The sequence below is a fragment of the Lithobates pipiens genome, unplaced genomic scaffold, assembly GCF_037356315.1.
Source record: "Lithobates pipiens isolate NorthernLeopardFrog02 unplaced genomic scaffold, aLitPip1_a1.2 Scaffold_30, whole genome shotgun sequence".
In the NCBI taxonomy this organism is placed as follows: domain Eukaryota; kingdom Metazoa; phylum Chordata; class Amphibia; order Anura; family Ranidae; genus Lithobates; species Lithobates pipiens.
In genome coordinates, this window is record NW_027507791.1 from 52565569 (window position 1) to 52637657 (window position 72089).

At 44.7% G+C, this 72089-nt stretch overlaps 1 protein-coding gene across 2 annotated transcripts; it reads right to left on the minus strand.

Moving 5' to 3' along the window:
* Nucleotides 1-14768: 14768 nt before the first annotated feature.
* Nucleotides 14769-56048, minus strand: PRPF3 (pre-mRNA processing factor 3). Of its 2 annotated transcripts, none has more exons than XM_077464223.1 (16): nucleotides 55923-56048; nucleotides 49912-50091; nucleotides 48303-48436; nucleotides 44743-44880; nucleotides 41180-41260; nucleotides 39069-39286; nucleotides 38536-38842; nucleotides 37891-38057; nucleotides 33307-33389; nucleotides 33077-33220; nucleotides 31369-31468; nucleotides 28629-28742; nucleotides 22397-22515; nucleotides 20488-20571; nucleotides 18289-18350; nucleotides 14769-15300 (listed from the first exon to the last, which is right to left on the minus strand). In XM_077464223.1, the coding sequence occupies exons 2-16, from the start codon at nucleotides 50054-50056 to the stop codon at nucleotides 15154-15156; spliced, it is 2043 nt and encodes a 680-aa protein (XP_077320349.1). In that variant the 5' UTR covers nucleotides 50057-50091; nucleotides 55923-56048; the 3' UTR covers nucleotides 14769-15153. The 2 variants fall into 2 exon arrangements, with proteins under 2 accessions (XP_077320349.1, XP_077320350.1); XM_077464224.1 differs by having other exon boundaries at nucleotides 55981-56046.
* Between the last annotated feature and the right edge of the window lie 16041 nt (nucleotides 56049-72089).

The window sequence follows — 72089 nt, forward strand, 5'->3', positions numbered from 1 at the left end:
AGAAGGGCTTGTACAGGCAGAATCACGTACCTGTAAGTGGCCCTTTAAGAGGCGGCCAGCGCCAAGCTTCGTGAGTCGGGTGTCCTGCGGACTCGATCGCCGCGGGGATACCCGCGATCGCCTCATGGGGAGGAAGAATGGAGAGATGCTAATGTAAACAAGCATCTCCCCGTTCTGCCTAGTGACAGTGTCACCCAGGGCCGTCTTTAAGGCAGGGCAAAAGGGGCAGCTGCCCAGGGCCCTGTCATTGTTGTGGGGCCCAAAGTAGCTGCCTCATACTTGCCAACTATCCCAGTTTACATTCCCTTGTCCCTTGAAATTTTAGTCCTGTGCTGCTACTAATGCTGCCCAGCTCTGCCCTATTGTTGTGTACAGATGACTCACCTGCAGACCCCGTGTTTACATGTAAATACTGGCATTCATATGTAAATAGCAGTCACATGCATATGTAAACAGCTGAGGCCAACGGCATTGATGTATATAAAGGCAGCATTCATAGGTATATCATGCCCCCCCTGCAGTGAGGAGAAGATGTGCTGTAACCTATAGCAACCAGTGAGCAGTATTACTGTACAGCAATCTCTAGCAGCCAATCAACAAGCAGAAATGTGCTGTAACCTCTAGCAACTAATCAGTGAGCCTTAAGGAGTGCTGTAACCTCTAGCAACCAGTCAGTAAGCAGTAATGATATGCTGTAACGTCTGGCAACCAATCGCAATCGCTGCCTGATCTGATACAGTAAACTGATTTTAAGTCTGGCTGCTATTTATTGTATGTCTCTGAGAAGGTGGAGAGCGAAATTGCATGGTGTCACGGATCTATGCTCCCTGTGATCGGAGCAGAGATCAGTGACGTGTCACATGTAGCTACGCCCCCCCCCCCCCCCCCACAGTTAGAAACATGCCCCTAGGACACACTTAACCCCTACACTGCCACCTACTGGTTAACCCCTTCACTGCTAGTGTCATTTACACAGGAATCACTGCATCACTGATCGCCGCCATTTAAAATTAAATATATATATTAATAAAAATGCCATAAAACTATCCCCTATTTTGTAAACGCCATAACTTATGCGCAAACCAATCAATCGCTTATTGCGTTTTTTTTCCTAAAAAAATATGTAGAAGAATACATATCGGCCTAAACTTAGAGAAACTTTGCTTTTTTTGAAAAAAAATTGGGATATTTATTATAGCAAAAAGTACAAAATATTGTGTTTTTTTTGTTTATAGCGCAAAAAATAAAAACCCGCAGAGATGATCAAACACCACCAAAAGAAAGCTCTATTTGTGTGGGGGGGGGGGGGGAGTTTTGTTTGGGGTCGGCATAGCATGACCGCACAATTGTCAGTTAAAGCGACGAATCGCAAAAAATGGCCTGGTCATTCAGCAGCCAAATCTTCCGGGGCTGAAGTGGTTGAAGATGTAATCTGGATTTAACAAATACTGTCTAAATAAAAGAACCGCGCTTATGCTTCATTTGAATACTGGATTGCTTTGTGCATTTCTTCCAGATGTGTGCAGCAATCCACCATAAAACACACTCTGCACTTTCCCATCTGCACAAGAGTTGCTTGTAATAAAGAGCAGTCACTGCTCCCCTCTCTCCTTGTGTAGGGCGACTCGTCTTGTCTCTGCTCCCTCCTGTATTTTTCGGAAGCTTGTAGTGGATGGACTACACTATATTTCCAAAAGTATTGGGACACCTGTCTTTACATGAACTTTAATGGCAACTCAATATTGAACCCTATGACTGGGATGCCATTAAGTGTGTGTGCAGGCAGGCATGTATCTGGATGTCTCCCACCACTGGCTATGTGCAGCACAGTGATTAAGTCACTACTGCTTTTATAAAGTAATATTTGGGTTTGCAAAGTAGATTTAGATCCTTAGTGGCTATTGAGGAATATTTAATGCAAATGTTGTACCCAGGGTTCAGCTTTAACCACTTAAAGTGGTTGTAAACCCTTCCAAACCACTTTGACCTACAGGTAAGCCTAGATTAAGGCTTACCTGTAGGTCCAAGAAATATCTCCTAAACCTATATGGTTTAGGAGATATTTGGCCGAAAACGGGCACCGCTGTCTAAGGCGCACTGAGCGCGGCATTCACAGCGACGGAGCTGCCGCGCGTGTCGGCTCCCGTGCGCATGCGCGGAAGTGACGTCATCGCGGCTTCGCCGAATGACAGCGGCGGAGCTGCGAGACCCCACCAACAAGATGGATGCGGCGGACTACAGGGGACAGCGGCGACTTCGCTGGCTCCTGTGTCAGGTAAGTGACACATAATGGGCTACTATGCGATGCATAGTAGTCCATTATGCTTTGCCTTTGCAGGGAATGAAAGAGGAAGTAAACTCATCAGGGTTTACTTCCTCTTTAAGGACCGGAAGCATTTACCCCCGTAATGACCAGGCCATTTTCTGCGATATGCGCTGGCGCTTTCACTGAAAATTGCGCGGTCGTGCAACGTTGTACCAAAAATTGATGTCCTTTTTTTTTACCCCCACAAAGCGCTTTGTTCTGGTGTTATTTGATAACCTCTGTGATTTTTATTTTTTTGCACAAACAAAATTTTGAAATAAAAACAATATTTTTTACTTTTTTGCTATAATATCAAAAAAAAAAAAAAATAAATAAAAAATTCTTCATCAGTTTAGGCCAATATGTATTCTTCTAAATATTTTTGTTAAAAAAAAAAATATCGCAATAAGCAAATATTGGTTTGTGCAAAAGTTATAGAGTCTACAAAATAGGGAATATACAGTATTTCTGGTACTTTTATTATTATTATTTTTTTTTTACTAGTAATGGCGGGACTGCGACATTGAGGTGAACAGATCAGACACTTTTTTTTTTGGGACCAGTGACATTTATACAGCGATCAATGCTATAAAAATGCACTGATCGCTGTATAAATGACACTGGCAGGGAAGGGGTTAAAGCGATTGTTATTTTAAGAAATAAAACGGGAAATGTTTACAAACATATCATACTTATCTCCACTGTGCAGCTCGTTTTGCACAGAGTGGATCCTATCCTCCTTTTCTGGGGTCCTTTAGCAGCTCTCCTGGGGGGTTACCGTGCGGGCGCACTCCCGAGTCTAGCATTTGCATCCATAGATACAAATGCTGGACCCGGCCCCGCCCCCCAGCACCCGCATCATTGGATTTGATTGACAGCAGCGGGAGCCAATGGCTGCGCTGCTATCAATCTGTCCAATCAAGAGCAGAGAGGAAAAACACATTGAGGGAATGAAGGGGGCTCGGGTAAGTAAAACAGGGGGGGCTAGGGGGCAGGTCACTGTCAGAAGTTTTTTTCACCTTAACGCCTAGGATGCAGAAGGTGAAAAAGACATGAGGGTTTACAACCCTTTTAAGTGTTCCCTGAGAGGTGTTTCTAACTGTGGGGGGAGGAGACTGATGGAGTACGGAGATATATCTGTTCCTGACTACTAGGAACAGACGATCACACTCGACTCCCCTGTCAGAACGGGGATCTGTTTGTTTACGTTGACAGATCCCCATTCTGGCTCTCTCTGTGGCGCAATCGCGGATGGCCGGCGGACATCTCACATCAGCTCCCTTGCCATGCAGCGGGCGTGCGACTGCTATAGCTGTTAAAGGGACTGCCTTACCGGAACGGAGATTTGCGGGAACGAGCCGACCTGCCGCAGTATGGTGGCGGCGGCTGGTTGGCAAGTGGTCTAGGTACACCTGTTGTCTTATAAAAGACATCTGTATGATATAATGTTAATTCTAACTTCCACTTGCTTTGCCATCAACCTCTTACGTTTGGTCAGTGAAGTCACCCATCACAATAGACAAGTTGTGATGGGGTGGACAAGTTGGAATTTGCCACACAGCTTCTGCTACAATCATGAAATGCAATGTCATATGTTTAACACAGAAGTGCATGTTATACTACCTATGACACATCAGATGCAAGGGGAACCTTGATGTGATCTCTAGCAGTACTTTGTTTTTAATCCATCGCAGGAATACTGTGGCCCAAAGTTTGACTTCTCTTGTGTGGAGCATTCTGGGGGGCCCAGTGCCTCCTGATTCAAACTGTTCTACCTTGTCTGGCTAAGGACTGGGAAATCAGAGAAACCTGTGGTTTCAAGCGTCCCCCTGGGAGCGGCATCCCGAGGGTACCAGAACAACACTTTGGTTTTGGGACTCCGCTGTGAGACAACAGTGGGCCATGACGTCTCTTGCATTTCTCTGCACCCTGCCTCATTGGCTAGGCCTTTTGGCTGAGACGGGCAATTTTTGTGAACAAGCTGCAAGGCCTAGCCACTGCCTTGCACTTTGGTAGTTTTTAATTTATTTTCCTCACTGGGCCACTGCACTTATTTTTGTGTCACTTTCACACAAGGATTGTAGCGTGTAGGTTTTCGGGCCTATCCTAAAGCCTAGGGAGAGAATGTGTGGCCCTTGAGGTTCTCAAAAAGCAGGGAGGAAGAAACCTTTTAGGAGAGCCCCTCACCTAGTTATTCACTGGTTGGCTTCAGCTCACCATGAGAAGAGGGGGTCCACCGGGCCTTTTGGCTAGGTGGACTCGAGTGTCTCACCCTCATCGGGAGTCTTGGGGAGGGTTTTTCCTCATTGGGAGGGGACCATATGACACACCCTCATGCACTTTGCGTGCATTTTTCACATGCACTTTTTTGGTATACTTTAGCGTTTTGTTTTTATGACCTTGGGGGCTCAAAAAAAAAAAAATAAAGAGCACAAGTCTTCCTCCAAACAATGTACAAAGTCATATCCTAGCACAGGTCACAGCTATAACATTAAAGCAGAACTCCACTCACCCCTTCACTGCCACACATTTTGGGGTTTGTCAGGTAGCCACTGCAACTTCCAGCTCAGAACACTACAGTGAACAGAGATGGAAGGTCGACCACCCCACCACCCTCTCTTTCGCCGGCAGTCTTCTGGGACACATCAAAGGTCCCAGAAGACTAGAAAACCATTCCCAAGGATCAGCATAACCCTTCCTGAAGCTGAACAATATCGGAAATTGCCATGCGCCAGAGAAAGCTTCTGGATTTATAATCTTGATACCCTTTCTCCAGGAGGCCTGAGTGAGGGAATTGAAATCACTACCATTCTTTAGCTCTTCACTCATAACTTGCTGTAGCATTTAGAATGTTTTATATTTCTTAGATTATTTTGCCATTTGATCAATAATATTCTGCACATTCTTCAGGTATCTGTTTTTATGGGGGTGGCGGGTATTTTCTTGCCAGTGAGTATTCCTTAGTTGAGCATCCACATCTTCTCTAGTGCATATCCAATTGTAGCATGGCTTTTGCCCTATATGTTCAAAATATTTATATACATTCTGCCTGTGTATTGCTACCCAGATCTTAGGGTTGGCTTATTACATATACTGACAGGGGCCAACATAATCAGTATAACATACACCATGTACACAGAATTTATGTATGAAGCTCTGGTTGATGCACCCCATCTGAACATGGGACTAACATTCTCATTTTTATTTTCCACTTATTAACCTTATTCCCACCCCCCCCCCCCCCCCATTACTATTTTATCTCTATTTTTTTAATATTTTTTATTATATATTATTACTTTTGCACCACCTTATCCTTGTGGAGGATCAAGTAGGGAGACTTACAAGACAAGGTCGCAACTCAGAAACCCTCCTGGTAGATGTAATGTAATGTAAAAAGACTACTTTCTGAGAGTGTCAATAAGGGAATCTCCCTAATGTTTTCAAACAGTGGTTTCTGAAGCAGATTCAAATCCCACGGAGGTAGCAGTGGGAGGGGCCACACGTTGAACCCCCTGAACAAATGTACTCACCAATGAATGAGTCGCCAAGGGACGCTGAAAAAAAGACAGCCAAGGCTGATATTTGCCCCTTAATGCAAGTTTCTGATCCACTCCTTGCCGCAAAAACAGCAGGATCCTGGAAACCAAATACATTCGCGGACGCCACCCCATCTCTTCACACACAGAGATGTAGGCCTTCCACGTATGATGATAAATCTTCAGAGAAGATGACTTCCGTGCTCTCAACATAGTGGATATTACCAAATCTGACAGACCTCTTTCCCTTAGCACCTGGCTTTCAACAGCCATGCCGTTAAAGCCAGTGACGGTATGAAGTGTTGGACCTTGCAACAGAAGGTCCTCTCTCGCATCGGCAGTTGCCAAGGAACATCCGCCACCATTCGTACTATGTCGGCGTACCACGGACGCCAAGGCCAATCTGGGGCAGAGTCACCGGAATCTACTCTGCCTCCACTCTGCGAAGCAGACGTGGTAGAAGTTTGAGTGGAGGGAAGGCATAAATCACCCGATAATACCCCAACAAGCCACCAACACGTGTGCCGCATCCACTCAGGGATCTTTTGACCTGGCCACAAACCTCTGTACCTTCCGATTGAGTCGAGAAGCCAGGAGATCCACATCTAGCGTGCCCCACGTTAGGCAAAAGAGCCGAAATACATCTGGATCTAGCAACTATTCCTCTTGGTCCAGCATCTGATAACTTAGGTAGTCCACTTGCCAGTTTTCTACGTCCAAAATGTACACGGCCGACATGCGCTGCTCTGCCCACCGCAGGATGTGGAGCGACCTCCAGTGCTGCAGCCTAGCTCCTTGTTCCTCCTTGATGGTTGACATATGCCACCGCCGTGGCATTGTCCAACTGGAATCTGACCGGAAGCCCCTGCCGTCTCTGTGACCATGTGGAGAGGCACCTCCTGACTGCCCAAAGTTCCGGCGCGTTGATCGGCAGGCGGGATTCTTCCTGAGTCCACCGACCCTGGGCTGACTGTACGCCCCAAACGATCAGTCTGGCGTCCGTTGTGATAACAGTCCAATGAAGAGGAACAGACAACTTCCCGGGCCGAAGGGCCGACGACCTCAGCCATCAGAGCAGGGAATCCCTGACTAGCTGGCTCACCAGAATTTTACAATCCAGGGACAATAGAGATTTGTCCCATTTGGACAGGATCTCCTTTTGCAAGACTCGAGTGTGGGATTGAGCATACGGTACCGCCTCGAAAGTGGTTACCATGAGACCCAGGACTAGCATGCAAAACCACAGAGATGACCACCTGCGGGACATCTACAACTTCACCGCAGCTTGAAGAGTCTGCAGCTTGTCTGAAGGGAGAAAGACTCAACTCCGAGCAGTCAACTCCGAGCAGTCCAGAAGCAAGCCCAGATACTCCAAGCATTGAGTTGGCACCAACACTGACTTCTGTAGGTTCAGTACTCAACCAAACTCCCGAAGAGTTTGCATGGCGATTGCCACATCCTCTCTTAATTCTGAGGCAGAAGCTGCCCTCAGAAGGAGGTCGTCCAGGTAACTCATGATTGCGATCCCTCGCTGCCTTAGCAAAGCCAAAATTGGGGCTAGCACCTTGGTGAAGACCCTCAGTACAGACGCCAGGCCGGGAGAGCTACAAATTGGTAGTGCTCATCCCTGACCACAAATCGTAGAAACCTCTGATGCTTGAAGCATATGGGGACATGCAAACATGTGTCCTTGATGTCCAGGGATGCCAGAAAAACCCCCTGATGGAGTGCAGCGACCACTGAGCGAACGGATTACATCCTGAACCTTTGTAATTTCACAAAGCTGTTGAGGGCCTTCAGGTCCAGGACTGGACGGACCACTTCCTTTTTTGGGACTACAAACAGATTGGAGTAGAAACCCCAAAACCTTTCCCGCGTTGGTACAGGTACTATCACCCCGCGCAGCAGCAGGTCCTGTACTGCCCCAAACAGGGCCTCCCAACAAGCCAGAAGAAGATGCAGGCTGGAGGGAGAAAATCTGTTTGGCGGACAAGAAAGAAACTATCTTGTACCCTGAGGAAACCAGTTCACAGACCCACTGGTCGGAAAGTAGGGGAGGTCCACTGGACTGCAAACTCCCACAGAGGACTCCCCCCCTCAGCCCCCACCCGAGAGTCAGGTGGGGGCAAACCTTCATGCAGTAACAAATTTGCTCGCAGGCTTGTTTGGCTTGCTTCTTCCCTTTTCTGGACTGTGGGAGTAACGTACTCTTACCCCCAGTAACATTCTTAATGTCATCCAGCGAGGCTCCAATCTCTCCCTGGAAGGGCAAGTCCGCCAGTGCTTTCTTAGATGCCTGGTCTGCAAACCAGCATTTCAGCCAAATCAGGCGACGTAGCAGTACTGCTGATACTGAGGCTCTAGAGAGCAAGGGGGCCATACCTAAGGCCGCATCACAGACATACTTAAGGTCCTGTACCAACTGGTCCGCCAGCTCCATGCAGACTGGGGAAGCCTGTTGCTTCTCCAAATCACGGTGCAACAATTTAGCCCATTCAGTATGTTGGGTAAGGGAACACCTTAGCCGTGCGGGCCGGCTTGTGGGACCCGAAAGGGACCGACATCTCTGTGGATGCCCCCCGCCGTGTCCTCCATTTTCAGGGTATCCCGCACCGCTGTAATAAGTGCTCCTACAAGCACCTTTTCCTGCACTGACCCGGACACAGAGTCATCCTCACTGGGTGAACGGTCCTGGTCCGCATCCTCTGATACATCAGAACAGGGGCCGCCTGTCACAGCGGGGTCTGAATCAGAGCTTTCCCCAGAAGACAGTGGGGGAGGGGACGTTTTGTACCCCCCTTGTGCCCACACGCCACTTCCAACCCTGGCAACAAAGGCCTCCAGGACTGCCGACAGTGTCCATAAGCACCACAGGTGCAGGGGAACCAGTTGCAATAACTGGGATGTCTGCGGAAGAAGCGCCAGCTTCGACGCCATGCTCACCCACACTCGCCTGTGACCTAAGGCAAGTCACACAAAGTCCACCCTCCTAGCTGCAAAGACTGAGGGGCCCCCCTGCAGGACTCGCCACCCTGACCCAGGTACCACGCTGTGCTGCTGCTGTCTGCTCTCCCCTGTGTCATCCATTAGGTGTCTGTGTGGAAAGCGCACTGTTCTAGAAAGAAACAAGCACCCAGCACTAGAGGCAAAACTACCTGATGCTACTAGAAAATGGTCGCCGGCCATCTCAGCAAAAACTTCTGAGGGCGCTAAGAAAATGTCCACCGAACTACTAGAAAATGGCTGAAAGGCAAAAAACTGGCTGTGGCTACAACAAAATGGCCGCAGTCTCACACAGCAGACACCCCACCATGGCCCAGAAACAGGGAAGAGAACGAGCGGACCCCCAACACCCAGTGCAGCCCCCTGCCAGAACCCAGAGCCCCCCCCCGGCCAGGTATATGCACTGCACCCCCATGTGCCCAGTCAAACAGCGGCCCATAGCATGGGGAGGAGGGAAGGGACAGGGAGAGAAGGGAGAGTGAGAGACCCCCTAGTCGACCTCCCAGAGAACGCCCAGCCGCTCCATCCTGCCGAGACAGGTGGAACCTTACTTACCCCTCCTGCAGGGACTGCTGGACGCATTCCACAGACAGACCCATCACCTGAGCAGTAAGGGGTGGCTGCCGGCCATGGCACACATGGCAGTAGCCCAGTCATACGTGTGTCCCAGAGCATATAGCTCATTGGCCACCCCTGGTTTAGACGAGGCATGTTCTGGCCGACCCAGCGCATAGCTAGGACCTGCTCACACTCGATGGCCAGGCTGGGGAGACTACCAGGATCTATTATATAGCCAGTCACCAAGCCCGGCTGTTGATTGTAGATCACAGGACTCAAAAATGCAGAAAAAAAAAAAAAAAAAAAAATTCCCAGGACCAATGGTCCCAACGGGAGCTGCTGGATGCAGTGTGAGGGGTTATAGCCAGTAGGACCACCCCCCGGGCGGTACTGTGCAAGTGTTGTGTTTTTAAACACTTTCTGCCTAGTCCTCTCCTAAAGGGGCGATATAACCATAAGGTCAAGAAGAGCTGCTGTGTCCATCAATGATTGATAGAGAAATCATTTAGAGCCACTGAGTTCCTTTAAACGCAGCCAGTGTGCCCATCAAAACGCAGCCAGTGTGCCCATCAAAACGCAGCCAGTGTGCCCATCAAAACGCAGCCAGTGTGCCCATCAAAACGCAGCCAGTGTGCCCATCAAAACGCAGCCAGTGTGCCCATCAAAACGCAGCCAGTGTGCCCATCAAAACGCAGCCAGTGTGCCCATCAAAACGCAGCCAGTGTGCCCATCAAAACGCAGCCAGTGTGCCCATCAAAGCCCCCACCCAGTGTGACCCCCACCCACTTGCCGTCTGCCCGGCACTTACCCTGTCTTGGCGCTCGCAAGTCCTCTTTTTTTGAAGTCTATTAGAGCCGATGGCTGAAATCAGGTGCTTCAAAGACACCCGCCGCTGTAATTCAGGGGCCTTTGCGCCCAAAAAGGGGCCGGGCGCTGAATTGGGGGTGGCAGCGACAACCATAGATTGCATTGCATGAATCTATCGATTGGTGATAGAGGTGTGGCGGGAGAGGGGACACAGACCGCCAGTGCTATGCAGTGTATTTTAGTGGTTTATATATTCTTTTCAACATTGTGTATTGAGAATATATATATATATATATATATATATATATATATATATATATATATATATATATATATATATATATATATATATATATATATATATATATATATATATATACACATACACATATACACACACACACACACACACACACACACACCTTTCATTGCTGTATAATTGTCACTCATGTAAACCTCTCTTTTAACATACTTTCATTTTCATGGCTTTTATTTACTTATTGAGAATTTGCTTTTCCTCTTATCAATTGTTTTCGTAAGCTTATCTGGGCCCCTCCCATTGATGTGTAATATATTACTGGCCCCATTTCCCGATAACAAGGCTTAAAATGTCAAGTTCTGAGCTACTAGCCAGGCCATAACCCTTAGCATGCCCCTCCCTAATCCTGCCCCTAAACGCCCTCATAAATTATCACATGAAATTACACTTAAAGGTTTTTATGCAGAATTAGGTTACAAAAATAACAACTTTATCAGTGCAGCCTGGCCAGTGCCCACCAATGCAGCCTGACCAGTGCCCACCAATGCAGCCTGACCAGTGCCCACCAATGCAGCCTGACCAGTGCCCACCAAGGCAGCCTGACCAGTGCCCACCAAGGCATAGGTATGATTCAGACATATCTATGCATCCAATTACACCCCCCCCAATCCAGCACATCTATGCTCTCAATTCCCACCCCCCTTCCTCCCAGCACACATATTGTTTAATCCTCCATTGTACCAATGCCTCCAGCACACACATTTACCATTATCCTACAGCCAAAAGGGTGCACACTAGGGCTGGCGTGTTTAGGAGATATTCAGCATGCATGCAGCTGGTGACGTTATTGGCGCATGTCCACTAAAGGTCCAGTTTACAGTGTATTACGATGCATACTAGCCCATTATGACGTTGCCTTGCAGGGAAATATTTTTTCTGCAACAACTGCGGTTTACTACTGCTTTCATTTAAAGAATAAGTATTAGTGATACAATTTCATATTTCACTAAAGAGCTACATATCAGTTTTAAAAAATGTTCCAAAGACCATCCACACATATGCTGATTTTTTTTTTTTTTTTAATTGGGTTTCTATGAAACAATACAGGTAACTTCAAGTATGGCAAATAAGGCTTGTGTTGTCCAAAGAAAAAAAAAAAAAAAACACAACAACATTTTTGAAAAAAATAAAAGTAAAAAATAAAACAAAGCCTTATTTCAAAACTGATATATTTTCTTCCAGAAAAAAAAAATTCCTGGGTTTGGTTTAGTCTGCTGAATAAAAGTTAAAGTCCAAATCAACCTTCTTAATTAGGCTGCATATGCAGTAATAGACACTTTAATAATCTGCTGTGACAAGAGTTAAAATACTATGCGCTGACAGCACTAGGAGAGTCAGACCGTGGCTCTCATATACAGAAGGCAGCGGCCGGACTCTCCAGCAGTCCAACTCCCCTCCTTAGACAATGTTCTAATCAGCGATCTCAATCCCCGAGTAGCGTTGTTGATTGGAGACTTCCCGGACCACCGGAGGAGTTGGGCCGCTGCTTTGTGTGCACGATAGCCACAGTCTGACTCTTGTAGCGCTACCACCACAAGGTTATTTTAGAACCCTTGCAAAAGCAGGTTTAAAGAAGTGGTAAAGTTATTCTTGCATACACAGTCCAACTCCTATACAGCAGTAATTTAAGTGGGGTCAGCCGAGCTTTAATGAAGGCTCTTTAAGCTCAACTCTGCTCATAAACAAAAAAAGTGTTCCTATTGAAGCCAAAACAGTTCTTTCACAAGTTTGAATAGCTTTTTACAGCGTCTCTCAATTTCGGTTCTTCACCCTCAGAAGGTCACATATTTTGAAAAAATTCCCTTCAGGTCATTTAGAGGACAAATCAATTTTTGCACTCCTGCAGCCCAATGATTCATTCATAATCAACTGTATCAATAAATAAAAAAAATTACTTATCCTTAAAATTATACTCCTCCTTTAATACTAAGAATAAAGATAAAAAGAAGGCAATGGGGCAGAAGAGTACTTGTATGGATCACATGAATCCCTCTAATACTTGTTAATTGGTTGTTCAGGCACCAATGCCATTGCATGGTACAAGGAGAGTGTTCTCAGCCCTGTGTAAGCTCCAACTAGGACCTTTTTAGAGCTTTTACAGATATCTACTCAATACTCGCAGGAGGGGGAGGGCAAAGTGAAAGTATAATGGCTGATCAGACAGGCAATCAGACTTCTCCTCCGATCTGAGCCACCGTCTGCTGCATATGAATTCACCTTGGAGCTGCGTGCAGGCAATCCATAGAAGTGGATGTAGACACGGCGGTTGCACAGACACAGAGGTATGTCAAAATAGACATAAGGGCAAGAGCGGGTGCATGGTTCCAAACGTACGGTGACCCGCGTCCAGGTCTGTGCACCTGTTCCTGCCCACTTGATTGTGTCTGAGCAGCCACTGCATCTGCCTCCACTTCTACGGGTTGACAGTAAGCAGCTCCAAAGTGGGTTTACATGCGAAGATTGGAGGATGGGTCTGATCGCTTGCCTGAATCAGCCCTAAGAAGTAAAAGGTTAATAAATTGCCCTTGTCCTGTGCAGATAGTAGAGGTAAGGCAAGTATCTTTTTTTTCCAGTTGTTTTTACAGCATCAATGTGGCGATTTTAGATGAGGAGAGTGGGTACTGTGTAATAAAGTAGATCTTGTCTTCTAGTGCAAGGTCCACTTTAATAGGGTGGCTTGGAGCTCATAAACAGTACTGGCAACCCAAATTCAGGTGGATGGGTTGCTGGCACACTTGCTTGTTGCTGTATGTCAGAAATGGTCCTATCTAGGCTAACCACAGAGATAGAAATTAAAGAGGAACTGTATTTTTTTTTTTTTAAGTCAACAGCTACAAATACTGTAGCTGCTAACTTAATAAAAAGGACACTTACCTGTCCAGAGATTCTTCAATCGGCTTTGGGTGTAGGCACCTGCATCTTGGTTAAGGGAAACCAGCAATGAAACCTTGCGGATTCAGACCGGGTTTCCCATGACGTATTTGTGAATGGTCCCGCCGAGGGGAGTCTGGGAGGAGCGGGGGACAAACATTCACTCCACTAGCTGCGGCGATCTGACTGGAAGTGAGAATGGGTACCTGTCAAAAATCAGGTAGCCGCTCCTTCCTGGAAAGTGTCAAATAAGGCAGTGGAGGGATTATTTTTTGGAGGGGGGGGGGGGGGGGATTGCAAACAAGCAGAATTTCCCCTTTTGGTGAAGTTTTGCTTTAAGTAAAGATGGTTTTAGCAAACCGCTTTAGGGAAACTGTTTACCTGCTTAGTGTTCAAATAAGAACATGCCATTAAGTAGTAGGTAAGAGGAACAAAACAGGCACAGCAATTATAGCATAGCGTGCTCCAGAACCTATTACTGTCTTTGTATTGCATGAAAGAGCTGAAAAAACTATTTGCTGATAAACTTAGGTTTATAGGTTGGACTTGTGTCTTTTTTCAACCTCACCTACTATGTAACTAAAAAAAAAAAAAAAAAAAAAATCATCAACTGCCAATTATGAATGGATCACACCACAGGAGGAAAAAAAAAAATAAGAAAAAGGAGAAAGAAAGAAAGAGAAAAAGAGAAAAAGAAAGAAAGAAAGAGAAAAAGAGAAAAAGAAAGAAAGAAAGAGAAAAAGAGAAAAAGAAAGAAAGAAAGAGAAAAAGAGAAAAAGAAAGAAAGAAAGAGAAAAAGAGAAAAAGAAAGAAAGAAAGAGAAAAAGAGAAAAAGAAAGAAAGAAAGAGAAAAAGAGAAAAAGAAAGAAAGAAAGAGAAAAAGAGAAAAAGAAAGAAAGAAAGAGAAAAAGAGAAAAAGAAAGAAAGAAAGAGAAAAGAGAAAAAGAAAGAAAGAAAGAAAGAGAAAAAGAAAGAAAGAAAGAAAGAGAAAAAGAAAGAAAGAAAGAAAGAGAAAAAGAAAGAAAGAAAGAAAGAGAAAAAGAAAGAAAGAAAGAAAGAAAGAAAGAAAGAAAGAAAGAAAGAAAGAAAGAAAGAAAGAAAGAAAGAAAGAAAGAAAGAAAGAAAGAAAGAAAGAAAGAAAGAAAGAAAGAAAGAAAGAAAGAAAGAAAGAGTTGACCTTTTAATTTTAACTTGACTCGAGTAACCCATTTGCTCTTACATAGGAAGACTGTGGACCAAACAGGCCTGATGTATAAGAATTAAAGGAAAGAACCTGTTTTACCCACACCAGCCTGATGCTGGCATTCAATTTCAAGCCAACAGGGAAATCTGATTGGCTACTGTGGGTAACAGAGGCTCATTTGGTAACAGAGGCTCATTTCCTATAGTTATCTAAGGAACAATTACAGCAGAGTTTTTTTTCCTTTAATATCCAGGTGAAAACACGTTTTCCAGGTAGGTTGCTTTGCTTGGAGATCCATTTACCACGTTTGTCACTAGAAAAGCCTCAGAATGTAGAGTGTTTTGGACAAATCAAGCAGTTGTGGGGTTAACGTCCATTCCGCAGCGGGATTTTATAAAGAGGCAAGCCTGCGGTTATTCGGAAGATGTGGGCAATGGTTGGAGTCCGGTGTTGTAAACACACACAGCTCAGGAGTTCGGGGGATCTGTAGGTGTCCAAAGTTCGAGGTTACATTTCAGTAGCGGGAAGTGCAGCGTGGGTCAATCAATCCCTGACACAGAGCCAAGAGAGATCAGTCCGTGGTCTCCAGTACTGACTGACTCAGTGCCAGGTCCCAGTATTGTTCAGCTCCGTGCTTCTTAAAATGTTCCCGAGCCATGTTCTCTGTGGGGCACTGTTTGAATTTGATATCTCCAAAGCTGCGGTCTTTGGCTGTTCCCTGGAAATGAAAGTAGTATTTTATCATAGGCAAGAGAATTTAAAGCAATACACCAGCCAAAAAACAAGATGGAAATCAACAGGCCATAACACCATAAAAATTAAGAGGAAAAAAAAAAAAAAACCACAGCTTTTGATAATCATCAATCCAAAGATTTCCCCAACAACACTTTTTTCTGCCACTAGATCTTTGATGGCCAGCCTCATTTAACCCACTTCCTCTGAGCCCAGATAACAAAACAGTCTGGCTGAGCAGCTCTCAGCCATTCATAGGCAGCTTTGTAATCTTTGAATGAATACAAGGTTTCCTCTGATTGGCGCAGAGAAAGGGGTGGGTGGATGACACTGCACTCTCAGACTCTGAATCAGAGGAAGCTTAGCTGTCACAGAATTACAAAGCTGCCTACGAATGGCTGTGCGCCGCTCAGCCAGACTCCGTTTTGTTTCGGGTGTGAGATGGCAAGTCTGTGTATTGTAGGTAGCTGAAGTTACATGCAGTACATACAGCGCTTCATGCTAATGCAGGACTTAATAAAGCAAATAGTTTGGACCAGCTTGGACAATTAAGAGCACTAAGTGTAATTTCTATCTGCTGCCTCCTTCCTGTACTATCTGCATGAGCCACTTCTGAAAAGTTTTCCTGACACCAAGAGGAAAAAGGCGTCGGGAGGGATCTACAGATGATCGATGGCCTGAGCGCTGTACCTTTGTTCTGTGTGAAAACGACAGGTCAGACCACCTTGATAAATTATGCACTCTGAACAGATATAGAGTAGAGAAGACAGCAGATAAACATGTGCAACTTATGCAGGGGGATTGGTTTCATCTCTATCACTTGTGGCCGGTTACTTCACTAGGTATATGTAAGGGTTTACACAACCCCAGAGCTGCATTCGTGTCTAATCTCTGCCTAGAATGTAGATCTAGAGGATCAGCCCATCTATATCTGATAATCTGCTCTTAGATACTGTAGCATAAAAACACTCACTACTTCTTGTGTTTCTGAAGGGACCCCCGATAGTCTGATCCCCCCCCCCCCCCCCCAGAGTTCCCAAGCTCCACCCACTTCTTCCAATTTAACAAAATAAAAGAATCAGGAAATGCAAGACCCCTAACTGCTGGTTAGTAGGCCTCAATGCACACAGAGCTCAGAAAAACGCCACTTATACAGATGGTCAGTGTTTATGTCTGTAAAAGTACTCTGTTAGCCTATGTGACCATGTACTCATAGGTTTTTACAGGTGTATTTAAAGAGAAACAATTACAGGAAGAAAAAAGCCCAACCAGGCGAGTTCTGAAAGGAGCTCTTGAACAGAAAACAAAAAAGCATGTAAACATGGCTATATACGTGCATATGCGCTTAAATGTGATGGCAAGAATAACAAAGTGGTTTTAAACTCTTACATATACCCAGTGCAATGACGATCCTCAGGAAATACATAGAGATGAAACAAATAATCCTACATAGGTTTTACCCATTTATCTGCAGTATTCTCTTCCCTACACACGTTTAAAGTGCAGAATTTATAAAGCTTGTCTGATGTGTAAGAAAAAGGGGGTGGAGAGCTGAACGTACACTCTGCAGAGCTCACTAGGAAGAGTTCTGAGAGCTGATTGGAAGGAAGAGACACATCCCTCCATACAGCTCACAGGAACAGAGCCGAGGATCTCAATCAGCTGCAGCTCCCTTCTCCCGTCACCATTTTTCTCATGGTGTCAGGAAAACTTGTCAAAAATGACTCATGCTGAGGAACATAGCAGCAGACAGAAATGACACGTTGTGCTCTTAATTGAGACACGTACACACTATAGAGGGATATGCTTTGTTCATAAGTCTGAGGTTAACAACCACTTTAATATACTGTCCAGTAGAATACATTTGCATTAAAAACGCCATAAGCGATACAAATACATACAGTAATTAGAAGCGTTTTTCGGCCAAATTGTGGTAGAAAGAAATACTGCTCATTTGTGATAGGTCCGTGTGCATGAGGCCTAGGTAAAAATATGTCGTCAATAACTGATTCAAGAAGTCAGTAAACGATTCAACCCAAACTGCATCTATAAGGCCCCTTTTACACTGGCGGGGTCCGCCCACTCAGCAGGGGATCTCTCCGCTGATCCCTGGGATGACAGGTCCGCTGATGCAGAGCAGACACAGCTCACTGTCCTCTATGGGCTGTTAGGTGGAAACAGACCACCTGTGTTACCATCTGACTGTCATCTGATCCGATTTGCCAGACAGATAGGGATTCCCATCCGCCTGTTTTTAGTGGACTGGATCGGATGTCAACGGACACATCTTGACATTCGCTGTTCCATTAAGAGCAATGGATGGTCCGATCGGGTCCACCTGAAAAAGCTGACACGAGGACCCCCATCAGTGTGAAAGAGGTCTAAGGTCTCTAGTATACTCCTGTTTGAGCATCTACTTTTTCAGACCTTTTTTTGTTTATAAGCATTATACATACCTTCAGAAAGGAGGCCATTGGAGCTTTTCCTCATTTCTCAGGTAAGTAACTGACACCATTGATAATGCTCATTGCCTATAAGGGGAATATTCTTTCCCACTGACCATCAAATCAAGAAGCAAGCATCTCACTCTCCCCCAATGTAAAGGGGCCTAAATAACAACCACCATTGTTATGGGCATTTGTATCACTGACCATCAGTGCAATCTAGCTCTTCTCACCGACGGCTGATCTGGTGCGACCAACATAATATGAGCTGAAGTTCTAATCATTTTTAGCAGAGGCTCCCCAAGTCCTGATTATTATTTCAAGAGTTCCTCCACTAGAATAGACAGGGACTGATGTAATATAGTTCAATGTTCTGTGTGCAGTGTTGAGAAATATGAGCACCATACAAAATAGAGAGAGACAGCTCAAAAAATGTGGACACCAGATCATTATTTTAACAATAGACTCTCATAAGGATTACTTGGTGCAGAGAGACCTTCTGCCGACAGGTACCAAACATGTTCACTCACCTCCCAAACTAAAGAGCACTTGTTGGATTTCTTTACTGTTTCTTCATCTGAATCATCGTTATCTGTGAATAAAAAAAAAAAAAAAAAAAAAAGTTTCAATCTAAAGGGCACCAATAACCTACCCTTTTATACGTCAAGCAGATTAAAGCAGAGCTTCACCCAAAAGGGAATGCTGTGCTTGTTCACACCCTTCCCCCCCCTCCACATTTGCCACTTTAATGGGCAGGTACCTGGTTTTGACAGGCACCTTCTACCACTTCCAGGTAAGATCATTGCAGCAATCTCCAAGTATGTGCGGCTCCTCCTCCTTCCTCCCTAATTAAATTGCAATGTGACTCACGCATGTGCAGTAGAAAGCAGCTGCGAAACCTAAAGGCTTCACTGCCAGTTGCCCTTAGACAACACGCCGTAACCAATTAACCACTTGCTTACTGGGCACTTAAACCCCCCTCCTGCACAGACCAATTTTCAGCTTTCAGCGCTGATGCACTTTGAATGACAATTGCGCGGCCATACAACACTGTACCCAAATGAAATTTTTATCATTTTTTCCCCACAAATAGCGCTCTCTTTTGGTGGTATTTAATTACAGCTGGGAGTTTTATTTTTTGCTAAACAAACCAAAAAAATGTTTGTTATAAAATTTTGCAAACAGGTCATTTTTCTCCTTCATTGAAATGCGCTGATGAGGCGGCACTGGTGGGCACTGATAGGCTTGCACTGGTGGGCACCGATAGGCACAGTTAAGGCGGCACTAATAGGCACAGATAAAGTGGCCCCGATGGGCACAGATAAGGCGGCACGGATGGGTGGCACTAAGGGGCACTGATAGGTACCACTGATAGATGGGACTGATGGGCACTGAGAGGTGGCACTGATGGGCACTGATATGTGGCACTGGGGTGCAGCACTGTTGAGGCAGATTTTGGGCACTGATAGGTGGCACTGTGGGCACTATTAGTTAGGTGGCACTGGCAGGCGGCAGGTGGGCACTGATAAGCTGGTTTTTAGAAGTAATGACGGCGATCGGCGATTTTTTAGCAATACTGTGAAATTGTGGCACACAAATCTGACACTAAGTGACACTTTGTGGGGGCCAGTGACACCAATATAGTCACCAGTGCTAAAAAAAAAAAAAAAAATGCACTGTTACTTTATAAATGACACTGGTAGGGAAGGGGGTAACTTTAGGGGGCGATCAAATGGTTAAATGTGCTCCTAGGGAGTGCTTTCTAACCTTGGGGGGATGCTGCCACTGGAGGAACACAGATCTGTGAAAATCTTGATGTTCCTTGCTCACAGAACGGCGGTTTGCCTTGTTTACATAGGCCTTTGTTCTGCCTCTCCTGTGAACAATTGCGAATGGCTGGTGGCCAGGTATGTGGATTTTGCACTTAAGGGCCGCCTTGCCGCAGTATATGTACATGGGGCGGTCCTTAAGCGTTTAATATTAAAAAAGGTAAAGTGCAGAAACCTGCACCAACCAAGCCATTGCTTGACTGCTCTAAGCCAAAGAAAACTCAGATTAAATGAGTTGCTACAGGTTACAGGATGTCTTCTCATAGCTTCCTTTATACAGGCTAAAACCTTCAGGAGAACAATGAACAAGGATAGATCCGTTCATCCTTTGACATGAGACTTAACACCCTGTAAGTGTAAGCTAAAAAAATAAATAAAAAAAAATACAATCCATTGCACTTTTCTACAGGAATATAGCTTGAAAACGTCCATAAATGTTATCATGACAATTGTAAGACCCCTTTCACACCAGGGCGTTTTGCAGGTGCTATAGCGTTAGAAATGGCGCCTGCAATCCGCCCTAAAAAAGCTGCACCATTGTTTGTAGTGTGAAAGCCCGAGGGCTTTCACATTACAGTGGTGCGCTGGCAGGATGTCAGGGAAAAGTCCTGCCAGCAGCTTCTTTGGAGCGGTGTGTTTACCGCTCCTCCCCATTGAAATTAATGGGGCAGAGCTGCAATACGCTATTGCGGCGTATTGCCAGTGGTTTTAACCCTTTCTCGGCCGCTAGCGGTGGTAAAAGCGCCCCGCTAGCGGCCGAAATGCTCCGCAAATCCGGCGGTAAAACGCTGCTAACGCTATGGGCAGTGTGGTGTGAAAGGGGTCTTAGATGTGTGATGATATCTTCATGGGCTTTAACTGGAAAAGCAGAAGGGGGTTAAAAATGATCATCATACTAACCATCTGCCTTAGTGTTTGTTGCCTGCTCGTCCCACTTTATTCGGGCGAGCATCAGTCGTTTGAATTTTTTCTGAGATTTAGGTCCTAAAAAAAAAAAAAAAAAAAAAAAAAAAACACGGATTAAAAACAGGTTTGTAGTAGGAATTCAACAGTGATCGATATCCATGATGTACCAAGGGAGTCAGACTGTACAGGAGAACAACCCTATTTGTCGCAAACTCTTCTTCCCCACTAATCAACACGGTGCACATTTATGGATCAGTACTGGCCAGTGTAAAACATACTAACACTGTATTAGGCCAACGGAGGAGCTCATCTTCTCAGTAGTCACGGCTACAAATTCCTACAAAAATCATATCACGCATGACAACTCAAAAAGGTGCACATACTGAAAATATACAAGAGTATCTCTTAAAAGGCCCGTTTCACAAAAACGTCAGCGTGTATAAGAGCAGCGTGAAGACCAAGCACTGACAGATTTGCAGAGCTTTCCGTAAGCTTAGTAGAAGCTTATAAAGTACCATCCAGCTAACGCTGACTGTAGGCAGGACACCTATAACAAGAGCCTGGGCTACCACAGCCCTTGTACACACGGTCGGAGATTCCGACGGATCTTGCCCGACGGATCTTGCCCGACGGATCTTGCCCGACGGATCTTGCCCGACGGATCTTGCCCGACGGATCTTGCCCGACGGATCTTGCCCGACGGATCTTGCCCGAAACTGTTGCATACACACGGTTGGACGAAGCTGTCGGAAAATCCGATCGCTCAGAACGTGATGACGTTATTTTGTTACAACGGGACTACGTTCAGGCTAGTAGCCAATAGCTTTGATGTAGGAATTTGATCTGAGCATGCATGGCACTTTGTCAGATCGGAATTCTCTACACACGATCGGAGTATGTCCGATCGGAGCATTTTGTTGGAAAATATTTCCGGCAAGTTGGAAAATTTGGTCCGATGGAAACAGTCCTATGGAGACCACACGCAGTCGGAATATCCGACAAAACGTTCCGATCAGACACATTCCGTCTGAATCTCCGACCGCGTGTACAAGGGCTAAGACTGTCACCAAGGACCCCAAATTTATACATTTACATGCTGTTACCTTACAGCAGTAAGGTAAGGGGACACCCATATATTTAATCAGCACGGAGGATTTCACAAGTCACCCATCACTAGCAGCACCTTGCAGAAGTTTGTTTTCCAGCACCTGCACTTTATTATTGGGTTTACAGAGCCACTATATTTTGCGCTACATATATTTCCGCAGAAAGAAGCATTTTTATGGACACTGCGATATGTTTTTATATGGACTTATTCATTTTTTTATGCACTTGTATGATGTGATATTTGCTTTTAAAAATTTGTTTCATTACCATTTTCACTTGGGATATATGTACCTTGTTTTACGTATTTAAGTCTGGCAATTGCTAACACTTATTTTTGCACATTTTTCTGATTGTATTAATTGCCTAAGATTAGCCAGTATTTTGGTTTTCTGCAAACAGCGTTCGCTTGGTAATTGCCAGCACCTTCTAGTTATCTTTTTTTACTGCAATTTTTACTGCAATACCGGTTCACTAAGATATTCAGCACTTTATTTTATGTGTATAGCGCACCACTACTTTTTTATCTCTAGTGTGGATAAAGGAATTCCCTCAGCTTGCTAATGTATCTAATAGTCAGCAGAAGCTGCAAAATACCCTCTCAGTAAATCACATCTGTTTAGATGGAATCAATATTTGGCTTCCAATTTCCCACCTCATCCTTCGGAAAAAAAAAAGTTGATTGAAATATTGACATTTATTGAACCAGGTGGTACCAGACAGCTTGGACTTCGGCCATCAAGAATCAGTATTGGCCAATGTATGGGCAGCAGACTTTTAGAAACATGGTTTCTCTTACCTCCTTCTACGACGACGACATTAACATCTTTATGTAACACTACTACTCCTGTCAGGTATAGCTGATTGGCATTAGCTTCAATCTTGAATTTTTTGGAAAGATTGCTTAAATTGCGGATTCTGGAAAAGACAGACATACAAGTGCTACATTAAAAAAAAGTTGCACACTGTAAACCCGACTCTTAGATTATTAACCACTTAAGGACCAAGCCTATTTTTCACACTTCTTGTTTACAAGTGAAAAAAAAAAGTGTTTTTTTGCTAGAAAATAAATTAGAACCCCCAAAACACACATTTTTTTCAGACACCATAGAGAATAAAATGACGGTACTTTATGTCACACCGTATTTGCGCAGCGGTCTTACAAACGCAATTTTGTTTGCGAAAAATAGACTTTTTTTAATTAAAAAAATAAGAACAGTCATTAAGTTATCCCAATTTTTTCCCTATATTATGAAAGCCAATGTTACGCCAAGTAAATTGATACCAAACAAAATTGAGCCCGCTCGTGGAATGGCTACAAACTTTGGTACTCAAAAATCTTCATAGGGGACTTTTAGGCTACTTTCGCACTGGGGCGGTAATAGCGTTAGCGGTAAAGCGCTGCTCGTTTTAACAGCTCTTCACCGCTGTTGGAGGCTTTTTCGGGCAGGAGCGGCCCTTTTTAACCCTCCAAGAACTGGTTAAAAGTGCCCGTGATGCTGCGCTTCAGAAGCAGTGTTCATTCATTCCAACGGGCAAGCACGGCGTGGGAGTGGTGTATACATCCAGAAAGTATTCACAGTGCTTCACTTTTTCCACATTTAATGTTTCAGCATTATTCCAAAATGGATTAAATTCATTCATATAACAATGCCCCTTGTACATAAATCCCATGTACATAAGTATTCACAGCCTTTGCTCAATACTTTGTTGAAGCACCTTTGGCAGAAATTACAGCCTTAAGTATTTTTGTGTATTATGCTACAAGTTTGGCACACCTATTTTTGGGCAGTTTCTCTCATTCTTCTTTGAAGAAGAAAGACAAAAGTGCAGCGCTTAACCTCTGAGTATAAATGTGATTTTTTTTTTTTTTTAACTTTATAAAATTTTAGTGAAAAACTCAATAGTAGGGAACTGTATATAGTGAATCTAAATGATGTGAAATCTTTAGGCTGCTTTCACACTGGGGCGGTATTCAGGCGTTACAGCGCTAAAAATAGCGCCTGTGTAGCGCCTGAAAAAAACCGGCCCCTTTAACTCCAGTGTGAAAGCCGGAGGGCTTCCACACTGATGCGCTGGCAGGACGGTGAAAAAAGTCCTGCTAGCCGCATCTTTGGAGCAGTGAAGGAGCGGTGTTATTCACCGCTCCTAAACCACTCCTCCCCATTGAAATCAATGGGACACCGCGGCAATACCGCCGGCAAAGCGCCGCTGCGCTTTGCGGGCGGGTTTAACCCTTTTTCGGCCGCTAGCTGGGGTTAAAACCACCCCGTTAGCGCCCGCAGACCGCCGCTAAAACAACGGTAAAGCGCCGCTAAAAATAGCGGCACTTTACCGCCGACGCCGCTCCCGCCCCAGTGTGAAAGCAGCCTTAGTGCAAGATACAATCAAGAATCAATCTTCAAAAACTTTCAAAAAATCAATCCTCAAATGAGAAACATTAATCTATAACTCAAATGTCCAAAAAATTGAAAAACCAAACATCATAAAGTCAAAAAAAATGTGTATAATGGTGCAACATAGTGTAAAATATCCAATGTGACTGTACACCAAAAATGTAGTCGATCTTGTTTTTTCAAACAAAAATAGTGCTTGACCACGTGGACCCTTCAACTCTGTAAATCAAATAGTGAATGGAGGCTTACCAGATCACCGGTCGGTATGCGCGGATACGGACACACAATCATTACGATGCAGAAAGCCGGAACCGGACCACCTCTTCGGATATGTCTTAATCCTCGAATTGAGTCGAATCCTCTCGTGAACCGACTGTTCACCTTCTCTCTCCACCTTCTCTGGCGTGGCTGTGATAGGGTGGAGAGAGAAGGTGAACAGTCTGTGTGATAGGTGCGGGAGGGGGGCGGAGTCTGAAGGACAGTCCGTGCTATGTACATCCGCTCTTGTGTACTCGCTAATGTTTACATTACATTACCCATAGAGGAGAGGAGAGGGCTCATTACTGCCCTCCTGTGGCGGGAGAGGATTATTGCTTTCTGTTCCCTTATTGGGGAGATTCCACATCCAGGCTTGCGAGAGGATCGGAGCTGATCTGGTGATTACGAAACACTCAAGATAGTTGGTCGTCTTCCGGCTTCCTGCACCGAAACTCCTACATGCTCGCATCCGCGTAGATCGGTTCACGAGAGGATTCGACTCAATTCGAGGATTACGACATATCCGAAGAGGTGGTCCGGTTCCGGCTTTCTGCATCGTAATGATTGTGTGTCCGTATCCGCGCATACCGACCGGTGATCTGGTAAGCCTCCATTCACTATTTGATTTACAGAGTTGAAGGGTCCACGTGGTCAAGCACTATTTTTGTTTGAAAAAACAAGATCGACTACAGTTTTGGTGTACAGTCACATTGGATATTTTACACTATATTGCACCATTATACACATTTTTTTTGACTTGATGATGTTTGGTTTTTCAATTTTTTGGACATTTGAGTTATAGATTAAATGTTTCTCATTTGAGGATTGATTTTTTGAAGATTGATTCTTGATTGTATCTTACACTAAAGATTTCACATCATTTAGATTCACTATATACAGTTCTCTACTATTGAGTTTTTCACTAAAATTTATAAAGTTTAAAAAAAAAAATAAAAATCACATTTATACTCAGAGGTTAAGCGCTGCACTATTGTCTTTGTCTTGTTGTGCCCAGTATCTTGGTTACAGTGTTCAGCTGCTGACTTTTAATTTAATTAATTTAATTATTTTTTTAAATTTTTTCACTAAGCGCAGATTTTCTATTTCTTTCTCATTCTTCTTTGCAGAACCTCTTAAGATCCATCAGGTTGGATGGGGAGCGTCGGTGCACAGCCATTTTCAGATCTCTCCAGAGATGTTCAATCGGGTTCAAGTCTGGGCCACTCAAGGACATTTCACAGAGTTGTCCCCTAGCTACTCCTTTGTTATCTTGGCTGTGTGCTTGGGGTCGTTGTCCTGTTGGAAGATGACCCTTCACCCCACTATGGAGGTCCAAAGCGCTCTGGAGCAGATTTTCATCAAAGATGTCTCTGTACATTGATGCATTCATCTTTCCCTCAATCCTGGACTAGTCTCCCAGTCCCAATAGGGAAATGGGCCCAAAAGACAAACTGAGCTAGCTGCACACCCCGTGATAGATATGGAAAAAAATGGATAGATTCCCAGTGCTTTTTTTTTTTTTTTAAGCAGCAATGAGGAAGCCAATGATTCGTAAAAGTAAATTCGTTTTATTTGTTGACACACTAATCATACAATGTACAGTGCGAACAAGAATTTAAAATATGAGCTTTGGTGTACAACAGGTGGAAGGTTTTACTAAACATGGGTACAAATAAAATTCACACATTCAATTTGGAAGGATAAGACAGTATTCAAGTAAATATCCATAGTTTGTAATTCTTATAACCATCTGGTATACTTAATACCCCAATGCATTTCAGCCTTGGATAATTTTTATGGCCTTATACTTTTAACCAATAAGGGTAAATAAACATTATTGGTTAAAAGTATAAGAATATAGGATATTGACTGAGCATAATGCCTAATTTTTGTCATCTTGATATACCTGCAGAAATGCGGTAATAAGAACCCCCCCCCCCCCGAAGAAGGCCGTAAAATTATCCAAGGCTGAAATGCATTGGGGTATTAAAGCGGACCTCCACCCTGAAGTGGAAGTTCCGCTCATCTGATCACTACCCCCCTCCGGTGCCACAATTGGCACCTTTTCGGGGGGTGCAGATACCTGGATAATCCATCGCTCGGGTCTCAGCTGCTGCCACCACCATTCTAGGTTAGGGAATCAGGAAGTGAAGCATTGCGGCTTCACTTCCCGGTTCCCTACTGTGCATGCGCGAGTTGCGCAGCACACTAGGAGTGGTCCGCGCTGTCTCTGGGATCCGTGTGTGTCCCAGCAGACAGCACGGCGGGACAAGAGACGGCATAGACTCACGTGGCAGTCTATGTCCGGAAGTGGGTGCAAATACCTGTCTTAGACAGGTATCTGCACCCCCCCCCTGAAAGGTGCCAAATGTGACATCGGAGGGAGGGGGGATGGGGGGGGGGGGGGGTGAGGGTTCCGATGAGCAGAAGTTCCACTTTAGGGTGGAACCCCGCTGTAAGTATACCAGATGGTTATAAGAATTACAAACTATGGATATTTACTTGAATACTGTCTTATCCTTTCAAATTGAATGTATGAATTTTATTTGTACCCATGTTCAGTAAAACTTTCCGCCTGTTGTACACCAGAGCTCATATTTTAAATTCTTGTGCGCGCTGTACATTGTATGATTAGTGTGTCAACAAATAAAACTAAAATTTACTTTTACGAATCATTGGCTTCCTCATTGCTGCTAAAAAAAAAAACCCACGGGGAATCTATCCATTTTTTCCAAGTCTCCCATATCCTGCCACTAAAAAAAATCCCCACAGCACGATGCTGCCACACTAGCATGCTTCACTGTAGGAATGGTATTGGCCAGGCGATGAGCGGTGCCTGGTTTCCTCCAGATATGACGCTTGCAATTCAGGCCAAAGAGTTCAATCTTTGTTTTATCAGACCAGAGAATTTTGTTTCTCATGGTCTGAGGTCCTTCAGGTGCCTTCTGGCAACCTCCAGGCAGGTTGTCATGTGCCTTTTATTAAGGAGTGGCTTCCATCTGGCCATTCTACCCCACAGGCCTGATTGGTGGAGTGCTGCAGAGATAGTTCTTCTAGAAGTTTCTCCTCTCTCCACATACAGCAGGCTGCTTTTTATACCTGGCGTATAAGATGAACCCTGCTTTTTTTTTTTTTTTTTTTTTTTTTTTTTTAGTGTAAAAGCTCGCCTTCTATGCCTTGAAAATACAGTGAGCCTATAATAAGGCTTACCTATTGGTAGTGTAAATATCTCCTAAACGTGTACCATTTAGGAGATATTTACATTACATGAAGCCAGGGTTATCACTGCCGCATGCACTCTGAAGGAATGGCCCTGGGTGCTGTTCCTTCCAAGCAGTGTGCCGTGAACTGCGACTCCCGAGCGAATGCACAGGAGAGACGTCATTGCGGCTCTGGCCACTCACAGCGCTGGAGCCTGCGAATCCTGGAAGAAACTCCAGGGAAAAATGACAGTCGTCTCAGCTGGAGGCTTCGTTCTCAGGTAAGTATTTCATAATGGAGCTAGTATGCATGCTAGCTCATTATGCCTTTGTATTACAGTTTTTTTTTTCAAAGCGTTTACAACCTCAAGGTTAAGAGCAACCTAACAAAATGATAAGCTGTGGGCCAAATTCAACATTTACATGGACAAATCTCAAAACGTCATCAACTTTAAATGTTTGAATCTGGATCTACTGATGTTTTAGGTGCAGTTTTCAAGGAAGGAAGCCCCTTCCTAAATATTTATTCTGTTTATAGCCTCAGATAGGACTGCCCAGGCTTCTAAAGGTTCAAGTGTCTAAGACCAAGAACATGTATTAAAGTGGAACTTAACTCTCCTCTAACAATGTGACATCTGCAAGCTTCTTCGCTGGTGCCAACATCTTCACTCAGAATGTCACCCAGAATCTTTGTCCACATTAACTGGCTGTGCTGGGATGACCCAACTCCCGCTTATACACTGGAATTCATTCTGGCATGCGCCAAAATACACGCAGTGGCACATGCCCAACAGTGTACACTATCCATAGGATGAAAAACGGAGGTAAGACTGTTACTGCAGAAGATATATATTATATCTCCTCTGTAATAAAAAGCCTGCCTGTTCACATGTCACTCATTTTTTTTATTTCACTATAAAGCAGGACAAAATTATTCCCATTCCTACTTCAAATTTATAAATTGAAATCCCATTTTGAATGCGGATGATGAATTTTGATTTAACAAAAGGATACAAAGTAAAAAAAAAAAAAAATCCAAAAAAATAATAATTTGAGGGTAGTAAATAAATCCCCAATATTGTTTTTACATTTTTCACTTAACACCTCCAGGTTTTTATACTGGAACAGTCGAATCATTTGCAGACAAGTTTTCCAAGCATAGCTCGGTGAAACCTACCTATATACAGACACATGTACTCCTTGTGATATATCTTCTTTTAATTTTTTTACTTTCTTTTCTTTCCTCTGTGCTGCTGTTAGTTTTCTGGCTGCATTGGCTTCTTCGTGTGCCCTGTAAAAGAGTGCAAGAATTGGAAATTTTCCGAATGCAAAGCTCTAGTCCTCGAAGGAATATCCCCTAATAAAGCACCAATCCATTCGAGAAGTAGCCCAGAACAAACAAAACTTCAGGTGCCATCAGTTCATTGCCAAAAACAAAACAGAACAGGACTTTAGCACTCAACGTAAAATCCTTTGTGGCCTGGGAATCAATTCCAAGAAATTAATGTCAAAAAGATGTATTTAGGCTGTATGAAAGCCCAGCTGAACTTTGTCCCTCAGCCCTGGCCCTCTTTGGTGACACATTCCCCCATTCCGGCCATGTCTGGCCCCTGTTTGTGCTCTGTTGGGTTGGTTTTACCTCTGCCTCCTCAGCCGGACTCTCATTACTGCCGCCTCTGGGTATCAAGCAATGGGTAGTCTGATCCAACCTTTGGTGAGTATAGGGCAATGAGTTTTGGACCCTCTTGACTAATTGTTATGATACCATGTCTGTGCCGATACTTATTTGGTTCATTATACCCCCCTGACAGATGCATCTACCCCTGATGAAGAGAGCATGGTCTTGCAAAACGCATTGCGATACTTTTCATGCCTGTGTACTTTGCAATTTACATTCTATACCATAATACGTGTAATGACATTTTTTATTGTATGTATCATTTCAAAGGCTTGGCTATGATTCATGTTTATGTTTGCATGTCAATTTTTATAAATTTTGATACTGCATTTACTGTCAATTGTTGGCTAACCGCATTAAAGTCATTTAAATTCCCGGGGCAATTTCCTGTTTTTTTTTGCTATGCCTCATGGGGCTTGTAGTTCTGCAACAGCTGGAGGTCCACTAATTGCATATCCTTGGTCTAGAAGACATTTCAGATAAGTCAGTTCCTGCAACAATTTATGAAGGTTTAGGATCCATGCAAACCACCGTAAAGTCTGGGCCGTCAAAGTCACGTATGTCCAAAATAGCCCAATAGAGCCCAGGCCAATACAACCGATGTATGTCTAAGTATTCTTCAATGGGGAGCCCATGAGACTGCAGTAGGGCTAATGCTGGGCCACCACCCGAAGTGCAGACAAGAAAATGTGTATATGTAGGCATGTGCTCTTGATGTCCACAGAAGCCAGAAAGTCTACCTGGTGAAGGGAGGCAATGACAGACTTGGTGGATCCCAATCCCATACAGAACTTCGAAGCTCAAATGAGGGCATTTGGAGCTTTGAGAGCCAATACGAGACAGCTACCCCTATGGCTTTGGGAACAGAACAGTTTGGAAGAAAAAAACTTCGAAACATTTTTGGAACTGAGGCAATCACCCCTTGGTGTAGACGACATGAAAGGGCTCAATGGAGATCTGCTAACCTGTGCGGTGACACAGGAAGTTTACGCGTGAGAAACCAAGAAGTGGGCATGAAGTTCCAGTTAGTAGTCCTGGAGTACCACCTCCTCTGGCCACGTGTCTGAGAAGGAAGCTTCCCCAAGTGTACACAAACTTTAAACTAATGCCGTGTACACACGGCCGGACTTTGACCGCAAAGGTCACACGGAACAAATCCGTCGGACAATTCGACTGTGTGTGGGCTTCATCGGACCTTTGCTGTCAAAAAATCAGATGGACTTTAGATTTAGAACAGGTTTCAAATCTTTCTGATGGACTCGAGTGCGGTCGAAAAATCCATTCGTCTGTATGACAGTCCGATGGATGAAAACTGATGCTAGGGCAGCTATTGGCTACTGGCTATGAACTTTCTTATTCTAGTCCGGTCGTACGTCATCACGGTCGAAATCCATCAGACTTTGGTGCGATTGTGTGTAGACAGGTCCGTTTCGGCTGAACTCCGTCGAAAAAGTCCTTCAGGGTTCAGTCCGACAAAAAGTCCGGCCACGTGTACACGGCATTAGAGAGGAGCTGGAAAACCACCAGCAGTCTTTTACAAATGTTTAAAAAGTACAGACATTTTTCTCTGTACGTTATGAAGAGCAGGTAATGCTAGCAAGAACAGAGCTCTAGAGAGGGCTTCCACAAGCTCACCATTTGGGTCCTTAAAGACTGGTGCATACTCTACTAGTATGGTAGCAGCTTTGTTAAGGTGGAACTACTTCACTCCCAGGAACAGGGCAACGCCGTTCATTTTACAATGAAACTGAACAGCAGCTTTGTCAACATCGACAGGCTAATCTTAGACCAACATGGAAGTTTTAAATGGACATTGAGTTAGAAAATAAAGCCCAACCCCAGCGACAACTTTTTAAGCACTTATAGCAAGTATTTTTTTTCTTTTCGAAAAAAAGTTAAACCACAATAAAAGCCAACAGATGAAAGCACCCACACCAGTGTAACATGGTTTCTCCCAACCCCTCTAACTGCTAGGTAGTGCCAATCAAGCTAACATACTGTGACTACACAATACAATTCTGTAATGGCTACGGATCATCTAGTGCAGGGATCTCCAAGCTACACGTCCCATGAGGCATTGTAAATCTGACATTCGCAGACATGACTAAGCATGATGGGAATTGTAGTTTCTGAACTGGAGGGCCATAGTTTGGAGACCCCTGATCTAATGTATTGATTAATTTGTTGGTTTGATTGGCTCTAAAAACAAGAAACAGAAAGAATAAATATGTTTACTTACTTCTGTCGCTTTGCCATCTGTGCTCGGACATGGGCTTCTATTTTTGTAGGGTCTTGGACAGCTTCAGTTCCCAGAACTCGCATTAGATTAGATATTCTTACTGAAAAAAAAAATAATAAAAATAAATACCGGCTTGAAGGGAGATCAACTGTGAACACAGATAATGCTTCTAAAAAAAAAATAAAATAAAATAAAAAATTCACAGGAACTGGCACCTGGTTAGAGTTCTATTCAAACACATACATTGATTACAAAAGGGACCATCTATAAAAACAGATTCAGCTTTAGTGACATTCTGCTACGGGTAAAATCAGGCTCTTCCTAAAGAGAAAATAAATAAAAGCCATCCTCCCCTTACTGGTTACTCCCACCACTGCCATTACTGACAGCTTTTGCTCATACTTTACACCCGGAAAATAGAATTACAATTCCCAAGAGATGGTATGGATGGGACAGAGGTATAATGAAGGTATTTGCATTGGGGAAGGTTTTTAAACTGTCCATGGGACTGCTTTGTCCTCTAATGAACAAAAAACAATTGTTCTCTGTAGGGTCACTGAGGTTAAACTCCATGGCATGGTGATTTCAACTAATCAGAAATACTTCGGAAGGGTTCTCTGCTTTCTTAAAGCGATAAAGGTTCAGTTTTTTTGTTTGGTTTTGCATAGAACATCACCGATGGCTCAGTTCTCCTCAAGCAGAGAGCTGCTGCTCTGCTCCTCCACACTCACTGAAGAGCTGAGCTGTGGAGGGGCAGGGAGCGGCCTTCTCAGTGGCTCACTGAGAGATCCATCAGTCCAGGCACCTGGTGGATCCAGACTTTTAGAGTGTGGATGACGCAGTGCCCGGACTGATATTGGTGACATCAGCAGAGATCAGACTTCAGACTGCTCTCTGCTGAAAACGGGTCACATGAGTACAAAACGAATTGCACTCCTGTGACCCATAGGAGAAGCCCAGCCAAACAAGCTCAGGCTGGACTTCTCCTTTAAGAAAAGGTCGAGAAAGACTACTGTAGGGAGCCACAACATTTATTACTCCCTGTGACAACACAAACAGGCTTTTAAAATTCTTGCAGGGGCAGCTAGTGTTGCTCGGTTGATAAGATTTCTTATATCCTAAAAATCTGCCAAGAAACTGACACTTTCAGGAATATTGATCTCCCCTGCAGATCTTATGGTTTTCTCCCTCTGGCCTCACATTACCGCTTCCTACAGGGATATGAGAAAAGCAGCAATGAAACAGCAAGCGCTGCGCAGGATGATCCAAGCGATTGACAGCCCCTGTGCAGGATGATCAAAGAGACTGAAACTTCCTGAAGTGTCAGTTTGTTAGTGGATTTGGGGAGACAAGAACTTGCAAAATTTAGAAGAATGTGGCAGTGTGGGCACCAAGAAAGGCATTTTTCAATGGAGTGTCGGTGGAAACCGGAGTACCCGGAGGAAACCCACGCAGGCACAGGGAGAACATGCAAACTCCAGGAAGGTTGGTATTCAAACCAGCGACCCTTTTTACTGCTAAGTGAGAATGCTAACCACTACACCACTGTGCCGCCCCATAAAGTAAGTAAATTATAGTATCCATTACCAAACTTTAATTACAGTAAAGCAAAAAAAACTGTTGATATGATATATACAAAAATAATATATAATAATTTGGACTGACTTTATAAACACAAAGCAGCTCATAAATCTACACTGCCACTTACCTTTGGGTTCTGGTGGCGGCATAAGTCCTAATCTTACTTTCTCCTGTAACTCCTTCTGAGCCTCCCTCCTCGTCTGACGCCGCAATTTCTTTTGTTCTTTTTGGGTAAGGTAAATCCCGAGAGACACCGGAGCATCTTTGTCAACTGAGATAACGACACAGTGTATTAAGATAAAGATAACCATCCTAGAGAAACTACACAGCCGAGGAAAGCTGGATAACTGACTGTACCTGGTGGGTTAAGCTGTGCTGGGTGTTCCACAAGATTTGTGATTCCATGAAATTCTTCCCGCACTGCTAAAGCCTCTGCTCTCCTAAAGAGAACATTAAAAGAAAAATGAATACAAATATCTAAAAAAAATGTATTTGTTACCCACCTCAAGGTCTTTACTGCAAAATAGGAATGGTAAAACCCTCCAATAATAAAATCAGTTGTCTCTTAAAATGATCCTACTGCCTAAAGAAAACCTGTCCTGGGAAAAATTTAATGGGCCTCAAATATTATTCTGTATATCGTATAATCTCGAATATAAGCCGACCTGAATATAAGCCGAGGCACCTACCCCGTTTCCCCGAAAATTAGACCTAGCGTGATTGTCGGTGATGGCTGCAATATAAGCCCTACCCCCCCCTCAAATAAACCCTAGTTAAAGTCATTGTAGGTCTTATTTTCAGGGTAGGGCTTATTTGGGGGGTAGGACTTATATTGCAGCCATCACCGACAATCACACTAGGTCTTATTTTCGGGGAAACATGGTAATTTTACCACAAAAAACTGGGAAAACTTATTGACTCGAGTATAAGCCTAGGGTGAGATATGCAGCAGCTACTGTAAGTGGAAGAGAGGGTCAACAATGCCCATTTGCAGCCTCACTCTGCTCATCTCCCTGCTGCATGCACCTGATCTCCAGAACACTGGCACTGTGACATGCAGTCCAGTCGCCAGCTGTCCAGTGCAACAAAGCCCCGCCTCCTCCTAGTCCGTGGCGGAACACCGATTCAGTTTCCCAGCAGCGAGTCAGTGTTCTGCCTATCACGGACGAAGACAAGGAGAAGGCAGGGCTTTGTTACACTGGGCGACCACCGACTAGACTGCATGTCACAGCGCCAGGAGATCAGTTGCATGAGGCTGCAGATGGGCACAGTGAGGCGGGGAGACTCAAGTTATAAGCCAAGGGGGGCTTTTTTAGCGCACAAAAAAAATAAAAAAATAAGTGCTGAAAACCTCAGCTTATACTTGAGTATATACGGTAAATAATCTTACAGGAAGCTGTCAGACTGCAGGCAAGCAACAGAAGACAGCCGGTGTCTACAAGAAAAGTGATTAACAATGAAAAAAGTAAGATAGGAAGAAATAAATCAAAGCCATTTACACTACAAGTAGTAACGGTAAAGAATTTTCTTACACAGAGCTTGAGTAAGCACCAAAACCTGAAGGCAGTACACAGTAGGTGCTGAAGGGTCTCAAGTTCAGCACCATAGATGATTAACCCTTTCACGACTAAGCCTATTTTTGACATTTGCCGTTTACAAGTTAAAATCTGTATTGTTTGCTAGAAAATTACCAAGAACCCCCAAACATTATATATTTTTAGCAGAGAATCTAGAGAGACTAAAATGGCGATTGTTGCAATATTTTATGTCACATGGTATTTGTGTAGCGGTGTTTTAAAACGCAACTTTTTGGGAAAAGGGACACTTTCATGGATTTAAAAAAAAAAAAAAAAAAAAACGTAAAATTAGCCCAATTTTTTGTATAATGTGAAAGATGATGTTACGTTGAGTAAATAGATACCAAACATGTCACGCTTTATAATTGCACGCACTCGTGGAATGGCGACAAACTATGGTACCTAAAAATCTCCATAGGCGACACTTAAATTTTTTTTTCCTGTTACCAGGTTAGTTACAGAGGAGGTCTAGTGCTAGAATTATTGCTCTCACTGACTCGTGGCAGTACCTCACATGTGTGATTTGAACACCGTTTACATATGCAGACGCGACTTCCGTATGCGTTTTCTTTGCTGAGCGAGCTCGCGGCGATGCTTTATAAAAAAAAAAGAAAACACACATTTTTTGATCACTTTTATTGCTGTCACAAGGAATGTAAACATCCCTTGTGACAGTAATAGGTGGTGACAGGTACTCTTTATGGAGGGATCGGGGGTCTAAAATACCCCCAAATCCCTCCTTTGCACTTCAAAGTACTCAGATCGCCGTTTTCTGCGATTCTGAATACTGTATATTTTTTTTTAAACCGGCGCCATTGGCAGCCGAGTAAACGGGAAGTGACATTATGACGTCGCTTCTGTGTTTACAATTAGGAGGCTGGAATGAAGCCATTTACGGCTTCATTCCAGTCTATCCCTAGCCGCCAGAAGCGGCGGTCTGTTGATCGGGGCTCCCGATGGAAAGGGAGCCCCGATGAGATCAGCAGGGGGAGGGGGGGGGGGGATGTCCCCTTCCGCTCCTCCAGAATTACAGCCGAGCGGCTTTTAGCCGCATCGGTTGTTATAACTGGAAAGCCGATCACCAGCTCAAAAAAACAGTACCGGGATGATGCCTACAGCTGCCGGCATCATCCCGGTATAACCCCCGAAAGCCGAGTACGCACATCGGTGTACGCTCAGCGGGAAGGGGTTAAAGTCATCCATAGACTGAATCTTGGCTAGTTCAGTAGGAACCTGAGATTCAAAGAATGCATGGGCAGGCTGAATGTACCCAAGTTAATCAATTTGCATACAAATCCAGCCGGATTTTACATGTTATTATTGCTAGCGGCTGTTATAGTCGGCGGGAAGGATTCCCCCAATAACACTGTCTGTGTTGATGGGGGAATCAAGGTGTTGCAGGAAAGAAAATCATTTAGTCTATGGCCAGCCTAAAGCCTCATAACACAAGGTACGATTGTTGGCCAACCGAGCGTTTGATTTTTTTTGTCAAAAGGGCGTGTGCCAGGATCTTGTCTTGCATACTAAGCGGTACACAATTGTTGTGCGACAAACACGAACGTAGTGACATACGAGGAGTTTCAGCTCTTGAGCGCCACCCTTTGGGCCCCTTCTGCTACTTTTGTGTTGGGTGAGCATTGATTCCGAGCATACGCGTTTGTACTTTTGACTTTTGTGTGACGGATTTGTGTACTGACGATACGAAAATCTGACGTCAAACCATTGTCCGCCCAAAAATTTACTAGCCTGTCATTCAACATTTGTTGGCCAAAAGTTGGACAACAATTGTCAGAAGGCGCGTACTAAAGGCAAGATTTTAGGACAACAGTCTGTCAACAGACAATCCCCTGCCAACAACCATACCGTGTGTAGGAGGCTTTAGAGACTGCCACTGTAGACTTCCCTTCCAGCCATGCTGATCATTCACAGAGATCTATGAACAAGTCCCTACAAGTCCCACCTGCCACTGCAGTAGAGGGATTTCCAGGTCTCAACAGACCACGCCAGCATACTAGTAGTCCATTTTATAAATTCCTTCAGCTCCATAACAGAAGGCACGTACCTTCTGTTATGTAACGTCTAGGGAAGAGTCTACAAAAGACTGTGCACTGCACCTGCAACGTGATTGTTGCAGTTGCAATGTTCTGCAGGTTTCGATTATTTTTCTAATGTTGGTAAATTTTTTAATTATTAAAGGTGAACTATGCCTTTAAAGTGGTTAAGCCACTCTAACATCTTTATACTATCCGTGCCGTCTCCCTAATCCTATGTTACCCTGCGTGTGAGATTTATAAAAAAAAAAAAGAAGAAAATGCAGTATATACACCTTGTTTCAGAGTGCCGCTTGGCGCTCACATGACCAGCCAGCTCTCTCCTCTACCGTTTGACAGCTGCAGCGAGCAAAGCGGAGACCCTCTACCCCACTGGCGTCAGTCGGAAGTGCAGGGGAGGAGGAGAGAGCGGTTTACCTGAGCATCGGTTTGAAATGCATTTTTTCTCTTTTTTTAAATAAATCACACAAATAGCGTGACACAGAATAAGGAGACAGCGCGGATAGTATAAAGATGTAGGTGTTATTTCAACAGCAGGGAGGGGAGGACAGGAGAGACCACGGATGACGGAGGCATGTAAACTGATCACGGTGTAAGGGCCCAGCAGCCCTGATAGACCGTGGTCAATTTACAGAGGGGAGGGCATAGCCAGGCAGGATCAGCCAGGTATTTCAGGGGGTCACATTACACAGCACAAGCACTGTGCTGTACAGTAAAACCTTGGATTGCGAGTAACGAGGTTTATGAGCATTTCGCAATACGAGCTTTTTTTAAATCCTGACTCGATTTGCGAGTGTTGCCTCGCAAGTTGAGCAGAATTCAAGCCTCTGGGGTGTGCAGTACCGCATGTGGCCAGAAGTGGGGTTGCGCTAGAGGCGCGCTCGGAGACCACTCGTTCCATGAGTGGTTTTCCGCGCACCCCACCTCTGGCCACATGCGGTACTGCATACACTAGCAGTGACACGAACGAATGATCTGAGTTTCCATCGATTCCTATGGGGAACCTCGCTTTGATATATGAGTGAACGATTTATGCTCATAATCCAAAGTACTACTGTAGAAACATGCTTTAAAAAGGGACAGGATCCATTTTTTTTTCTTTTCGGGTAACAAATGCTTTAAGTCACTAATTTAGAACAAGTTGTCCAGGAGATAGGACTACGTTAACAGTATTTTCTCCAACTTTGTAAGCGAACTGTATTGAAACCAGATAGTTTGCATGAACTGGGAACTGTGTTCAGGAGTTTAGCAATGCTAGTATGTGTAGGTCAATGCAACATAAGGTCTTTAAAGTCTGTTTACCAATCACTTACAGTTCACTGCCGGTGGGAAGGATGAAGGAGTCCCACCATTCAATCTCTGGGATTTCTCCTTCTTTCACCTCCTTTTTGGGTGCGATAAGTGCTAATCTGGTGGAAGCCTGGATTCCAGTTTTCTTGGCAGCCTGGGAGATTTCCGCCTGTAGTTTTTCCAGCTGAGCCTGTTTAAAACAAACAATTTTAAAACCCAAATCACACAAAATTACCTTTGCAAACACTGCACAAGAAATTTTTACACTGCTGTTACTAAGTGATTGGCCAGCTCTGGTTGATCACACACCTCACAGGGAGCCTAGAGAACAATCTTCCAACAGGAAAGTTAAAAAACAGGATCCAAACTAATTTTTTTTTCCATTTTAGGGTAAAAACCTGTCCTAAAAACCTTTTATTACCATTTGTGTATCTGTTGGAGAGACTCTCAACTTGCTCTGATGACCACTATTACTTGGACAAAATAATTAGGGAAAATCTAACATCTCACTGCTATCACCACAGAACAAAAATGGATATAGGACCTACCAATATGAACACCTGCAAACAAGCTGACAAAGGTGAGATTTTTACTTCAAGCATTTCAGTGACATGTTAACCATCTATGAATAAAAAGAGCAGGACAGATGGCGATTTCAGTACAGGTACCTTTGTCCGCAGCCTCTGAGCTATTTTCTCGAATTTCCCCTTTTCATAAAACTTAAAGCCACGTTTCGGCCTCTGCGCAGGCGTGAACTGAACTCGAGGGTCATAAAAGCTGTTTGCCTCCAAGTCTTCTGAAGGTTTCTCCTTCAACTGTTGTTTGAACTGTTCCCTCTTTACAGCTCGGATGTTGGCTTTTAAAGTGGGCATGCGATGGGTCAACTCTATCTCTTTTCCTGTGGCGTCTACCGTGCGGCCCTGGTCATCCAAAATAAGAGGAGTGGGTTTTGATTGGTCCTTTAACTCTACTTTCCTATAAAGGGACAATAACACATATATGAGTAATTCTGCACAGCTTTCAAGATAGATATTTTAAATCATCAAGTAACATGAAAGTCGACTGCTTAATCCAAGTTGGAGTAACCTTTGGTGTCAGTGACCACAATAATAACCAGACACTGGTGTCAGTGTCTGCAACAACAACCCCATCATTGAGGTCTGACCCCTATTGGAGTGGCAGTGAAGTTTAAGGTACTCACGGGGGAGCAATTCCCATGGCATGCAAGTTGGCCAAGCCCACCATATTGGCAGTTCCTAAAAGGTCAATTTTTGATGCCAGCTTGGCTTGGATTTGGGCCTGAAGTTCAGCCGCTTTTCTGGCCTTCTCAATTGCGTCATTCATAAATGTGGCAGCTTGGGATGGCTGGATGGTGTTACCAATGGAAGACCGTTCAGGCTGGGAGGATGAAATTTTGGACTGTGCAAACAAAAAAAGAAAAACAAATGTTAAAGCTAAACTCCAGGCAAACGGCTAAATACACAAATTAAATGCATATAAGGGGGCGGTTTTACCTGCAAATTTTTTTTTCTATCCATCCTAAGACTAGCACAAGTCTACCACACCAAAATGAACTGCCCCTGGTAGGACAGCAGACCCGATTTTCAGTAAACTTACAGGTCTCACTAACCCGCCTCCCCCCCCCAGTCTATTCAGCATGAAATGGTGCTTAGTTATGCAACATGAGGCTGTATATTCTGCAATGTTTACATTTTTGGTAAACTCATTCAATGAATCCAAGCTCTACAAGCTGAGATAACATGCAGTGCATTGATGCATTCACACAATATCAAAGTAACCATCAGATAAAATTCGGGATGCACTGAAATTTCGGCCGCCGAAACATTTTGACCGAAAATGGCCTTTTCGGCAATGTGCCGAAAGAAATAAACAGCCGATAATGGAGCCAAAAATGGGACAGGCCTGGTCGGGGCTCCGCCCCCACCCCTGGTGGTGCCTATCAGGGGGGCTTCCTATATCGTAGAAGAGAGGAAAGCTGCCGCCTGTTTGATTACAGCGCCGGGAACATCACAGCTTTCATTTCAATAGCTGGTGTTCCCCGCTGCGTGCCGTCAAATACAGCCCCCCCTCCCCCCCCCCTTGCTCTCAAACCTTAAAATTCTTGCTGAATACCCCAGGGTGCCAAGTGTATGTAGTTATCCATGCTATGGTTGGCACTAAAAGCACCTCTGTCAGTGCTAGCTGTCCGCACCATCCAAGGCTGATGCCCAATTTATGGGAGTTCCTATGGAGAAGCAACAGCACAGTGCTAAAGCCCCTCTGTTAGAGTCTCACTTTGCTTTCCACACACTGCCTGGTTTGCAGTGGCTGTTAACTAGCACAGCCAGCTGATCAATTACACAGCCCCGCTAGCACTGACTGAAAACTGTATGTGCAGGGGAATGTTTACGAGCATTTACTATTGGCATTCATATAACCTGTGCCGATTCCTCCCCTTGCTGTGCCAAAAATGTTGCTTTTGTGCCTTCTGCCCCAAATGAGCTCCGTCAATCAGCACTCATTTCACATTTGTCTCTCTAGGAGCAGTGTGTATGAACAGCAACGGGGGGAGGGAAGCATGCCATCAACCACAGTAGCTCAGCTTCAATTCAAAACTAGAACACAAAACAAAAGTGCTACATGAGGGAAATGCCCCGTACACACGATCGGATTTTCCCAACAAATGTAGGATGTGAGCTTGTTGGCAGAAAGCCCGACCATGTGTATGCTCCATCGAACATTTGATGGTGGACTTTCCACAAATTCAACAAATGTTGGCTAGCAGGTTCTCAAATTTTCCGCCAACAAATCTTTGTCGGACTTTCCGATCGTGTGTACACAAGTCCAGAGCACAAAAGTAAACGCATGCTCGGAATCGAGCCGGAAGCGATCGGTCTTGTAAAGCATTCGTAATGGAGATATCACGTACGTCACTACATTTGTAATTGTTGGCCAACATTGTGTGACTGTGTGTATGCAAGACAATTTGGAGCCAACAACCTTCGAACAAAAATCCACGGTTTTTGTTGTCGGAAAGTCCGATTGTGTGTACGGGGCATAAGTGTTAACAAGGAAAAAATCTGATGACTTTTTCAAGTATCCACCAATACAAATGAAAATGAGAAAAAAAATAAATAAAAATTAAATCAATACAAATCCCATTAAACACCTTTGTATCCTTTGAGAAATTAGTCGCATACAGTGACTGAATTGCCCGATGAGCCCTTTTGTAAGTACTATGCTTTGTAGTATTTTCATACAATGATAACCCATGACAGTGACGCTAAAACAAAATAAATATCAAAGTCATACCACTGCTGGAGGACTGACAAAGCTCAGCTGTTTCTTCCTCTCTTCAATCTGTCGGGTTGCCACTTCCATCATTTGTTTAATCTACAAAACAAGAAAAAAAAAGAGACAACTTTATGGAGTGTTACTTAAGCACGTACAAATAAGAGAGTGTTTTCCTTAATATCGGTTTTAAAAACATATCAAGTAAAAATGCCTGAATAGTACGTAAACCCTCAAAAAGACCCCTAGAAGCAGTTTAGCTGGTAGGGGCTGCTGGTTAACCTTTTTGCTACCACCGGAGTAAGGCATACAGCAAAATAGAACCGCTTCCAGCTAGCCACGTCGGTATGCCTTCATCGGCTGCATTTCCCAATCTGCTAAAAGGTGTATTGACACTTCAGAGACTTATAACAGAAATGTCCCCCAGACTATCCTAAATAAGTGAACAGCAGTTAATATTCCATCGTGAGTGTTATAGCTGTCAAATCCTGGCTGAAGGATCCATCAGGTAAGCAGTAGATTAGAAAAACTGTATTCCTGCTTCGAATGGGCTAGAGCAGGAGTGTCCAGTGGCCCACGACCTCCTGTTTTTGGGATGGCAAGCACAGATTGCAGGTTGCCATCCCAAAGCGTCAGTGTTGTGAATGAAGCAAGTGGCCGCGGAGCAGAGCCACATAAGCCGATACTTCCTGTATAGCGCCGGCTCCTGTCACAGGTGGAGTGATGCCAAATGCACTCTGCCTGGAACAGCAATGGCTGACTATACCTGAATGGAAGGCTTATTAAAGGGACGTTTTGACTAAAATCTGTGTAAATTTTGACATATCTGCTTTGCAGTGGTTAAGGGGGGAGTTGGGCTGCTTTCAAACTGATCCGAAGGTGCAGTGCGCCTGTGGGTTACCTGCACAAAGCCATAGACTTCTGTTATTTGGTGAGCTTTCAGAAAATGTACCACTCCTGCAAGATATAACAGTCTATGGCAAAGTGCAGCTTACCTGCAGGAAAGCCACAGGTGGGTAAACCGTAGCGCATCAGTGTGAAAGCAGCCTTAAGCCCCGTTCACACGATCAGTCCGACCCAATTGATCCTCCATTCAGGTAAGCCTATAAAAAGTAGGTACAATAAATATCTCGAGAACCAAAGTATACAAATGGAACTTTAACCACTTGCCAACCAGGTCAATTCTGACATTTCTCTCCTACATGTAAAAATTAATAATTTTTTGCTAGAAAATTACATATAAGCCACAAATATGTTTTTTTTTTTGTTTTGTTTTTTAGCAGAGACCCTGGAGAATACAATGGCGGTCATTGCTTTTTATCTCACACGGTATTTGCGCAGCAATTTTTCAAACGCGGTTAAAAAATAAATAAATATATAGTAAAGCTAACCCAATTTTTTTGCCTAATGTGAAAGATGAAGTTACGCAGAGTAAATAGATACCCAACATGTCACGCTTCAAAATTGCACATGCTCGTGGAATGGCGCCAAACTTCTGTACTTAAAAATCCCCATAGGCGACGTTTACATTTTTTTACTGGTCACATGTTTAGAGTTACAGAGGAGGTCTAGGGCTAGAATTATTGCTCTCACGCCAACATACCTCATATGTGGTTTGAACACATATGTGGGCGGGACTTGCGTATGCGTTTGCTTCTGTGTGCGAGCGCATGGGAACAGGGGCGCTTTACATTTTTTTTTTTTTGTTACTTTTATTTTAACATTTTTTAGTTTGACACCTTAAAAAAATAAAAAATTTTGATCACTTTTATTCCTATTACAAGTAATGTAAATATCCCTTGTAATAAGAACATGGCATGATTTGGTCCTCTTTACAGTGAGATATGGGGTTAATAAGAACCCACATCTCACTTCTAGCCTGGGATAGCTGAAAAAAAAAAAAAAAAAAAAAAAAACGATCTCGGCTTCCCAGCCAAGATAGAGGCGGCGCTGTTTTGATGCGGAGGGCGGGTGGGATGTTATGACATCACCGAACCAATCTCCAAACGATCATAGGGACTCTGGTGACCATCTGGTCCACCAGAAATCTCTATGGTAAACATCCGGGGCCAGCGAATCCGTTCTCCCACCCACCAATGGAAACGGTGAGTCGGTAGAAGCACCGGAGGGCGCTGGTAGGGGACGTCCCCTCTCACAAGAACACTCAAGCAGCTGACCAGCTGCTATGATCATTCTTACGGTGTAGGGAATCACGTCTAAAAAAAAAAAAAAAAAACAAACAAAAAAAAAAAACAATATTTGAATGGCGCCTGTAGCTGCAGGCATCATTCAGATATACCGCCACAAAGTCAAAGACGTCATATGACGGCCGGCGGTGGGCAAGTGGTTAAAGGTGTTGAAACCTTCTCTCAGAATGATTACCAGTATACAAACAATTAAAAGGTTTATTTATTACAAAAATTGGATAAAAAGGTAACATGGGGGGTGTGTACCCCTAAAAACATGAAAATCTTCCACAACCCATATCTCAAAACAAAAACACCCTTGTAAATAGGAGGTTCTTCCCTATGGATATTAGAAGAGAGACCTAGCTGATATAAAATGCATACATCAAAAATACTTTTTCACACATGGAAAGGATAACTCACTCAACACGTTTTGCTTTATCGGCTTCCTCAGGGACTCGGAGGGTGCAGTTAGGGTTGAGAATATAAAACAGAACTTGTCTCTGGAGAATAAAGCGAGTGCACTGAAATTTTCCCAGTGTGACCAAGCGCAAGGCAGGTATTTGATGGTATCCAAGAGACACTAGGTGGAGATCACAGACCGGGGAAAAAAAAACCACCAGGGAGCCATGAACATAGTCCATCGAAAAAGAGGAAACAAAATGGCTTCTCAGTTGGTCAAATCCAAAAGGCACTTGCCTGTCTATATCCCATAGTAAACTTCAGATTTCAAGTAACATGCTAATGCAGAAACTCGAAAAAGGAACAAGTACAATTGACAGACCAATAACTCAAAAATGATAGCTGCTGCTCCAGGACACATCCACCTAGTGTCACTCGGATATCATCATATACCTGCCTTGCGCTCGGTCACACTGGGAAAATTACTGCACTCACTGGATCCTCCAGGGACAAACTGATTTACCAACCCTAACTGCACCCTCCGAGTCAGCTGATAAAGCAAAAAATGTGTTGGGGCGATGTATCCATACCATATGTGGCAATAATTTATGTATTTATTGTATATCAACTAGATTTCTCTTCTAATATTCATAGGGAAGGACCTCCATTTACAGAGGTGTTTTGTCTGAGATGTGGAAGCTGTTTTAGGGGTACATACCCACCCATGTTACCTTTTAACCAATTTTGAAATAAACTTTTGAAATTAAATGTTTGTACACTGGTAATCATTTAGAGAAGGTTTCCACACTTTTAAAGTCCCATTTCTATACTTTGGTTCTCTAGTTTCATATTAGGGATATGGTGTTGATTTTTCAACCAAGCTCACGTTTCTTCTGTACAATATCTTCTAAACGTGCACCTCTTGGCAGATATTTACATGAGTAGCAGGCAGTGATGTCACCAGTGCATGGGTTTTACACACACTAACCAGCTTACCTGCATCTTGGTCAGCATACCAGGGCTCTCAGATGGGGGACCTGGGATCACTTCTGGATCTTCGACTTCCTCAAAACGTGGCACCCGTTTCCGCTTCGAATGAGAGGACTCCCTAGATTCGTCATCCCCAAACACTTCCTGAAATAGGAAAACATTTACTTGAATCCAGCAAATCTTTTCAACTGAGGAATCACACCCCCCCCCCTTTGCCTTAGTAGGTAATATAGCGTTCAGCTGCCAATCAATACATTCTAAATGGCACATGGCACCTTTAAGAAGTCTAACATCTTGATAATTTAGGGCACCAAAAAAGCTGATGGTTCGTTACTTCTTTTTTAGGGGTATATTAGCTAACTTGTGCCAAGGTGTAAACATTTCCAAAGAGAAATAAGGAGCCATTTGTGACCACCTTCTGATAAGGGGATAAATCCAAGAGGTGCTGGAACTGCAATACTTATCAGTACAAAGTAGTAAACAGAATGACAATCATTTGAAAAGTTTCTTTAAAAAAAAAAAATAAAAATAAAAAAAAACACACACGTGAATGGACATCAGCAGGCCATGTACAGGTTTTTTTTTTTTCCCGCTCACCAGGCTGACGGGGGGCACTAAACAGGGATTCCTCCATCCACACAAATGAGGAAAACTGAGAAAGCCCCACACCAGGACATTGTATTCTGACAACCAGAACCCACCAAAAGTTTTCCAGCATATCCCTTCAATTAAAGTCAAATGAATGAATAATTTCTGTTGAACGGGGACGGCCATACGCTGATTTTAATTTGTTTAATCAGTCTAGCTTTATTATTAACCTTTTCTTGTTAGTTTAGCATACTGTTAACCATAGAAATTTAGTAGCAGCCATTGTTAACTCGCTTTCAAAGAAGCAGGTCTGCATCACTTTGGATACCACTATAAAAAAAAAAAAAAAAAAAATTTAGGGACCAAATCTGGAAAAAAAAAAAAAAAAAAGTCAAAGAATTAAGCTAGAAAACGTGCAATTCCTTAAAGATTTGGGGAGTTTGACTGACTCTCAGACCCCGATGTACAATTCTCTTTTATGACATCATAGCTGCAACATTATTCAGGATGGGGGGGGGGGGGGGCACAACTGCCAGTCGTTCCTACCCAGTCCAAAAAAAAAAAATGTATTCCCATGTTTTTTGCATGCAACATTGATGGAACCTGGGAATTTAAAACTAGACCCGCCTACCTTGTGTATACTATCTATAGCGTGGGTAAAAATGTAATCTGTTTTGCAGTATGCCCTTGGTCGCTGTGCACTTTCCCATCATGACAATAATTCCATGCCCCAGAAGTAGTCCTTCTGTGATGAAACCAGTCACGTTAGGAGCCGTTTCTCGCCATCGCGTTTGTTAGCACAGTGCCTTGATATCTTAAGGCGGCCGTGTACACAACGCTGGTTTTACCTGTACTAATGTAAGCGCAATACTTTATATTAAACCTTTTGGTATTTTACACTATCTGGCATCTCTTTCATTTTGTGATCAGAATGTGATCAATCTGATTGTGGGGTGGATGGAGCTTGGTTTGAAAATCCTGCTTATACCCCGTTTGATCTGAGGACACATCTCCAGCCGATGACCCTGGCAAAGATTGTTGTTACATCAATCCTGTTGGACCCTTCATAATAAAGGGTCCAGGCTCTCTGGTAAGAGTCTATATTTCCTGTAGTGACTGCACGCATGAGGTGGGAGGTTTTCTTTTTTGATTTCAATAGCTTATCACGGGTTTGTGTCTTCTAAAATTAGATTTAACCACTTTAAGCCCACCATAGAGCAATAGGACATCGGCAAAATTGTGTTATCCTGTCCGGACGTCATATGACGTCGCCAGAATATCAAGCTGCCGTGCGCCCCAGGGGGTGCGCATCGTGGACATTGTTGTTGCGGTGTGTCATTCTGACACACTGCAACTCGAATCTAGGTAAAGAGTCTCTGACCGTCTCTACCATGTGATCAGCCATGTCCAATCATGGCTGATCACGAAGTAAACAGGAAGAGCCGTTGATGTGCTGACAGATGCGAGTAGAGAAGAGCCAATCGACTGCTCTCCTGATGGGAGGGTCTGTGCCGATTGCTTATCAGCGCAGCCCCCCCCCCCTTGAATGCCCACCCAGGACCACCAGGTATGCCACCCTAGACCACCAGGGAAATGCCAATCAGTGCCCAGGCAGCTGCCAATCAGTACCATTGAAAAATGCCTGCCAGTGATGCCCAGTGAAATCCAGTGCCAGCCATCAGTGCCCATAAGTGATGCCTTTCAGTGCCACCCATAAGCACCCATCAGTGCAGCCTTTCAGTGCCACCTCATCGGTGCCCATCAGTGAAAGAACTTTTTTTTTTTTTTTTTTTTTTACAAAAACCAAGGAACTTTTTTTTTCTTCAAAATTGTTTTTTTTTTTATTCGTTTAGCACAAAAAAAAAAAAAAATAAATAAAAAAAAAAAAAAAATCACAGAGGTGATCAAATACCACCAAAAGAAAGCTCTATTTGTGGGAACAAAATGATAAAAATTTAGTTTGGATACAGTTTAGCATGACTGCGCAATTGTCATTTAAATAGCGACAACACTGCAAGCTGAAAATTGGCCTGGGCAGGAAGGTGCGAAAGTGCCCGGTATTGAAATGGTTAATAACTCAATATGAGATTTTTGTATAGCGCATAATTTTTTTCTACAATAATCCAAAACAAGCATCTAAGGCCAGTATTGCATTTCTGAAGAACAAGGTGAAAGTGATTCAGTCGCCAAGCATGTCTCCTGATCTGAACCCAATCATGGAACACCTATGGGGAATTCTGAAGAGACAAGTTGAGCATCACTCTCCATCCAGCATTCCAGGCTCTAAAAGAGGTCATTCGTGAAGAATGGGAAAAGATAGAGGTTGCAATATTTCGCCAACTTGTTTATTCCATGCCTAGAAAACTTGGTGCTGTCCTTACAAATCATGGAGGTCATACAAAATATATTAGATTTAGTCGTTTTTGTTGTGGGGTATATTCATTTGTGCATCAACTAATTTGAGTAAAACTGAAGATTTTGTAATCCAAGTTATACGATTAACCTTACTTTCATATAATGAGCTAAACAAATGTTCTATAAAACTTAGTTTTGTAAAAATGTTAAAAAAATTGTTCTTGTGTTCATTGAGATTGATTCATTGATTAAAATCTTACTTTAAAAAAAAAAAAAAAAAAAAAAAGGGGTGTACTCATTTATGCTGAGATCTGCAGTAACATCCCAAGTCCCAATGTCGCAACCAAATATTGGCCTACTCTGAAAAGGCCTGACACTTTGACGCTTCCCAGACATTTCTATTTGCCCATCCCTACGATGGGCTGCATCACTAACCAAATGGAACATGCAGGTGGCAAATAGGGGCCAGCAAGCTTCAACATGCCCAGGAATTGCCCAAAATAGTGCCAGAACAGACCATCCTTTGGGTGTGGCAGTACCTGAAGAATTTTTGTAACAACGTTGCTTCAATGGACTGAAACATCAGCTCTTTGTAAATAATGTGATCCCAGTAAACCCCATACCTTCATTTCTCGCTTTCTGCTTCTCTCACTGCTCGATTTTGAATGCCTCGAAGATCCTCGGCTTTCCTTGACAGCATCATACAGCTTGTCAACAAAACGCATTGTGGAATCATCAAGGAACGGCCTCAGATGGTCTGTAGGAGAACGGCGATATTAGAAATGGCTTCTTAAACAAAGACAATAATTATATGATTAATCACAGAGTGATGAACGACTAATCATCCCAACACACAGAACAGATGCATTTATATATGTAAAGCTCTGGGCACCATCATCCCCATCCTTGCTTCACTAGTGAGTCATAGACCTAAAACAATTCATTAATTCACACCCTAACCACATGAACACCGGGCCTTTTTCTGACACTTGTTTACTAGCAAATATCTATTTTTTGCAAGAAAATTACTTCAAACCTCCAAACATTATATATATTTTTAGCAAAGACCCTAGAGAATAAAATGGTGGGTTTTGAGACTTTTTATGCCACATGGTATTCGCACTGCTGCTTTTCAAACGCAAATTCCTTGGAACTAACATACGTCAATTTTTATACACGCAAATATAACACCCAATGTTTTGGTAAAATATAGAAGAGGATGTTACGCTGAGTAAATATATATCCAACATATAACCCACCTGAAAACTGCACATGCTCATGGAATGGCGACAGACGACAGTATTTAAAAATCTCCATGCGCGACGCTTTAAAAACTTTTACAGGTTTCTAGTTTAGCGCTACAGAGTTGGTCTGGTGCTAGTAGTAGTGCTCTCGCTCTGACATTCACGGCAATACTGCACATATGCGTGCGGGACCAACCTGTGCGTTTACCTTTGCACTCAAGCATGGGGGTGCTTACATTTTTATACTGTTTAAAAAAACAAAAAAGTTTTGATCACTTTTATTGCTGTCACAAGGAATGTAAACCTCCCTCGTGACAGCAATAGGCAGTGACAGGTACTCTTTATGGAGAGAGCTGGAGTCTATTAGAACCCAGATGTCTCCTCTGCTCAAGATGTCTCTGATCTTGGTGTGATCAGATGCATTCCCAAATTAAATACGGGGGATCTGTTATCAGCATATATCTATTCCCAGCGTTTCAGCCATCTAGTGGATCAGCATACTTGCCTTGTGAAGGGACTGTTTATGTGACCTGACCGATTTACTCAGGGGTCCACATGCTGAGGTAAGCGGTTAGTCACATGATCACCTTGTCTGTTGTCCATAGGACCACCATGTTTTTGGACACATTTTGTGAATATTTGAACACTGGCTTTTTTATCATCATTTTTATCTATGTGTTTTGGTTTGTATATGCGCTGCACTGCTTGTATTATATTGAATTATTGGGATTTAATATATCGTCCCTCAGTGTTCAGCGGGTGTTTTATGTTAGATATTTTTGTGCCGATTGATTTGCTTGTTTATATGTGGACTCATGGCCTCAAATGCACCATTTGCAAGAGGTATGGGGATGCCCTAAGACATAATGGTACCCACCTGGCATCTACAGGAAGTGGTGTGTTCTGGTGCCATGTGGAAAATGTGCGTTTCCTGCACCACACTTGGTGTGACCTGGCCTTAAAAGCATACCAATAAAGGAAGACTTACCAGCCGCTTTCTTTTTGTCCATTCCTTTGCCAACACAGTTCAGGGCTGCCGTGACCAAAGTGGGCTCTGGGATGCCCACCAATCCTTTCACCGTCTTCTCTACCCATGGCTTCAAATCTTCCAGTTCCCTCTTAGAAAGAGACATATTTACACCGAGGAGGCCGAGCGCTTTTCCAATAGCTGAAAAACAAATAGGAAGCTTTACAGGCGACTGCAGCTTTTATCTCTTTTGGGTGTTAAAATGGAATTTCACTCTCCCAATAAACATGGATTATTGTGGGCTGGGTTCACACTGGTGCGCACACAGACAAGCGCATGCATTTCGCATTGCTGTACAGATCACATGCAATGCGAATTTAGCCCTACAATCTGTATGGCTGAAATCAAGGATTTTTTTTTTTATTATTTAAAAGTAGATTTTTTAATCTTCATCAACTTTATTTTAATAAAATGCTTTTGGAGTAAAAATCAGAGGATAGTTTTCCATTTTAACCACTTCGCATCCAGACCAATTCTGACATTTCTCTCCTACATGTAAAATTCATCATTTTTTTGCTAGAAAATTACATAGAACCCCCAAACATTATATATGTTTTTTTTTTAGCAAAGACCCTAGAGAATAAAATGGCGGTTGTTGCAACTTTTTATCTCGCACGGTATTTGCGCCAAATTTTTTACGAACACGTTTTTTTTCAGAAAAAAAAAAAAGTTTCATGCTTAAAAAAAAAAAAAAAAAAAAAAAAAAACAGTAAAGTTAGCCCAATTCGTGGAATGGCGCCAAACTTTGATATTTAAAAATCCCCATAAGCGACGCTTTAAATTTTTTTACTGGTTACATGTTTTGCTTTACAGAGGAGGTCTAGGGCTAGAATTATTGCTCTAACGTTTGCGGCGATACCTCACATGTGTGGTTTGCACACCGTTTTCATATGTGGGCGGGACTTGCGTATGCGTTCGCTTCTACGCACGAGCTCACGGGGACAGGGGCGCTTTCATTTTTTTTATTGTTTATTTTACTTTTATTTTTTTAGTTTGACACTTAAAAAAATTGATTACTTTTATTCCTATTACAAGGAATGTAAACATCCCTTGTAATAGGAATATGGCACGATCGGACATATTTACAGTGAGATATGGGGTCAATAAGACCCCATATCTCACCTCTAGGCTCGGAAGCCTAAAATAAATTAACGATCCTGCCTTCCTAGCCAAATCAGCGCCGTTATTTTGAATGCAGAGGCCGGGCGTGACGTCATAACATCGCGCCCGGCCTCCGAACAATCAGAGACTCTGGGGACGATCTGGTCCGCCGAAAATCTCTATGGTATTATCCGGGGGCCGGCGTATCCTGTGACCGACTCACCGATGGAAGCGGTGAGTCGGTAGAAGCACCGGAGGGCGGCGGGAGGGGACGCAAGAACGATCAAGCGGCAGAACAGCCGCTATGATCGTTCTTATGGTGCAGGGAATCGCCGACTGAAAACGCCGATATCTAAATGATGTCTGTGGCCTCAGGCATCATTCAGATATACCCCCGGAAAGTCAAGGACGTCCCTGGACGTACCTTGGGCGGGAAGTGGTTAAGATACATTAATCCGGGCATATGCAATTAGCGAACCTCCAGTTGTTGCAAAACTACAAGTCCTATCATGCCTCTGGGTGTCATGGTTGTGGGTCTCGCTATGCCTCATGGGACTTGTAGTTCTGCAACAGCTGGAGGTCCGCTAATTGCATATCCCTGCATTAATCCTTTAATTTATTCAGCATGAAATGGAGCTTAGTTATGTAGAATGAGGCTGTATATTCTGCAATATTTACATTTTTGGTAAACTCATTCAATGAATCCAAGCGGAGATAACATGCACTGCATTGATCCATTCCCTCAATTTCACAGTAACCGTGAGATAAAACAAAGTCCAGGAAAATCCCTTTATCCCATTGTTTTGCAAATCCATGTACACTACAAACTGTATGACTGAATCAGTTCTGATATCGCTGTTTTACTAACCTGACAGCTTATTATTCTAAATAGGAAACTTCTGCAAATATTATAGATTCTAACTACCAGCAAGAATAAGGCCCCTTTCACATGGGACAGATCCATGATGATCCACCCAGTGAACATCCGTTTGCGCAGTGGGGATCGCTCCTTTGATCCCCGCTGAGCCGGCAGATGACGGGCGGTCCCTGCACAGATCTGCATCCTGTCAGCTCTCCGTTCTCCTCTATGGGGGATCGGATGAATACGGACCGTCTGTCCGTGTTCATTCGATCCGCTCTGCTGATGGATAGAAAAATAGGATTTTCCCCCGTCTGCAGAATCGGACCATAGTGGAGACGGACGATATCGGGTGTCAGTGATGTTCGTTCGCTGACACCCGCTATCCCATAGGGATGCATGTATGTCCAAAAAAAAAAAAACATATGTTTGGGGGTTCTATGTAATTTTCTAGCAAAAAAAAAATATGAATTTTATATGTAAGAGAGAAATGTCAGAATTGGCCTGGATGCGAAGTGGTAAAAAAAAAAAAAAAAAAAAAAAGTATTTTTTTTCCCCAACAAAGGTGTGCTTGTAAGACGGCTGCGCAAATACGGCGTGACAAACAATTGCAACTACCGCCATTTTATTCTCTAGGATGTTAGAAAAAAACATTTATAATGTTTGGGGGTTCCAAGTAATTTTATAGCAAATAAAGGTTTTTAACTTGTAAACAAATCTCAGAAAGAGGCTCTGTCCTTAAGTGCTTAAAGAGCACCTGTCATTTCAGATCCATCATGGCGGCGCCTGTTAGCGGGCATCCACTCACCTGCTGCTGCCACATCCTTCACCTTGGTGTGTCACTGCTGCATCACCAGCCGTCCCATTCAAGTGAATGGGACTGACGGAGAATAAACAGCGGGCCAGAGCAGGGGGGGGGGGCCCAACAGCGGGCCAGAGCAGGGGGGGGGGGCCCAACAGCGGGCCAGAGCAGGGGGGGGGGGGCCCAACAGCGGGCCAGAGCAGGGGGGGGGGGGCCCAACAGCGGGCCAGAGCAGGGGGGGGGGGGCCCAACAGCGGGCCAGAGCAGGGGGGGGGGGGCCCAACAGCGGGCCAGAGCAGGGGGGGGGGGGCCCAACAGCGGGCCAGAGCAGGGGGGGGGGGCCCAACAGCGGGCCAGAGCAGGGGGGGGGGGCCCAACAGCGGGCCAGAGCAGGGGGGGGGGCCCAACAGCGGGCCAGAGCAGGGGGGGGGCCCCAACAGCGGGCCAGAGCAGGGGGGGGGCCCCAACAGCGGGCCAGAGCAGGGGGGGGGCCCCAACAGCGGGCCAGAGCAGGGGGGGGGGGCCCAACAGCGGGCCAGAGCAGGGGGGGGGGGGCCCAACAGCGGGCCAGAGCAGGGGGGGGGCCCCAACAGCGGGCCAGAGCAGGGGGGGGGGCCCCAACAGCGGGCCAGAGCAGGGGGGGGGGGGCCCAACAGCGGGCCAGAGCAGGGGGGGGGGCCCCAACAGCGGGCCAGAGCAGGGGGGGGGCCCCAACAGCGGGCCAGAGCAGGGGGGGGGCCAACAGCGGGCCAGAGCAGGGGGGGGGCCAACAGCGGGCCAGAGCAGGGGGGGGGGCCAACAGCGGGCCAGAGCAGGGGGGGGGCCAACAGCGGGCCAGAGCAGGGGGGGGGCCAACAGCGGGCCAGAGCAGGGGGGGGGCCAACAGCGGGCCAGAGCAGGGGGGGGGCCAACAGCGGGCCAGAGCAGGGGGGGGGGCCAACAGCGGGCCAGAGCAGGGGGGGGGCCAACAGCGGGCCAGAGCAGGGGGGGGGCCAACAGCGGGCCAGAGCAGGGGGGGGGCCAACAGCGGGCCAGAGCAGGGGGGGGGCCAACAGCGGGCCAGAGCAGGGGGGGGGCCAACAGCGGGCCAGAGCAGGGGGGGGGCCAACAGCGGGCCAGAGCAGGGGGGGCCAACAGCGGGCCAGAGCAGGGGGGGCCAACAGCGGGCCAGAGCAGGGGGGGGGCCAACAGCGGGCCAGAGCAGGGGGGGGCCAACAGCGGGCCAGAGCAGGGGGGGCCAACAGCGGGCCAGAGCAGGGGGGGCCAACAGCGGGCCAGAGCAGGGGGGGCCAACAGCGGGCCAGAGCAGGGGGGGCCAACAGCGGGCCAGAGCAGGGGGGGCCAACAGCGGGCCAGAGCAGGGGGGGCCAACAGCGGGCCAGAGCAGGGGGGGCCAACAGCGGGCCAGAGCAGGGGGGGCCAACAGCGGGCCAGAGCAGGGGGGGCCAACAGCGGGCCAGAGCAGGGGGGGCCAACAGCGGGCCAGAGCAGGGGGGCCAACAGCGGGCCAGAGCAGGTGGATGCAGGGCAGAGATGACAGTTGCTCTTTAAAAAAATTTGATTTAAAATCAAGACATTTTACAAGCGATTTAAATTAACTTGATTTAAATCAAATCCACCCTGCGAAAAACACAAATCTAAGAATAGGTAAGCTGCAAGATAATGTCACGTGATGGCAATTTAACGCTCCCATTGGTTGTGCTCTCAACCAAAGCTGTCTTACCGTCCAATGGCTGGTGTCATACCTCATCACATGGGCAGCATCATGGTTTAGACCCCATTCACACTTGTGCGACTTTGGACATCAAAATCACATGACAAGTCCTTCCCCAATGATAATCATCCCTATATATGCGGCTTAAAGTTGCAGCAACTTCAAAGTGATCCATGCACTACTTTCATGCAACTTGAGGAGTATACACTTCAATGTTAACCCTCAAAACTTGCATGAAAGTCGCACCTGAAATGTTATACAATGCAACAGTTGTGCACTATCATTGGTCAAAGTCGTATCCAAGTATCACCAAAGTTGCACTCCAAGGTCGGCGCAACAAGTGTGAATGCCTTGGTGGCCAGTTCACACCATAGAAACGCAGCCCGAATACATTCCAGATGCTTTTCTGAATGCGCGTTTTTTTGATACAGTCCAGTGCATTTTTTTCCCCTCTATTTTCTTAACCTGACATCAGGACGTGTGCTGCGGTGCGTTTTTGATGCGTTTTACAGTGTTCCAGTACAGTCCAGTGCAGGAAAAATGCAGCAGGTTCTACCTTTTTTTTTTTTCTGGAACTGCAAGCACTGGTGTGAACTATGCCATTGAAAACCATACAACCTACATTCCATGCGTTTTTGATGCAGGGAAACAAAAACAAAAAACTGGAATTGCCCCTAAAGTGTAAGTAACCCCCCCCCCCAATCGTTTTCAGCCACGGAAACTTCCATCTTTGCCTCTGTTTAATCTACAACTGCCACAATGCTGCCCATGTGATCAGTTATGACACCAGCCATTGGCCGGTAAGACAGTTTGGTTGAGAGCACAACCAATGGGAGCGTTACCATCACGTGCCGGGAATGCAACTGGTTTTCGAAACTTCTAAGTCGGTTTACTTCTGCTTTAATCCCATCACTTCTCTGAAGAGCAACCCAAACACGGGGGGGTCGCTTTTCAGAGGTGATAAACGCTTGTTTCACCCCCATTTTTTTTTTCTCCATGAAACAGCAATGAAGCTTCTGCACTTCTCCATTCATATGAATGAGTCGGGTCTGTCAGGCTTGTCGCCCAGTGAGTGCAACATGTTGGATAGATTTTGTTTTTTGCCATGTAAACACTGCCGTCTGCTGCCATTGCGGCTTAAGGGAGGGGTGGTAAATAAATGGCTTATTTACCGACGCCCCCCTAAACTTTGTCAAACTACATCCAAAAAGAGAAAAACAAGCCAAAAAGTGAACTTTCAGGCAGAAAGAAAGTGTAATGTTGTGTATGAGAAGGTGATGTATTGGGGAGGGGGGGGGCTCTATCCATTCATTCAGGGGGAGAGGTGACCCCCCCCCCACGTCAGGGCTCTCCAATGTTCTGCACACAGCCATTCCCCCTCATCATACACCCCAATGTCTCCTCTCTCCTGAGGGCAACCAAACACCAGCCCCGGGGACTCTGCCGCCCACACCAGCCCTGTAAACCATTGCCTCTCCCCCCTCAAGTCCACTCACCCGCTACCGGGGAGCCGTCCTCCCCCTATCGCCAGAATAAAAATTAAAAAAAGCCCACCACCACCGAGACTACGGAGAGCCAACGTCAGACCGGAACCGGAAGTTCAGGAAGCATGCAGTCTGGCGCTTCCCCAATGACCCGCATGACGTGACGGCGCCCCCCTACGTCACCCGCAACGCTTCCTCGGCATTCTCTAAATAACTTTATTAACAAGCGCAGGCGCGCACACACGATAATTGTGATTGGACTATTTCTATACTATATATACCTATATACCTATAAGCGGAGTTCCACCGCCCAAAAAAAAAAAAAATCGTTAATGTACATTAAAAAAAGAAAAAAAAAAGAAAAAAAATACATTTGGAGTTTTTTTTTTTTTTTTTACTCACTTCTAAATACCTGTTGCTAGGGGTTCGGTCCCTCGTAGTCTGCCCCTGTAGTGTCATATTTTTGCTCCCCATCGTAGAATGCTCCGGAAAGTGACGTTGCGGACAGAAATTTCGCACTGCGCATGCGCGATGCTTTCCAAACAATTGCGCCATGCATTTCCAGAGGATCTAACGAGCAGGGCCCTCTGATTCCTCTTGTACCAAATTGTAATGTAGCTGTAATGTCTGCCCTCATGTTGTAAAGCGCTGAGCAAACCGTTGGCGCTATATAAAACATGTATAATAATAATTTGCGACAATGCAGTTCAGTGAAACCGTCAGATAATGTCTCGGAAGTGAGGGGTAGGTAATCCTGACGTTAACTTTTGACAGAGTGACGTTAACTTTAGACAGAGCGGAGATCGGCGGAGAGAGAGCGGGTAACCGTGGATCGGGGAGGGGATTACCTCCCCTCAGTTCCGTGGCATTATCTGACGGATTCACTGGTCTGCATTGTCGCAAATCCTTTGGAATGCAAGGCGTAAGCGTTTGAAACGCATCGCGCAGGCGCAGTGTGAAATTTCTGTCCGCAACATCACTTCCGGAGCATTCTACGATGGGGAGCAAAATATGACACTACACCTCCTCCAGCGCCTGGTCTCTTGACATCGCTTACCTCGGCGTAGGAAGGGATATCAGCTCTCCCTCCTCCCTCTAGGCAGTCATCTGGGACACGTCACAGGTCCCAGATGACAGCGTGGCCAATCACATCGCGCAATGCGCAGTGGGTGCCCGGCTGTGAAGCCACAGCCGGGTGCCCAGTGGGAGCCCGGCTGTGGTACTGCGCATTGCGTGATCTGCAGTTACAATGCCAGCGCCGCCGAGTGGAGGGGGAGACGAGCGGGGCTTTGATCCCCCGCATCGATGGTCCCTGGGACAGGTAAGTGCCCAATTATTAAAAGTCAGCAGCTGTGCCTTGCGAAAGTATTCGGCCCCCTTGAACTTTTCAACCTTTTGCCACATTTCAGGCTTCAAACATAGAAACAAGATATAAAAATGTTTTATTTTTGTGAAGAATCACCAACAAGTGGGACACAATTGTGAAGTGGAACGAAATCTATTGGATTTTTGAAACTTTTTTAACTAATAAAAAAAATGAAAAGTGGGGCGTGCAAAATTATTCGCCCCCCTTGCGTTAATACTTTGTAGAGCCACCTTTTGCTGCGATTACAGCTGCAAGTCGCTTGGGGTATGTCTCTATCAGTTTTGCACATCGAGAGACTGAAATTCTTGCCCATTCTTCTTTGCAAAACAGCTCAAGCTCAGTGAGGTTGGATGGAGAGCGTTTGTGAACAGCAGTTTTCAGCTCTTTCCACAGATTCTCGATTGGATTCAGGTCTGGACTTTGACTTGGCCATTCTAACACCTGGATACGTTTATATGTGAACCATTCCTTTGTAGATTTTGCTGTATGTTTGGGATCATTGTCTTGTTGGAAGATAAATCTCCGTCCCAGTTTCAGGTCTTTTGCAGACTCCAACAGGTTTTCATCCAGAATGGTCCTGTTTTTGGCTGCATCCATCTTCCCCTCAATTTTAACCATCTTTCCTGTCCCTGCTGAAGAAAAGCAGGCCCAAACCATGATGCTGCCACCACCATGTTTGACAGTGGGGATGGTGTGTTGAGGGTGATGAGCTGTGTTGCTTTTACGCCAAACATATCGTTTTGCATTGTGGGCAAAAAGTTCGATTTTGGTTTCATCTGACCAGAGCACCTTCTTCCACATGTTTGGTGTGTCTCCCAGGTGGCTTGTGGCAAACTTTAGACGAGACTTTTTATGGATATCTTTGAGAAATGGCTTTCTTTCTGCCACTCTTCCATAAAGGCCAGATTTGTGCAGTGTACGACTGATTGTTGTCCTATGGACAGACTCTCCCACCTCAGCTGTAGTTCTCTGCAGTTCATCCAGAGTGATCATGGGCCTCTTGGCTGCATCTCTGATCAGTCTTCTCCTTGTCTGAGCTGAAGGTTTAGAGGGATGGCCAGGTCTTGGTAGATTTGCAGTGGTCTGATACTCCTTCCATTTCAAAATGATCGCTTGCACAGTGCTCCTTGGGATGTTTAAAGCTTGGGAAATCTTTTTGTATCCAAATCCGGCTTTAAACTTCTCCACAACAGTATTACGGACCTGCCTGGTGTGTTCCTTGGTCTTCATGATGTTCTCTGCGCTTTCAACAGAACCCTGAGACTATCACAGAGCAGGTGCATTTATACAGAGACTTGATTACACACAGGTGGATTCTATTTATCACCATCAGTCATTTAGGGCAAAATTGGATCATTCAGAGATCCTCGCTGAACTTCTGGAGTGAGTTTGCTGCACTGAAAGTAAACGGGCCGAATAATTTTGCACGCACCACTTTTCAGTTTTTTATCTGCTAAAAAAGTTTAAAATATCCAATAGATTTCGTTCCAGTTCACAATTGTGTCCCACTTGTTGGTGATTCTTCACAAAAAATTAAAATTTTATATCTTTATGTTTGAAGCCTGAAATGTGGCAAAAGGTTGAAAAGTTCAAGGGGGCCGAATACTTTCGCAAGGCACTGTATATATATATATATATATATATATATGTATATATATATATATATATATATATATATGTATGTATATATATATATATATATATGTATATATATATATATATATATATGTGTATATATATATATATATATATATATGTGTGTATATATATATATATATATGTATATGTATAGATTTTTTTTTAAGCGGAACTCCGCTTTATAGCATAGCTCCAAACTGTCCCTGATTTGGAGCAATGTCCCTTTGTCCCTCTTTCCTCCTCATTTGTCCCTCATTTTGTTCTGACCTATATAGTTGTATATAAAATGCACTTTTTATCTTTCAAAAAGTGTTTTTCAGGGCTAAAACTTTTATCTAATTTCTAAATTGCTGGATTTTTAAAATTTAAAAGCAAATATAAAGGAATAGTAGTGGTAAAAAAAAGTCCTTGTGGATTTAATTAACCTTTTTTGTGGTTAATTCTCCTTTAATGGGGTGTGGCAGGGGGCGTGTCCTATGCCGACATACGTTTGCAAGTAGGTGTCCCTCATTCCCATCTCAAAATGTTGGGAGGTATGCTTAAAGTGGTTGTAAACCCTTTACAACCACTTTATACTATGGGCAAGCCTATAATTAGGCTTTCTTATACAAATGTGACATATATCATCCAGTGACAAGTAGGGATGAGCTTCGTGTTCGAGTCGAACATATGTTCGACTCGAACATCGGCTGTTCGCCCGTTCGGCGAATTCCGAACGTTATGGGCCGTTCGCGCCAAATTCGTGTGGCGCTCACGGCCCACAATGCACTGCGATGGCGCAGTGCATTGCTGGCTCATGATTGGCCAAGCATGCACTGTGACCCCGCATGCTTGGCCAATCACAGCGCCGGCAGCGAGGAGAGCCATGATTGGCCACAGGCAGGATGCCTGTGGCCAATCATAGCTCAGGCTGTGTAGTACACGCCCCACACTATATAAGGCTGCCAGAGCGGCGGCCTTGTGTAGTGTGTTGGCGTCTGAAGCAATTAGTGGGTGTTCTGTGTACCTTCAACACAGTATACACCGATCGTTATCGGACGATTTTTCGTTCTTGCTCTTCTGTAGTGGTTGTTGTCTGCGTGCCCTGACCGCAGTATACACCGCTATATTCACCTATATAGCTAGCGATATATCTATCTTTTATAATAGAGCTTGCAGTCAGTGTTAGGAGCTTGTGCGTGCTGTCTGCGTGCTCTGAACCCATTATACACCGCTATATCCACCTATATAGCAAACTATCTTGCTCGTTTTAAATAGAGCTTGCAGTCAGCGGTAGGAGCTTGTGCGTGCTGTCTGCGTGCTCTGAACCCAGTATACACCGCTATATCCACCTATTTGGCAAACAATCTTGCTCCTTTTAAATAGAGCTTGCAGTCAGCGGTAGGAGCTTGTGTGTGCTGTCTGCGTGCTCTGAACCCAGTATACACCGCTATATCCACCTATATAGCAAACTATCTTGCTCGTTTTAAATAGAGCTTGCAGTCAGCGGTAGGAGCTTGTGCGTGCTGTCTGCGTGCTTTGAACCCAGTATACACCACTATATCCACCTATATAGCAAACTATCTTGCTCGTTTTAAATAGAGCTTGCAGTCAGCGGTAGGAGCTTGTGCGTGCTGTCTGCGTGCTTTGAACCCAGTATACACCACTATATCCACCTATATAGCAAACTATCTTGCTCGTTTTAAATAGAGCTTGCAGTCAGCGGTAGGAGCTTGTGCGTGCTGTCTGCGTGCTCTGAACCCAGTATACACCGCTATATCCACCTATATAGCAAACTAGCTTGCTCATTTAAAAATAGAGCTTGCAGTTAGCGGTAGGAGCTTGTGCGTGCTGTCTGCGTGCTCTGAACCCAATATGCACCGCTATATCCACCTATATAACAAACTATCTTGCTCGTTTTAAATAGAGCTTGCAGTCAGCGGTAGGAGCTTGTGCGTGCTGTCTGCGTGCTCTGAACCCAGTATACACCGCTATATCCACCTATTTAGCAAACAATCTTGCTCGTTTTAAATAGAGCTTGCAGTCAGCGGTAGGAGCTTGTGCGTGCTGTCTGCATGCTCTGAACCCAGTATACACCACTATATCCACCTATATAGCAAACTATCTTGCTCGTTTTAAATAGAGCTTGCAGTCAGCGGTAGGAGCTTGTGCGTGCTGTCTGCGTGCTTTGAACCCAGTATACACCACTATATCCACCTATATAGCAAACTATCTTGCTCGTTTTAAATAGAGCTTGCAGTCAGCGGTAGGAGCTTGTGCGTGCTGTCTGCGTGCTCTGAACCCAGTATACACCGCTATATCCACCTATATAGCAAACTAGCTTGCTCATTTAAAAATAGAGCTTGCAGTTAGCGGTAGGAGCTTGTGCGTGCTGTCTGCGTGCTCTGAACCCAATATGCACCGCTATATCCACCTATATAACAAACTATCTTGCTCGTTTTAAATAGAGCTTGCAGTCAGCGGTAGGAGCTTGTGCGTGCTGTCTGCGTGCTCTGAACCCAGTATACACCGCTATATCCACCTATTTAGCAAACAATCTTGCTCGTTTTAAATAGAGCTTGCAGTCAGCGGTAGGAGCTTGTGCGTGCTGTCTGCATGCTCTGAACCCAGTATACACCACTATATCCACCTATATAGCAAACTATCTTGCTCGTTTTAAATAGAGCTTGCAGTCAGCGGTAGGAGCTTGTGCGTGCTGTCTGCGTGCTTTGAACCCAGTATACACCGCTATATCCACCTATATAGCAAACTATCTTGCTCGTTTTAAATAGAGCTTGCAGTCAGCGGTAGGAGCTTGTGCGTGCTGTCTGCGTGCTCTGAACCCAGTATACACCGCAATATATCCACCTATATAGCAAACTATCTTGCTCGTTTTAAATAGAGTTTGCAGTCAGCGGTAGGAGCTTGTGCGTGCTGTCTGCGTGCTCTGAACCCAGTATACGCCGCTATATCCACCTACATAGCTCTTCTCTATTTGAGCCATCTGCCATCTGCAGGAGTTAGTGGAAGTTGTGTGTGCCTCCAGCACAATATACACTACCCAATTGCTGGTTTTCCCTTCAGGCCATTACCATGTCTGGAAGGCCAGCAAGGAGAGGCAGACAGGCGTGAGCCGATAGAAGAGGGCAAGCAGGCTCTGTGTCTAGAGACAACAGTGCTGGTCGTGGACGCGGTGCATCGTCATCATCAGCACGTGGCCATGGGACATGCTTGTCCTTCTTTTCGGCAGCTGGACATGTTGAGCCGCAACATGCCAACGACTTGGTAGAGTGGATGACCAAGCCCTCTTCATCCTCCTCATCCTCTCTCACCCAGTCTGAGGGTACTAGCAAAGCAGCTGCCAAGGCATCGTCTTCCCTCCTCTCAATGTCTTCATCAGTGACTCCTTCCCTAGACCCACCACGTCCTCCTGAGGAGTCTCCTGAACTCTTTGAGCACAGTGTTGGGTACATGCTCCAGGAGGATGCCCAGTGTTTTGTAGGCTCTGATGATGATACTCAGCTAGAGGAAGGCAGTAGCGTGAATGCAGAGAGAGGGGATGCTCAAGAAGGACAGCAATCTGGCAGTCATGTTCCACAAGCTGCAGCATACTGCTAGGTTTGCTCCAGCGATGAAGAGGGAGGGGATGATGAGGACACTGACTCCACGTGGGTGCCTGGTAGGAGAGAGGAGGAGGAGGAGGAGGAGGCACATGTCCAACGAGGCAGGATGCCCTCCGGGGGCCAGCTTAGGGGCAGCACACCGACTGAATCACACCACAGAGCTCCACCTGTGCAGGGCGCTGCCTCTGCGCGTTATTCTAAAAGTTCTTTGGTGTGGGCCTTTTTTGAGACGAGTGCATCAGATTGCACTGCTGCTATTTGCAACATATGTCTCAAGCGTATCTCGCGTGGCCAAAACATCAGCCGCTTGGACACCACATGCTTGACCAGACATATGTTGACCTGCCATGCAGCTCGTTGGCAAGCGTACCTCAAAGACCCACACCAAAGAACAAAGCGGACCTCTCCTTGCTCCTCATCAGCTGGGATGTCCAACCCCACTAGACCTTCAGTCCTCTCTGAAACCTGCTCTGAGAGGAATGAAGGTGTAGAATTAGGTGTGTCACAGCCAAGTGCTTCCGGGCACTCTGCTAGCAGTACACCCACGTCCGATTATAGCAGGCAAATGTCCCTGCCCCAGCTGCTGGACCGGCGAAAGAAGTTCACTCCCAGCCATCCACATGCCCAGCGGTTGAATGCTAGCTTGGCTAAATTGCTAGCACTTCAACTGCTGCCTTTTCAGTTGGTAGACTCGGCCCCTTTCCGTGAGTTTGTACAATGTGCGGTTCCTCAGTGGCAGGTCCCCAAACGCCACTTTTTTTCACGGAAGGCGATTCCTGCTCTCTACCGGCATGTGGAAGGCAATGTCCTTGCCTCGCTGGACAGGGCAGTCAGCGGTAAGGTGCATATTACTGCTGACTCATGGTCCAGCAGGCATGGACAGGGACGTTACCTGTCTTTCACGGCCCATTGGGTCACTCTTCTGGCAGCTGGGAAGGATGCAGGACAAGGTGCAGTAGTGTTGGAGGTTGTTCCGCCACCACGCCTCCAAAATGCTACTATTGGTTGTGACACACCTCTCTCCTCCACCCCCTCCTATTCTTCTTCCTCCATGGCCTCTTCCAGTGCTCTGTCCTCAGAACCAGCGGTGCGCCGTAGGCGATCCAGGGGCTATGCAAGTATGCAGGCAAAAGGATGCCATGCCGTGCTTGCGCTGGTTTGTTTGGGGGACAGGAGCCACACTGGGGTGGATGTTTTGTCAGCTCTGCAGGGGCAGGCCGAGAGGTGGTTGACACCATGCCAGCTTAAGCCAGGAATGGTGGTTTGTGACAATGGCACCAACCTCCTCTCCGCCCTCCGACAGGGACAACTGACCCATGTGCCCTGTGTAGCTCACGTCCTTAACCTGGTGGTGCAGCAGTTCTTGGGCAGGTCCTTAAAGGATGTCCTGAAGCAGGCCAGGAAAGTCTGTGTTCATTTTCGCCGATCATTTAATGCCTGTGCTCGGCTGGCTGAGCTCCAAAAGGAGTTGAACCTGCCCAAGAACCGCCTTGTATGTGACATGCCCACCAGGTGGAACTCAACGTTGGCCATGCTGCAGCGGCTGCACATGCAGAAGAGGGCCATCAATGAGTACCTGTGCGACTACGGCACCAGGACAGGGTCAGGGGAGCTCGGTTTTTTCTCACCACGCCAGTGGGGCATGATCAGGGATGCATGCACTGTCCTGTCACCGTTTGAGGAGGCCACAAGGATGGTGAGCAGTGACAGTGCATGCATCAGTGACACTGTACCTCTTGTCCACCTCTTGGAGCATACGCTGCGTGGAATAATGGACAGGGCACTTGAGGCAGAACAGAAGCAGGAAGAGGAGGACTTCCTTGCCTCTCAAGGCCCCCTTTATCCAGACAGTGTTCTTGCTGTGCTACCCATCACACAGGAAGAGGATGAGGAGGAGGAGGAGGAGGAGGATGATTGTGTCAGCATGGAGGTGGAGGCTGGCACTCAGCATCAGCAGCAGCAGCAGTCTTGTAGGGATGATTTACAGTCCCAAGAAACCCGTGGAGTTGTACGTGGCTGGGAGGAGGTAGCTGCGGATCATGTTGTCCTTAGTGACCCAGAGGACTCCGGACCGAATGCCTCAGCTAACCTACGCTGCATGGCCTCCCTGATCCTGCAAAGCCTGTGGAAGGATCCTCGTATTCTTCGGATCAAGGAGATGGACCATTACTGGCTGGCCACTCTCCTTGATCCACGGTACAAGGGTAAGGTTGCCGACCTTATCTTGCCATCGCAGAGGGAGCAGAGGATGAGACATCTCCGGGAGGCCTTGCAGAAAGGTCTGTGCAACGCGTTCCCAGAGACTGGGAGGTTACAAACTCCTGGTCGTGGCCGTCTGACCGATGCTTTCAGACAATTTTTTAGTCCGCAGCCCCAAGGTATGATCGGTTCCAGCAACCATCACCAGCGTCTGATTTACATGGTGCAGGAATACCTAGGGGAAAGGTCAGACTTGGACACCTTTCCCACAGAAAATCCTCTGGCTTACTGGGTCTTGAGGATGGATCACTGGCCAGAGCTTGCACAGTATGCAATTGAGCTACTGGCCTGTCCTGCATCCAGCGTTCTTTCGGAACGCACCTTCAGTGCTGCTGGTGGCTTTGTTACCGATCACAGGGTGCGCCTGTCCACCGAATCAGTTGATCAACTGACCTTCATCAAGATGAATCAGTCTTGGATCACCCACAGCTACCAAGCACCTGAAGCTGATGTAACCGAATAATTATTTTTGAAATATCACATCCCTTCAAGACTGCCTATGCTGATGCTGAGTGACTTTCCTGTTATGTTGATTGTCTATCCTCTTCCTCCTCCGCTGATATGTTGGAAGAACATTTCTGGTTCTGGGTGATGCCATCAGCCCAATTTTTCTGCCCCTGTTTAACAGGGGCGTTTAATTACAATTTTTGATGCAATGCTTTGCAGCAGGGCTAATTCCTGCACTAAAACTAGAGTATATGGGAGAGGTTGCAGTGTCGTGGCACCAGCACCAGTGCCAGCAGCCCAATTTTTCTGCCCCTGTTTAACATGGAAATGTAATTACAATTCTTGATATAATATTTCACAGGAGGGCCCGTTCCTGTGCCCACCCAGAGTAACTGTGAGGTAAATTTTTCTACCACTGTTCAACAATGGCATGTAATTACAATTCTTGATATAATCGTTCACAGCAGGGCGCTCCAGCGCCCACCAAGAGTCACTTTGAGGGCTTACAATGTTGTGGCAAAGCCAACACCTTGTTCCGCCATTTCTGCAGAGCATATAGGGCCCCTACTTTCAAACATCCAACTTACAAACATCTCCTACTTGCAAACGGAAGGAGACAACAGCAAGTGAGATGAAAAAAGATGGACGACAAAACAAATTATACAGGGGTGATAACCCTTCCCTATGTTTTCCAAAAAGCTTAAAAATAGTTTTTTTGACCGGAGCTACACTTTAAAAATGTACCAGTTGAAAATTACAAACAGATTCAACTGAACACAACAAACCTACACAGTCCTTGTCTTGTTTGCACCGCCTGTATACTGCTGTTCTGAGTATATAGGGCCTGGGGGCCACACGCATTTCCTTTTTTTAATAAGGGTACGGGGTTTCCCTTAATATGCATACAAGACCCAAAGGGGCTGGTAATGGGCAGGGAGGGGTACCCATGCCATTTTTCTCAATGATTTTCAACCATATTGCAGGAACCAGATATAACATTAAAACCGCAAGCAGTTTTCAATGATGTTATTTCTGTTTAATGTCATTTTGTGCAGGGACTGTTCTAAACACGGGAAACACGTGGCACTTCACAGGCATACTACAGACACCCCACAGGCACCATATTTAAAGGAATATTTCACCTTTTTTTTTCCACTTTAATCGTCATTAAAATCAGTGCTCCCGCCAAAACGGCCATTTTAAAAAACTCTTCAGGCATTGACCTATGTCCCCTGGGGCAGGAGCCAGGTCCCCAAACCCTTTTTAGGACAGCATCTTGCATATTAGCCGTTAAAATTAGCACTTTTAATTTCAAACGTTCGAGTCCCATAGACTTCAATGGGGTTCTAAAATTCGTACGAATTTGGGGTCCGTTCGAAATTTCTGGTGCAAACCGAACCAGGGGGTGTTCGGCTCATCCCTACCAGTAGCCAATAGCTTGCCCTAGCGTCGGTTTTAGACTAGCACACCGACGAACGGATTGTACACTAGGAAGTCGAGTCCGGCGGACCATTTTGAAGCAAGTCTTATTTCTAAGTCTTTTGGGAAGAAAAAGTCCACTGGAGCCCACACATCGTGTGTACGCGGCATAAGGGTTTACAACCACTTTAAATCTGCGACTATAGAAGAATGCTTAGAAGGATGCTTGCATAAGCATTTTTATCTATATATCATTGTGGGTTGGTTTGTCTTTTCCTGTTCTTTAGGCCATGGGACAGGAGCATGACTTATGACTCATAACCAGATGGCCCGTGTTAACTCATGATAATGTATCTTAAAGGGTCACTGACTTGTCTAACCATATAACTATATATTTATGTACATATACATAATTTACTAACCACTCCCCCCTCCCCTCTTACTATTGGTATACTGAACCTTATATAAGCTGTAACACACCTAATAAAGGCAGACATTTTTTTACAAATGCACAACCTGCTTCTATTTCATGGTGTCTCCAGATACCTGAGGGCCCTGTCGGTGTACCTAATAGATGGGTGGTCATCCAGAATACCTACTATTTCCTTTCAGTCACGTCACTCTAGCTCAGGGGTAGGGAATCTATGGCTCTCGAGCCAGATGTGGCTCTTTTGATGGCTGCATCTGGCTCTCACCTCTCAATCCGAGGATTGTGTGGTGTGCCGATCTGTGAATTGAGCCCATAGGAAAGGCCACAGCTTTGGCCTAGCTCCGGAACTGCGGCCATCTTGGTATACCTGGCGGTGGCCTAGGTGAGTGGCGTGCTGACGTCATCATCACCCGCCTCAACTGCTCGTGGATCTGCCTGCCTGTGCAGTGGTAAGCAAGCAGACAATCGTAGGTGAAATGTGGATATTACAGTGGGGGAGATGACGTGGATATTACAGTTATAATTGAAATTAATCAATAAAAAAAAAATTAGTTTTAAACATATTTATGGCTCTCGTGGAATTACATTTTAAATTATGTAGCGTTCATGGCTCTCTCAGCCAAAAAGGTTCCCTACCCCTGCTTTAGCTGATCGCCAAATCAGCTGGAGTGTGGCTCCGTCCTGCACATTTGCGCAGACACTATTCGACGGAGGGCACATATCGATAGAACATCGGCTCCAACCACCCCAGCTGTGTTAGTCAAATGAGAAAAGGAGCATATACACTACCGTTCAAAAGTTTGGGGTCACATTGAAATGTCCTTATTTTTGAAGGAAAAGCACTGTACTTTTCAATGAAGCTAACTTTAAACTAGTCCTAACTTTAAACAAATATACTCTATACATTGCTAATGTGGTAAATGACTATTCTAACTGCAAATGTCTAGTTTTTGGTGCAATATCTACATAGGTGTATAGAGGCCCATTTCCAGCAACTATCACTCCAGTGTTCTAATGGTACAATGTGTTTGCTCATTGGCTCAGAAGGCTAATTGATGATTAGCAAACCCTTGTGCAATCATGTTCACACATCTAAAAACAGTCTAGCTCCTTCCAGAAGCTACAAAACTGACCTTCCTGTGAGCAGATTGAGTTTCTGGAGCATCACATTTGTGGGGTCAATTAAACGCTCAAAATGGCCAGAAAAAGAGAACTTTCATCTGAAACTCGACAGTCTATTCTTGTTCTTAGAAATGAAGGCTATTCCATGCGAGAAATTGCAAAGAAATTGAAGATTTCCTACAACGGTGTGTACTACTCCCTTCAGAGGACAGCACAAACAGGCTCTAACCAGAGTAGAAAAAGAAGTGGGAGGCCGCGTTGCACAACTAAGCAAGAAGATAAGCACATTAGAGTCTCTAGTTTGAGAAACAGACGCCTCACAGGTCCCCAACTGGCATCTTCATTAAATAGTACCCGCAAAACACCAGTGTCAACATCTACAGTGAAGAGGCGGCTGCGGGATTTTGGGCTTCAGGGCAGAGTGGCAAAGAAAAAGCCATATCTGAGACTGGCCAATAAAAGAAAAAGATTAAGATGGGCAAAAGAACACAGACATTGGACAGAGGAAGACTGGAAAAAAGTGTTGTGGACGGATGAATCCAAGTTTGAGGTGTTTGGATCACAAAGAAGAACGTTTGTGAGACGCAGAACAAATGAAAAGATGCTGGAAGAATGCCGGACGCCATCTGTTAAGCATGGTGGAGGTAATGTGATGGTCTGGGGTTGCTTTGGTGCTGGTAAGGTGGGAGCTTTGTACAGGGTAAAAGGGATTCTGAATAAGGAAGGCTATCACTCCATTTTGCAACGCCATGCCATACCCAGTGGACAGCGCTTGATTGGAGCCAATTTCATCCTACAACAGGACAATGACCCTAAACACACCTCCAAATTGTGCAAGAACTATTTACAGCAGAAGCAGGCAGCTGGTATTCTATCGGTAATGGAGTGGCCAGCACAGTCACCAGATCTGAACCCCATTGAGCTGTTGTGGGAGCAGCTTGACCGTATGGTACGCCAGAAGTGCCCATCCAACCAATCCAACTTGTGGGAGCTGCTTCTAGAAGCGTGGGGTGCAATTTCTCCAGCTTACCTCAATAAATTAACAGCTAGAATGCCAAAGGTGTGCAATGCTGTAATTGCTGCAAAAGGAGGATTCTTTGACGAAAGCAAAGTTTGATGTAAAAACAATGTTATTTCAAATACAAATCATTATTTCTAACCTTGTCAATGTCTTGACTCTATTTTCTATTCATTTCACAACGTATGGTGGTGAATAAGTGTGACTTTTCATGGAAAACACAAAATTGTTTGGGTGACCCCAAACTTTTGAACGGTAGTGTATGTGTTAACATTGAATATATTGTATACCTGCTCAGATGTAAAGACAGTAAACGATACCTGTTTTTTTTTACCAGTGAGTACGAGTACCGATACTTGTGCTCAAGTACTCACCGATACCAATTACCGATACCTTTGCAGTGAAATTTGAGCCCATACAAAAGAATTGCATGTGGTTTAAACAGGAATGCGGTGCGATTCCTGTCTGAATCACATGTGGATTCCTGCACCGCTCCTGTGTGCACCCAGACTGAAATCACTATGACAAGCCTGGGTTCACACAGGAGTGGTGCACCACATTCCTGTTCAAATCACATGCTATTATTTGCAGTGCGATTTAAGCCCATTTATTTGGTATGGGCTCAAATCCCATCGCAAAGGTATCAGTTTTAGCTATCGGAGCCTTTGCACAAGGACAAGTACTCATGTAAATGCTTAGTATTGGCACCGATACATTCATGAAAATAGTACTCCTTGATGGCAGTGGCCTCTTTCAGCAGGATAATGTGCCCTGCCACACTGCAAACATGGTTCAAGAATGGTTTGGGGAACACAACAACAAGTTTGAGGCGTTGGCTTGGCCTCCAAGTTCTCCAGATCGCAATCCATTCAAGCATCTGTGGGATTTAATGGAAAAACAAGTCTGGTCCATGGGGAACTTACTGGATTTAACCGCTTGATGACCAGCCGCCGCAGTTTTACTGCGGCAGAATGGCACCGCAGGTGAATTGACGTTATGTTACCCCGCTTCTTTAGGTGGCCACTAGGGGTGCGATTGCCCCCGAGACACGGCGAGAACCGGGATCTCTGTGTGTAAACACAGAGATCCCAGTTCTCTGAGGGGAGAAGTGACAGATCGTCTGTTCATACAAAGTATGAACAGCAATCTGTCATCTCCCCTAGTCAGTCCCTTCCTGCGTTCAGTTAGAACACACTTGAGGGAACACATTTAACCCCTTGATCGCTCCCTAGTGTTAACCCCTTCACTGCCAGTGACATTTTTACAGTAATCAGTGCATTTTTATAGCACTGATTGCTGTATTAATGCCAATGGTCCCAAAAATGTGTCAAAATTGTCCGATGTGTCTGCCATAATGTCTCAGTCATGATAAAAATTGCAGCTCGCCGCCATTACAAGTAAAAAAATAAATAATAATAAAAATGCTATAAATCTATCCCAGATTTTGTAGACGCTATAACTTTTGCGCAAATCAATCAATATACACTTATTGCGATTTTTATTACCAAAAATATGTAGAAGAATATATATCGGCATAAACTGAGAAAAAATTAGCTTTTTTAAAAAAAAAAATGGGGATATTTATTATAGCAAAAAGTACAAAATATTGTGCTTTTTTTCAAAATTGTCGCTATTTTTTTCTTTATAGCGAAAAAAATAAAAACCACAGAGGCGATCAAATACCACCAAAAGAAAGCTCTGCTTGTGGGGAAAAAAGGACGTTGATTTTGTTTGGGTGCCGCGCAATTGTCAGTTAAAGCGACGCAGTGCCGAATCCCAAAAAGCGCTCTGGTCAGGAAGGGGGTAAAATCTTCCGGGGCTGAAGTGGTTAAAGGCTCTGTTATTGTCGGTTTGGTGCCACATATCACAACATACTTCAGAGGTCTAGTGTTGGGTGATCATAATGTTATGGCTGGTCAGGGTATAAAAGGAACAAAAACATGCATACAGACACTTGTATCACAAAATGTACTTTAGTGAATATGTTTAAATTGTCCTTATTTAGGTAAATAAAATCCCCCATCATATCATTCCTTGCTTCCTATACATGTTAAAGGAATGTCAGATGTGTTGTTTTTACAATGAAAATTGTATTTTACAATTTGGCCACTAGATGGCAATAGGGTACCATGGTGATAGTTCAGAAACATTTTACATTACATGCCTTGAAGCTACTAGAGTTGCTTAAAGTGGCACTAAACAATATTCTTATTCTCCATTCTATTATTCTCCAAAAATGAGGTATGCACACCCACTACTTAAAGGCTAACTCCCCCTTTTGCAACACGTTACACCTGTATTTGGTACATAACATGTAACATGGTGCCTAGGAAATCTCCCCACCATTTAAATATATACCCCCCATGACAGCATGCCTGTCACTTTTAAATTTTGCACGTTTCCGGCATTTTTTATTTTTTTTTGTGGTTCACTTTTTGTACGCTCACTTTTTTTTTTTTTTTTTGGAGTGTGTGCACCGCACCACCAAGTTTAATTGAAAAATCTATAGGATTCTTTATATTGAAGTTTTCTAATTATGCTTTTTTTTTTCTATTGCCTGAACTAGATGTTTTTTTTCAACTATGTAACAATTGGAAACTATGTAAGTGGAAAATCTTCTTCTGACCTCACACTGTGACTCAACTACTCCATGCACTTTATGCCTCTTAGATGGCGATACTGGTTATATCTTATTTCTCATCCCACTGGATTAGATTATAATATTTGGAGGTGTTATTTGAGTCCCTGGGGTCAAATATTTATATGTCATTATTAGAATGATGTGTTTTCTTTTTATGTTTTGTGCATTACCTTTTTAACTTTATCCAATTAAAACTTTTAATACTTTTTATCCTATGTGTGTGCCTATAAAGTCCAT

Excerpts from the sequence above, each read along its gene's own strand:
- PRPF3 (XM_077464223.1), bottom strand. The coding sequence starts at position 50,056 with ATGTCTCTTTCTAAGAGGGAACTGGAAGATTTGAAGCCATGGGTAGAG. Across the intron at positions 38,058-38,535 it reads CTCAGAGGCTGCGGACAAAG|GCTCAGCTGGAAAAACTACA; the intron begins GTACCTGTACTG and ends TGTTTTAAACAG. Across the intron at positions 33,221-33,306 it reads AGCACAGCTTAACCCACCAG|TTGACAAAGATGCTCCGGTG; the intron begins GTACAGTCAGTT and ends TCGTTATCTCAG.